Source organism: Jaculus jaculus, chromosome 22, assembly GCF_020740685.1.
Source record: "Jaculus jaculus isolate mJacJac1 chromosome 22, mJacJac1.mat.Y.cur, whole genome shotgun sequence".
NCBI classification, from domain to species: domain Eukaryota; kingdom Metazoa; phylum Chordata; class Mammalia; order Rodentia; family Dipodidae; genus Jaculus; species Jaculus jaculus.
The window spans coordinates 8,829,294-8,899,337 of record NC_059123.1 but is presented as its reverse complement, the minus strand read 5'-3'; the positions used below and the strand labels follow the sequence as shown (position 1 = coordinate 8,899,337).

At 45.1% G+C, this 70,044-nt stretch overlaps 5 protein-coding genes, 1 long non-coding RNA gene and 1 other non-coding gene across 8 annotated transcripts in view; 5 read left to right on the top strand and 2 right to left on the bottom strand.

Moving 5' to 3' along the window:
- Positions 1-4,075, top strand: part of Art4 (ADP-ribosyltransferase 4 (inactive) (Dombrock blood group)) — a 14,845-nt gene extending 10,770 nt beyond the window's left edge. Inside the window, exon 3 of the mRNA XM_045139606.1 lies at positions 3,960-4,075. Coding sequence (XP_044995541.1) covers positions 3,960-4,075 — 116 coding nt within the window. The remainder of the gene's footprint in view (positions 1-3,959) is intronic.
- A 9,570-nt stretch (positions 4,076-13,645) lies between these two features.
- On the top strand, positions 13,646-28,023 carry Smco3 (single-pass membrane protein with coiled-coil domains 3). Its single transcript, XM_004664439.2, has 2 exons — positions 13,646-13,721; positions 26,801-28,023. Exon 2 carries the CDS (start codon positions 26,817-26,819, stop codon positions 27,492-27,494), a length of 678 nt encoding a protein of 225 aa, XP_004664496.2. The 5' UTR covers positions 13,646-13,721; positions 26,801-26,816; the 3' UTR covers positions 27,495-28,023.
- LOC123456423 lies at positions 26,686-30,954 on the bottom strand. The gene is made up of 2 exons (XR_006634519.1): positions 30,699-30,954; positions 26,686-27,741 (listed from the first exon to the last, which is right to left on the bottom strand). It is a non-coding gene; the product is annotated as an uncharacterized LOC123456423 (long non-coding RNA).
- Positions 30,955-31,203: 249 nt separating this feature from the next.
- Positions 31,204-48,765, top strand: Wbp11 (WW domain binding protein 11). 2 transcript variants are annotated; one of them, XM_004664438.2, is made up of 12 exons: positions 31,204-31,358; positions 34,434-34,538; positions 35,193-35,224; positions 36,147-36,240; positions 38,614-38,810; positions 40,049-40,182; positions 40,391-40,590; positions 41,572-41,760; positions 42,637-42,735; positions 43,138-43,431; positions 46,577-46,759; positions 47,849-48,765. In XM_004664438.2, the coding sequence occupies exons 2-12, from the start codon at positions 34,475-34,477 to the stop codon at positions 48,280-48,282; spliced, it is 1,920 nt and encodes a 639-aa protein (XP_004664495.2). In that variant the 5' UTR covers positions 31,204-31,358; positions 34,434-34,474; the 3' UTR covers positions 48,283-48,765. The 2 variants fall into 2 exon arrangements, with proteins under 2 accessions (XP_004664495.2, XP_044995468.1); XM_045139533.1 differs by having other exon boundaries at positions 31,208-31,350.
- Positions 41,342-41,443, top strand: LOC123456453. Its single transcript, XR_006634550.1, has one exon. It is a non-coding gene; the product is annotated as a small nucleolar RNA U13 (small nucleolar RNA).
- A 6,213-nt stretch (positions 48,766-54,978) lies between the features above and the next one.
- On the bottom strand, positions 54,979-55,451 carry LOC123456420 (histone H2A.J). The gene has a single exon (XM_045139489.1). It carries the CDS (start codon positions 55,449-55,451, stop codon positions 55,062-55,064), a length of 390 nt encoding a protein of 129 aa, XP_044995424.1. The 3' UTR covers positions 54,979-55,061.
- A 3,509-nt stretch (positions 55,452-58,960) lies between these two features.
- Positions 58,961-60,767, top strand: LOC123456421 (histone H4). Its single transcript, XM_045139491.1, has one exon. The coding sequence runs from the start codon at positions 58,970-58,972 to the stop codon at positions 59,279-59,281; it is 312 nt and encodes a 103-aa protein (XP_044995426.1). The 5' UTR covers positions 58,961-58,969; the 3' UTR covers positions 59,282-60,767.
- The last annotated feature ends 9,277 nt before the right edge of the window (positions 60,768-70,044 follow it).

The following is a 70,044-nucleotide window of genomic DNA, read 5'->3' as shown; positions in this document are numbered from 1 at the left end:
TGGCTCAGGCTGCTGGGACCTCTCCATAGCCTGGGGGCCCTAGTCATGTGTGACAGCTTACCCTCGCCTTAACCCGGGCCCTGCCTGTGCCAGCCAACTACATTTTTGAGTGTATATAATACTCTATCTGGTGCATATAAGTTTTATGTAAATGTTAATTAGAGAAGAGTTTGAAGGTAGAAACAGCAGAAGTAGAATAATAGAATCCTCAAATTCTTGAGATACACATGTTACAGGTGAGAAAATTGAGACTCAGTGAAATTACTAGAAAGGGCAAGGTCTCGTCACCTGGTCTATGTCAAAAAGGACTTCAACACCAAAGCTCACCACCCCTCAAACCTATTAATCTGTTATTCTGAGGCACTGTCAAGTAATACCAGCTTTAATGTTCATTACTAAATCTTGCCCCATAGAAAATGGAAACCGGGCATGGTGGCTCACACTGTTAGACCCAGCACTCACACAGTGAATTCCAGGTCAGCCTGGACTTGAGTTAGACCCTACCATCCAAATAATATAATAATATAAAATGGGAAAAAAGTGAATTTAGGGGCTGGAGAGATGGCTCAGAGGTTAAGGCACTAGCCTGAAAAGTCTAATGACCAGGGTTCAATTCTTCGATATCCAGGTAAGGCCAGATGTGTAAGGTGACAATGCATCTGGAGTTTATTTGTAGAGGCTAGAAGCCCTGGCACACCCATTCTCTCTCTCTCTCTCTCTGACTGGAAATAAATAAATATTTTTAAAGTGATTTTAGGGAGCTGGACAGATGGCACAGAGGTATTTGCCTGCAAAGCCTAATGGCCCTACACTTCAATTCTCCAGTACCCACATAAAACCAGATGGACAAAGTGGCACATGCATCTGGAGTTTGTTTGCATACCCATTATTTATATATCTGTCTGTCTATCTAATCTATCTATCTCTGCTTGCAAATTAAAAATTAAAAATAGAAAATAAATAGCCCATAGGTTTGTTGAAAGAATTAATCAAGTTACTATACATCAAAGACTCAAAACCAATCCTAGCACAGAATAAAATATTCACATTAGGGATGGAGAAATGGCTTAGTGGTTAAGGCATTTGCCTGCAAAGTCAAAGGACCCAGGTTCGATTCCCCAGGACCCGTGTAAGGCAGATGCACAAGATGGTGCATGCATCTAGACTTGTTTGCAGGGCTGAAAGCTCTGGTGTGCCCATTATCTCTCTCTCTCTCTCTCTCTCTCACTCTCACACACACACACACACACACACACACAATGAAATAAAATAAAATAAAAGCTAGGGATGGAGGGATAGCTTAGCAGTTAAGGCATTTTCCTGCAAAGCTAAAGGACCCAGGTTCGATTTCCCAGGACCCACATTAGCCAGATGCACAAGGGGCTCATGTGTCTGGAGTTCATTTGCAGTGGTGGAGGCCCTGGTGCGCCTATTCTCAATCTCTCTCTCTCTCTCCCTCTCTCTCTCTCTCTCTCTCTCTCACACACACACACACACACACACACACACACATAAATAAAATAAAAATTAGGCGTGGAAGGATGGCTTAGCAGTTAAGGTGTTTGTCTGCAAAGCCAAAGGACCCAGGTTTGATTCCCCATGATCCATGTTAGCCAGATGCACAAGGGGCTCATGAGGCTGGAGTTCATTTGCAGTGGCTGGAGACCCTGGCGTGCGCATTCTCAATCCCTCCCTCTCTCTCTCTCTCTCTCTCTCTCTCTCTCTCTCTCTCTCTGTTAAATAAATAAATAAAAATACAATGAGATGAAGTGAAAAAAAGAACTACATGCCTGTCTTATAGAGCTGTGGTAGACAACAGAGTTGGAGCCGTAGCACAGCTAACAGAAGAAGCGTAAAGATGGGCATTTCTGTAAGAAAATTCACCTTAGCTCGCATTCCTGTGGGGAAGCTGCTGGTCACTAAGACGGGGATGATGGCCACGGAGCTTGCGCTGCTGCTGATGGGTATGGCGGGGTCACCCTGAGCCCAGCTCAACCTCTGCACGCCTGTTTTGCCATTTGCCAGATAAACAAGTGAAAGTCTATGAGTTAGAAAAGTCCAGCACGATACTCTGTGAGGTACGTTTCTCATGGCTGTGACAAAATGCCTTTGAGGGAGGAACGGCTCGTTTGGCTTACAGTCTGAGAGGACGTGTCCATCACGGCGGGAACAGGCAGTGGCAGAAATGCGCGGCAGCAATCATATTGCTTCTGCATCTGGAAGCAATGTGCCTCAGGAAACCTCAGAGCCAACCTCCAGCCCCCCATTGCCTCCAACAAGAGCCTATCTCCTAAAGGTTCCAACAGCCTTCTTAGGCAGCACCACCAGCCAGAGACCACATGGTCACACACAAGAGCCTGTGCTTCAAGGACATTTCATGATCAATCCACAATAGAAATACTTTAAATATGTTTATTTATTTCAGAGGGAGAAAGAGGCAGAGAGAAAGAGAATGGGCACTCCAGGACCTCCAGCTACTGTAAACAAACTCCAGACCCATGCGCCACCTTGTGCAACTGGCTCATGTGCATCCTGAGAAATCAAACCTGGGTCCCTTAGCTTTGCAGGCAAATTCTTTAACCCACTATTTCAAGCACTAAGCCATCACTGCAAGCCTGAAACACTTTTTAAAAGTAGCTAATGGATGCAGAAGAAGAGCCAGGTGTGGTGGCGCACACCTTTAATTTCAGCACTAAGGAGGCAGAGGTAGGAGGATCACTGTGAGTTCGAGGCCACCCTGAGACTACATAGTGAATTCCAGGTCAGCCTGAGCTAGAGTGAGACCCTACCTCGAAAGAACACAAAACAAAACAAAGAAAGAAGAAAGAATGTAAAAGCCAAGGAGAAGTTGTCTTGATATTCAAGACCTTTCAATGGCTGAAACTACCTACACAAGACCTGCTTAATAGGAGAGGGAAATGAAGAGATCAAAATAGAGGAGAGACTAGCTAGAAAGAAGGAATCCAGAATTCAGTGAGGGGGGTATTTGAGAGGGGGAAAAGAGAAAGTAGTGGGAGGGGACTATGATAATGGTATATTGCTTATATTTATGGAGCTGTCAATAAAATAGTTTGTTTAGGGCTGGAGAGATGGCTTAGTGGTTAAGCGCTTGCCTGTGAAGCCTAAGGACCCTGGTTCGAGGCTCGATTCCCCAGGACCCACATTAGCCAGGTGCACAAGGGGGCGCACACATCTGGAGTTCGTTTGCAGTGGCTGGAAGCCCTGGCGCATCCATTCTCTCTCTCCCTCCCTCCCTACCTCTCTCTCTTTCTCTCTCTCTCTGCCTCTTTCTCTCTCTGTCTGTCGCTCTCAAATAAATAACTAAAAATAAATATTTAAAATAGTTTGTTTATGGAGCTAACAAGGGCTAGGGAGATGCCTCTGTGACGTGAGGTTGAATCCCCACCACATAAAAGCCAGACACAGGGGCACACCTATAATGCCAGCATTGAGGAGGCACAGACAAGAGAACACCTGGGCCTTTATGGCTATCCAGACTGATGAATATCGGGTATCAAGATATAGAATGGGCCGGGCGTGGTGGCGCACGTCTTTAATCCCAGCACTCGGGAGGCAGAGGTAGGAGGATCACCATGAGTTCGAGGCCACCCTGAGATTACATAGTGAATTCTAGGTCAGCCTGGGCCAGAGTGAGACCCTACATCAAAAAGCAAAAAAAAAAAAAAAAAAAAAGGGGTGACATAAAATGGTAAACAATTAAAGAAGATACCTAGTGTCAACACCTCTGGCCTCCACAAGCATATGCACCCCCCAACATACACACACCCCAACACATGCATTACACCACGCACCTGTAAAAAAAAAAAAAAAAAAGTAGTTAACTTCAAATGTTTCCGTTAGAATGTTTCTGTGCTGTTATTGGATCAAACTGGAAATCAGATGGTCTTACTTAATCTGTGCTACCTAAAACATCTCTGATACCTGCTTGCTTTTGACAGCCTCCAGCAGGAAGTGGACCCCTGTCCCCGTGGTTACTGCCTCCCTCTCCTTCCTGGCCAGCGTGGTTGTCGCCTCCAAAAGCACAGTACAGAGGAATTCGGTGGCTCCTGTGTAACAAAGTCAGCCCTTCACTGCCTCTTGTCACCAGAATCAGAAGTTCATGCTGCTTGGTGGCTCTACAAAAGAGCGTGAGACAGAGGCGGAGGAAGCAAATGCTTTTATTCAAAGCCAGCCCTTGACTAAATCAAGTCCTGCTCCCATTGTCTTGGGGGTGGATAGAGAAGTTGCATTTCTCCCTGCTATCATCAGGCAATTAACAAAGAGCAACATGGGCTGGAGAGATGGCTTAGCGGTTAAGCGCTTGCCTGTGAAGCCTAAGGACCCCGGTTCGAGGCTCGGTTCCCCAGGTCCCACGTTAGCCAGATGCACAAGGGGGCGCACGCGTCTGGAGTTCGTTTGCAGAGGCTGGAAGCCCTGGCGCGCCCATTCTCTCTCTCTCCCTCTATCTGTCTTTCTCTCTGTGTCTGTCACTCTCAAATAAATAAATTTTAAAAAAACAAAAAGAATGCAAAGAGCAACATAGAGGCGAAGGGGTTTATTTCAGCTTACAGTTTGAGGGTGCAGTCCATGGTGGAGGGAAGGCACTGGTAGCAGGAACATCGGTGGCCAGAAAGTGGACCCACAGTGGACAGGAAGTGGGGACAGGCTATCAACCCTCAAGGCCCTCCAGCAATGATTCACATTCTCAACGAGGCTCTGCCTCCTAAAGTTTCCCACAACCTTCCAAATGTCACCAGCTGCTGGGAATCAAGTGTTCAGGCACATGCGTCCATGGGGGACATGCACATTCAGCCCCAGCAGGCATTCTGCAGGAGGACACGGAGGAGGCAGGAAGTGTCTGGCTCTTGTTGCCTCTGCTCTCCTGCAGCTCATTAACCTGAACTGGAGGAAGCAATGCATGGCTTCTGCTTTTGCTAGCCTCTTTACCACTCAATCTTATCCAGTCAGGGCACCCGATTCCTCTTGGGGAATCACCCCTGGCCAGTGTAACCTGAACTGGAGGAAGCAATGCATGGCTTCTGCTTTTGCTAGCCTCTTTACCACTCAATCTTATCCAGTCAGGGCACCCGATTCCCCTTGGGGAATCACCCCTGGCCAGTGATCTTGTCACCACTTTTTTGATGCTATACAAGTTTCTTGGAGTCCAGTACGCCGACTTTCATAAGCGTCACTAAAAATCCCTGCTATGTATCATCCTGGACTAAGGGAAGACAATGAATGAGGTGGTTCAATCCACTTGCCTAGGAGGTGGAGTGATGCGGGTCTGAGCCAATCAGTCTACTGCTGTCTACCGGATACAGAGATCCTGGGGTGGAACAGAAAGAGGCCCAGTAATAGCTTCTGGGGTACAATCATGGTATGCAGCCAAAATTAGTTTTAGGAGCAGGGTGGAAACCCCTTTTTGTCAGTGGAGACTTAGACATTTGAATATGCTCAGAGTTCCTGGCAGCCTGCTGTTCTACCAGGAGAGAGGAATCGGGCTCTCTGAGACACTAACACAAGGAAGGAAGATGTGAGCAATGAAAAGAGATGGGCTGGAGGAATGGATGGCTTAGCGGTTAAGGCATGTGCCTGTGGAGCCTAAGGAACCAGGTTCAATTCCCCAGAATCCACATAAGCCAGAAACACAAGGTGGCACAGGCATCTGGAGTTCATTTGCAGTGGCTGGAGACCCTGGCACACCTATTCTCTCCCCCCACCCCTCTCTCTCTCCTCTCTCTCATAAATAAATAAAAAATGGGGGGAAAAAGAAAAGAGACAGAGGGAGGGGACCTGAGGGGAATGTATGAATAAGCTTCCACGTCCAATTGCACCTGAAGCTGAAGGCATTAACATCACTCATCACAGAAATCAATAAAACTATGCTTTTGTCTTGTGATAACTTCAGTTACATTTTCTGTATCAAGCAAGTGAAGTTTGATGAATATAGATTAAGTAATCTTAAGCTATAGCAAATCAAAGAAGAATGAGATGAAAAGCAAATAAATTCTTCATGAAATGAAAAGGCTTGGAGCTGTGGAGACCTAAATCAAGGGGTGATTTTTCTTAAGAGTTTTTTTTAAGATCGATTCAATGTATTCTCAAATGGGAAGCATGGAAATGAGAAATAAAGGGGGAAATTAATGGAAGATGTTAGTGACATCAGGCACTGCTTGAAACAGGCTATAAAGAATGTTTCTAAACTGGGCGTGGTGGCCCACACCTTTAATCCCAGCACTCGGGAGGCAGAGGTAGGAGGACTGCCATGAGTTTGAGGCCACCCTGGGACTATATAGTGAATTCCAGGTTAGCCTGAGCTAGTGTGAGTCCCTACCTCAGAAAACAAAACAAAACAACAGCAACAAAGAAAAGTATGTTTCTAGAATATTACAAAAATCTAAACACATGTTAAGTTGTAGAGGACTAGATGAAAATTTTTATTATAAGTTTTTATAGGAAAATTACACATGTTAGGAAACAGAATGTACACCAATGTAAAGGAAAGAATGAAGGAAAAAACAAACGATCAGGGCTAGGAAGGTGACTCTGGTTAAAGGCACTTAGGTGCAAAGCTGTGGCCCTGGTTTGATTCTCCAGTACCATGTAAGGCTAGATGCCAAAAAAAAAAAAAGTGGTGTGTACATCTGGCATTTGTTTGTAGTAACAAGAGGCCATTCCACACCCATCCACCCTCTCTCTTTCTGCTTACAAAGATATTTTTAAATAAATTTAAATAAGAAGACAATTAATAAAAATCGATTGCAGCTTCCAGTGCTGGTTCTGAGTGGAAATACAGAGTCAATGTACTGAAATTCATTCTTCTTTCAGAAACTCTAAGCTGTTAGAAATTGTCCAAATCTAGTTTTCCCTCCACACAGGACATTCTGAAGGCCTGATTGTCTAGAGAAAGGGCTCCTTATTTGCAGAAACAATGGTTAGTACAATGATAGCCTTGGTTTGGGGTGGTCACCACTTTTTTGATGCTATACGAATTTCTTGGAGTCCAGTACGCTGACTTTCATTAACGTCACTAAATATCCCTGCTATGTATCATCCTGGACTAAGGGAAGACAATGAATGAGTGGCTTCTCCTAGGTGTCACAGGAAATAGAAGCTTCAAGGGAAAACTAGAGATTAGACACTCACAATGCATGAGCGCCAATGGCTTTATGGAGGGAAAGGGGCTTTCCTAAGTGTCTTCCCAAGTCAAGCACATCTCAGAATCTTATATCTGCAGGTGTTAGAGTTTTTCCTTTGGGAAAAGTTAGAGTGCTTCCATTTTTCAATTCCTGGGATCTCTTTATCATAATAACTTAGTAGGTATCTGGAGAGATGCCTTAGTGGTTAAGGTGCTTGTGTGCGAAGCCTAAGGACCCATCTTCAACTCTCCAGGTCCCATGTAAGCCAGACACACAAGCTGATGCAAACATGCAAGATTGCACATGCATACAAGGCAGTGTGCGCAAGTAAACCTAAAAAAAATTTCAGGGCCGGAAAGACGGCTTAGCAGCTAAGGTACTTGCCTGCAAAGCCAAAGGACCCAGGTTCAATTCTCCAGGAGCCACCTAAGCCAGATAGACCATGTGACACATACATCTGGAGTTCATTTGCAGTGACTGAAGGCCCATTCTCTCTATCTTCCTTTTTCTCTGTCTCTCATATTAATAAATAAAATATATTGTGGCTGAAAAAAAAATAATTTCAAAATGGATAAATAGATATAAAGAAACATAAATAGACTTTATAAATAACAATTTTGGAGGACTTATATTACTAGTATTAAATATGACTAATATCAAGATATGCTACAAAACTGTAGTAATCAAGCAGTGTGGTGTTACTAATGTGTAGATCAGCATGACAGAATGGAAAGTCCAGAAATAGAACCATACGATTCATTATGCCCAGCAAGAGCGCTCTGGATACTTAGGCTTATGTTTTCACCCTTGACCGGAGAAGCTTTCCTTCACAGCTGGCAGGGACTAATGTGGAAACTCAAATTCATCAATGAAACAGCTCTACCGCACCACCAAGCAGAGCACTGGGAAGAGGCATCAACACTGTAAGAGCCCCAGGCTGGGCAGCAGGGCTTTGAAATGTTGGATTCCAGACACGAGATGGCCGTTGTATTCATGACCTCAAGGCAGCTGCTGTTGCCTGCACAAAGTTTGGCCTATTAACATGTCATGGATGACGAAGGAAGGCAAAAGGAAAGGAAAAAATAAAGAGAGAGAGAGAGAGAGAGAGAAAGGAAGGAAGGGACAGAGGGAGGGGAAAAGGGAGGGAGGAATGAAGGAAGGAAGGGAAGGGAAGAAGTGTTGTAGAAATTCTCTGGAAAGATCACTCCAAAGCCAGAATGAGTGAAAGTAGAGTTTATTACCCTGGGGCCCAAAGAGCATGAGGTAACCCTCCAAAGAAGCTGTGGCTCAAAGCACAGATTTTTTTTTATTTTATAGTTTCCATAGCCAAGGGAACAAACAAGATGTGACAATTTGTATGGCAATCACTTCTGTAGTCAGGCCACCCTAATAATGAACTTCATTTTACATTGTTTTAGTCTAAACTGTCATTTCTTTTTAATCATCCCTTTGGGGCCTTTCTGGACAATTTCTTTTTTGGGAATTTTCTATCTGCTGACAAAGGTAAGTTTCAGCTCCTCCGCAAGTCTTAGAGTAACTCAGTGAATCAAAATAACTTTTAGCTTCTTTTTTTACCATGGAAGGAAGAAAGAAAGGAGGGAAGAAAAGGAGGGAGGGAGGGAGGGAATGAGGGAAGGAAGGAAGAAAGAAAAGGAGGGAAGGAAGGGAGGGAGGGAAGAAGGAAGGAAGGAAGAAAGGATGTAAGGAAAGAAGGACAGAAGAGACAGAAGGAGGAAAGGAGGAAGGAAGGGAGGGAGGGAGGGAGGAAAAGATCAAAATAGAAGGACTATTTTGAGGGAAGAAGGGGTCAGGGAAAGGGGTACAGGGGAAGGAAGACAAAATAATTATATACGATATATAAAAATTTGTAAATAAAAAAGCAAGTAGGCTGGGGAGATGGCCCACCAGTTAAAGGGACTTACTTGCAAATCTTGCCAGCCTAGGTATAGTTCCCCACTGCCCATGTAAAGCCAGATGGGTGTACAAAGGGACCCATGCTTCTGGAGTTTATTTTCAGTGGCAAGAGGTCTAGTATATCCATAGCTTCTCTCTCTCATTCTGTCTCTTTCTTTCTCTTTCCCTCTCTCTTGCATAATAAAAAATATTAACAAAGAAAGCAATAAATCCACAAATTTGAACCGTGGATTTTTAACAAAGACACAGGGGTAATTCAGTAAAGTTCAGAGTTTTTCCAGTAAATGCAGCTGGCAAAACAGAACATGCATATGCATAAATAGGAACCTTAACCCAGACCTCATGTTGTACAGAAACTCTAACTTAAAGTGGAATACTGATATGAATAGAAAATATAAAACCCATAGAAGGAAGTTCACTGAAAAATCTTGTAACCTTCACTTAGCCAATTAGTTGTTTAATGACATCATGAACACATCCATTAAAAATGCTGAGTTATGGGTTGGAGAGACGGCTTAGCGGTTAAGCACTTGCCTGTGAAGCCTAAGGACCCCAGTTCGAGGCTCGGTTCCCCAGGACCCACATTAGCCAGATGCACAAGGGGGCGCACGCATCTGGAGTTCGTTTGCAGTGGCTGGAAGCCCTGGCGCGCCCATTCCCTTTCTATCTGTCTCTTTCTTTCCCTCTCTCTCTGTCACTCTCAAATAAAGAAATAAAAATGACAAAAAATATTTTTTAAAAAATGCTGAGTTAGCGGGCTGGGATGGTGACTCAGCAGTTACAGGCACTTGCTTGCAAAGCCTACAAACCCAAGGTTCAATTCCCAAGCCAGACCCAAAGAGTTGTAAGTGTCTGGTGCTCATTTGCAGTGGCAAGAGGTTCTGGTGGCCCACCCATACACACACGTTCAAATTAATCAACTAATTGGTTTTTAAAAAATTATGCATTACCAAATTAAAAACCTGTTGCTGTGTAAAGATGATCTGGAGACAGAATAAAAAAAAAACCAAAAAACAAAATACAGGGCTGGAGAGATGGCTTAGCAGGTAAGGCCCTTGCTTGAGAAGCCTAAGGACCCAGGTTCAATACCTCAGGGCCCACATAAGCCAGATGCACAAGATGGTGCATGTGTCTAGAGTTCATTTATAGTGGCTAAAGGTCATGTCATGCCCATTCTCTCTCTCTCTCTCTCAAATAAATTTAAAAGATTAAGAGTATATTTTTTTAAAAAAAAAAACCCAAAACTGGAAGAAAACATTTGCAAATAATATTTCTGAGGGAAAAAAATTACATCCTAGGATACTTGCAATTGGGACAGCCATTTAGCTGTGATGGTGGCAGTGTTAACTCACACAGATGACAAAACTGTGTGGAATATGATACATACACAAACGAATGCAAATTAACTAGAGAGAGGAGATTAGACTGGTGGATTACATCAAAGTTAATATTCTGGTTGTGACACCAGGAGAATCTGGAGAAAGTGAACACAGAATCTCTCTGTAATAGTTCCTTCAATTATATGTGAAAGGTTGATTTGGATGTCACATGTTTTCTCTCATATGTGGATCCCAGCTACAGATTACTGGACTTCTGTGTGAGTAGGAAGAAAACTCAGTAGCAAAGGCCAGTGAGCTAGAAAAGGTATATAAATGGAAGAGAGAGGAAGGGAGGGGGTACTTAATAGGATGGTATTGTATATATGTAAATAGAAGAATAGATTAATGGGTGTGAAAGGGCCCAAGTAAGGTCAGGGGAAGAGATTGAGTAAAGGAAAGGTGGAGGGAGGGCTAATCAAAATCTAAGAGGATATAAATAAATCGTATGGAAACCTACTTTTTTTGGACAATGGAACACTCAGGAGCCATAGATTGTTGCTAGAAAATTTTCAGTGCCATGGATGGGATACCTTCTAGTGAGTTGTTGGCCAGGGAGGTCTCTGATGCCCCCAAAACATTATAGGCCATTGATGAGGCCCTTGGTTTCCCACGAGGAATAGATGGTAAGACCCTATTGCTGAAGACTGCACATACTTGGGCTGCAAGATCACTGAGATATCCTGCTGGAACTCTTCCATGTAGACCAGCTGACAGAAAGCAGGAAAAAGCCATTCTGCATGCAATTCAATTGGAGTGAGAGAAATCACCAGTGAAGATACTCAATAGTGGACACTGAAAGTCTTATATTCAGCCAGCCAGGCCAAATGAGCCAAGAGTGCAATAGTGGCATATCTGTCATGGTGGAAACCAATTGCCCTCTAATTAGACTGGAGGCCTGCTCCATGGGAGGGAATACATCCCTGATACTGAAAACTTAAAACAGGGGTAGTCTTGAGCCCTAGGGGTATAATATCTGCTGCTGTCTGGCTAAATGTATATACTATACTTATCAAACTGCCCAGTAAGCACTTCTCTTAATGTTCATACCCTTATATTAATGCTACTCTCACTTTGGCAGAGAATCTTCTCTTTTCAGATGGCAGTGACTTTGGGACGACTCAGAAGGTATCATAGAGCTGGAAAGAAGTGACTGGAGTACTGAGTAACATCTTGATCACACCTTCCAAGGCTCAGGGTCTAATGCAGAAGAGGTGGGTGAAAGAATGTAAGAGCCAAAGGAAGGGTAGGACTCCTTACAACGTGCTCCTCCAGACACAAAAATGGCCTGGATATCCATGACCTCACATGCCTGACACTACCTACACAAGACCCTCATAAGAGGAGGTAAAAGATCATGACATCAAAATAAAAGAGAGATTGATTGAGAGGGGGAGGGGATATGATGGAGAATGGAGTTTCAAAAAGGAAAGTCGGGGAAGGAGGGCATTACCATGGGATATTGTTTATAATCATGGAAGTTGTTAATAAAAAACAAATGGAAAAGAAAAAAAAAGGTTGGTTTGGAAAAGTTGAGTATGAGCTGAGGAGATGGCTTAATTGGTAAAGTGTTTGCCATGTGAGCAAGAGAAACTGAGTTCAATCCTCAGATGACAGTTTAAAAAGCCGGGTGTTGTAGCGCTCAGGAGGATCAAGTTCAAGCCCAGCCCAGGCCACATAGTGAGCTCAAAGGCCAGCCTTGGTAAAGGAGACGGTGCCTTCAAATTAATAATAACAGCAAGGACTGGTGGCGCACGCCTTTAATCCCAGCACTTGGGAGGCAGAGGTAGGAGGATCGCTGTGAGTTCGAGGCCACCCTGAGACTACATAGTGAATTCCAGGTCAGCCTGAACCAGAGCCAAACGCTACCTTGAAAAACCAAAATTAATAATAATGATAACAACAGCTGGGCGTGATGGCTTGCGCCTTTCATCCAAGCACTGAGGAGGCAGAGGTAGGAGGATGGCTGTGAGTTTGAGACCAGCCTGGAAGTACATAGTGAATTCCAGGTCAGTTTGAGGAAGAGTGAGACCCTACCTCGAAAAACAAACAAATGATAATAATGACAGAATAGCTACCATTTGGTAACTTTTGCCCACCTATCAGGTACTATGCTAGCTGAGTTAGATGCATTCTTATGCAATCCACAGGATAGGAATGAGACACACACCCATTAGGACAAAGGGAAAACTGGGAAAGGTGAAGTTACCTTCCTGAGATCACGTCACTAGCAAGTAGCACACAAAACCTAGATCACTTGAATACAAAGCCACTAAGCCAAGCTCAGTGACTGGCCTGTGTCTGGACCATCTTTGCAGGAGAGAAATCAATGCAGATTAGGACAGATCCAGAAGAGCAAGCACAAAAAGACTGACCTCAGCACTCAGGAAAGGAACTGTTTGCTTTTAAGGTGTGGATGTTATCAAGACAAGACGAGCTAGGGAGAAAGACCAGAACTTCTAGCCTGAATGAAAACCTATTTTTTGAGCCTGGGGTTCGATTTCCTAGTACCCATGTAAAGCCAGATGCACAAAGTGGTACATGCATCTGGAGTTGGTTTGCAGTGGCCAGTGGGTTTGGCAGGCCTATACTCAGTCTTTCTGTAATGCCTCTTTCTCTGTCTCTCTCAAAAACAAATTTTAACATATCTATTTTTTAATCACCCATATTTAACTTTATCTGGATTTATATTCCTTGGAATTCTAAACAAAACAAACAGCAACAGACCAAACTCCAAATGTAGCAAATGCTTAGGAGTGGGAAGGGAGGGAATTACCATGGGATATATTTTATAATCATGGAAAATGTTAATAAAAATAAAAAAAGAAAAATAAATAAAAATTAATTAAAATTAAAAAAAAGAAAAAAATCAAAAAAAATGTAGCAAATGCTAAAGAAAAAAAAAAAACATTGGAAGTACTGACAAGCTGTAACCAAAGTCAACTTCTCTACTGAATTGGTTAGTTTGGTTCTGTTAATACCTCGCAACAACAGAAAACCCATGTAAGGACAGAAAACTTAAGGCTAGTTTTATCATTTTATTAGTCTTTCAAATTATATTGCTTACTATACACTGGGCTTGTACGTCTATAGGAAAGTGATGAATTCTGAGGACTAAGCCATGCCGATGTGCCTACAAAATCAGACAGGCAGGGGGACCCAGCAGAGACCAGCAAAGCCCGTAAGTCATCACATTCCACCAGAAGCTTCGAGATGAAAGCAGATGAAAAGGCACTTCAGCATCGCTCCTGAACAGCTGCGGGGACAGACTCAGAGGCAAGGCGAGGGCGAGGTAAGCTCTGTGGGTGTTTCGGTCAGTGCTGAGATAACCCACTGTGGTTGTCAGTAGCTAAGGGATTTGGGAATAACACGTCAGTCTGGAATAGGGTAAAAGCTTTGGGATGAGAGGATCCCAGGGCGGGAGTTCTACTCCAGGACTTTTCACAGCAAGGAAAGAAGAAATTGAATGACCTCTGAGAGAAAGCACAGAGGACAAGGAGCAAAGGCCATTTTAGAGAGGATAAAGTGCGTCTGCGTGGGTGTGTCAGTGTGGACCCAACGTTCTCCTCCGTGATCCCCGACATCACAGGGGCACTCAGGTCCTGTCTGTCAAGGAGTGAGGTGGACTGTCCCGGGCACCACTTAACTCTCCGTGAATTGGATCGTGTTTAAAATAGGCTGTGTCTCCGCACAGCCGGCTATCTTCCTGAGGGGGAGGAACATTCTTTTCTGAGAAATGCCCCTGGGCACAATGCAGACCTTTTGATAAATCCACGAAGGGTCTTGATGAACTGCTTCCTGCTCAGGAACATCAGCGCCTCTGTTCCCAGTATCCCTCCAGAGAGCTGACATCAGAAGGAGGTTCATCATCACATCACAGTTGACTTTTCAAAAGGAAGTCAATACGATGGTTTTGAGGTGAATTAACTAGGTGGCAGCTGCTAGCATTGTATGTGAGGCTTCTGACTTGGTGGGCTGTGTCCATACTCCCAAACAAGCAAACCTGACATTTACACCATAGAAGGACCCCATTTGGGCAGAGGAACAGTGACAAAAGTGAGGAAAGCACAAGTGTTCTCTCTCTCTCTCTCTCTCTCTCTCTCTCTCCCTCTCTGTTTCTCCCTCTCTCATTCACATGTCATTTCAGGAAATGTTCAAATCCACACAGAGGTGGAGGCAACAATATAATAAACTCGCCATGTACCCCCAACCCAGCTCCCGAAGTTATCAAAACAAGCCCAATCTCCATAACCCTCAGCAACCATCCTTTCCAGATACCAACCGTATCATTTTGTCTTGCATTTTTCAATACATGGCTGAGCATGGTGGCGCACGCCTTGGATCCCAGCACTCGGGAGGCAGCGGTGGAAAGATTGCCGTGAGTTTGAGGCCAGCCTAGAACTACAGAGTGAGTTCCAGGTCAGCCTGGGCTAGAGTGAGATCTTACCTTGAAAAAAAAAATTTTTTTTTCAATGTGTAATTTTGAAAAGAGAAAAAGGCCTCTTTTTGAAATGTACTTTTATGTTCCCCAAGTCAATATGGTTTTTGTTTTATTTTATTTATTCGGGTTTTTTGTTTGTTTGTTCATTTATATTTATTTGAGAGTGACAGAGAGAGAAAGAGGCAAGAGAGAGAGAGAATAGACGCACCAGGGCCTCCAGCCACTGCAAACAAACTCCAGACACGTGCGTCTCCTTGTGCATTTGGCTAACGTGGGACCTGGGGAATCGAGCCTCCAACCAGGGTCCTTAGGCTTCACAGGCAAGCACTTAACCACTAAGCCATCTCTCCAGCTCAATACAGGTGGGGTTTTTTTGTTGTTGTTGTTTTTGGGTTTTTTTGGTTTTTTCTGGGGGGGGTTCAAGGTAGGGTCTCACTCTGGTCCAGGCTGACCTGGAATTCACTATGTAGTCTCAGGGTGGCCTTGAACTCATGACAATCCTCCTACCTCTGCCTCCCAAGTGCTGGGATTAAAGGCGTGCGCCACCACGCCCGGCTTCAATACAGTTTTAACAGGACCATTTTTTTAAAAATTTATTTATTTGAGAGACAGAGAGAAAGAGGGAGGGAGGGAGAGAGAGAAAACGGGCACATCAGGGCCTTCAGCCACTGCAAATGAACTCCAGACACATGTGCCACCTTGTGCATCTGGATTACATGGGTCATGGGGAATCGAACCTGCATCTTTTGGCTTTGCAGGCAAATGCCTTAACCGCTAAGCCATCTTTCCAGCCCATTAACAGGACCATTTTTGACTTTGGAAGAGGTTGGTACCCCAGTGTTACAATTTACTTTGGGTGTCCGTTGAAGGACTCAGGAACCAGATGGACGCCATGACAGACTTCAGAGTCCTCAGTAGGCCTAAGTTTCTGTTTCCCGGCAAGGTCTAAGTTTTTTATCTTCTGGTAAGGGTGGGTTTAACAGTTACTGGAAACAGACTACACCATACATTCCTGTAGTCATAGATAAGTTCAGTTCCCCTAGCCCCAGCCCGCCAACTTTGCCCGCCAAAATCCTAAGCCAACCAGAAGAGTACACTGTTTAAATCAACCAATCAGGTGCCCATCCCCTTCTTCTATGTTCAGATCCCTATAAAAACCCTACCCTCACACTGCTCAGGGCTCTTGTGTGGATCCACTGCGTTGGCAAAGTCAAGACACCGAGCTTAAGCCTGAAATAAAGCTCCTTGCCCTTGCGTACGTTTGGTTCTCCTTGGTGGTCACTGGGGATGCCAAGAACTGGGTATGACATCCGTGTGAAAATCTGTGGAATGCAATTTAAAAAATCATAAAAATTTTAATACCCAGGACTGGAAAGATGGCTCAGTAGTTGAGGTGCTTGCCTGCAAAACTTAACAACCTGAATTCAGTTCCCCAGTACCCATGTAAAGCCAGATGCACAAAGTAGTGCATGCATCTGGAGTTCCTATGCAGTGGCTGGAGGCCCTGATGCATCCATTCTCTCTCTGCCAGGAGGGGTGGCACAGAGCTTTAATCCTAGCCCTTGGAAGGCAGATGTGGGAGTCTAGCCTGAGACTACATAGTGAATTCCAGGTCAGCCTGGGCTAGAGTGAGGCCCTACCTTGAAGGAAACAACAAAAAATTTAATTCCCATTAACTATGTGGTTTCTCTATTTATCCTGAAGTAAAAATTCAGATAAGGGAGGCAAAAGTAACCATATTTATCAAACTTCATTAGAATATGATTTAAAATAATGATATAACAATATGAAACTTACTAAAATATGATTTACATAATTGGAATAACTTATGTAACTAATAAAATACTTATGAAACAAGAAATGCAAGAGTGTATTTAAGTGAATTAGCATGAGAGAAGAATTTTATTATTATTACAACTTGAATGTTATTTCAACTCTGTAAAGACAGATGTGCAAGTATAAAAAAAGCCAGGTGTGATGGAGCACACCTTTAATCCCAGCACTCAGGAGGCAGAGGTAAGAGGATCACTTTGAGTCTGAGGCAAACTTGGCACTACAGAGTGAGTTCCAAGTCAGTCTGGGATAGAATGGGACCCAACATTTAAAAAAAAAAAAAGCAAAAAAAAATCTTAATATAACAACAAAAAGGTGGGCTCATACCTTTAATCCCAGCACTTGAGTAGGAAGATCACTGAGAGTTTGAGTCTAGCCTGGAACTACAAAGACAGTTTTTGGTCAGCCTGGGCTAGAGTGAGACCCTGCCTCAAGGACAAAAAAACAACAAAAGGACTGGAGAGATGGCTTGCAAAACCTAATAACCCAGGTTTGATTCCCACTTAAGGCTAGATGCACAAAGTAGTGCATGCATCTAGAGTTTGCTTGCCACAGTTGGAGGCCCTGGTGCGCCCATTCTCTCTCTTTCTCTCTTCTCTTTATGTCTCTCTTCTTGCAAATAGATATTTTTATTTATTTATTTGACAGAGAGAGAGAGAGAGAGAGAAAATGGACACACCAGGGCCTCCAGCCATTGCAAACGAACTCCAGACATGTGCGTCCCCTTGTGCATCTGTCCAACGTGGGTCCTGAGGAATTGAACCTGGGTCCTTTGGCTTTGCAGGCAAATTCCTTAACCGCCAAGCCATCCCTCCAGCCTGCAAATAAATAAATACAGATATTTTTGTAAAAAACAAAAATAATAATAATAGCATTTAAAAAATCAAGATAGTGGATTTATCAGTCAACATCTCATTCTGGGACAAAATACCTGATCAGCGTCAGGGAGGAAGGGCTGGTCCAGCTCCCAGTTCCGGGCGCAGCTCATCGTGGCGCAGGGCGGCATGGGGACAGGATCTCAACAGCAGAACTGGTCACACGCCATCATCCGCAGTGGGGAAGAAAAGAGGAGTAAAGCGAAGCATGCTGCTTCTCAGCCCCCTCTCTTTTGTACAGTTCAGGACCCCAGCCCATGGAACAGTGCCCCCCAAAGTCAGGGTGGGCCTTCACCATTAACCCAATTAAGAGAATCTCACTAGGCCACCCTGAGACTACCAAGTGAATTCCAGGTGAGCCTGGGCTAGAGGGAGACATTACCTCAAAAAGCAAAAACAACCAACAACAAAAGATAATCTCTCAGGGAACCTAACTGAGGCCATCCCTCCCTAGGAGATCCTTCACAGGGGATTCCTGGTCCTGGCAAGTTTACAGTCAATATAGACAGTCACAGGATGGTTACAGGTATGTTTCTTCCTCTACTTAAAAATTCATAGAGGGCTGAAGAGATAGCTCTGTGGTTAAGGCACTTACCTGCAAAGCCTAACAAATTGGGTTTGATTCCCCAGTACCTACGTAAAGCCAGATGCACAAAATGGCATGTGCATCTGGAGTTTATTTGCATCAGCTAGAAGTCCTGGCATGCCCATTCACTTCTCTCTCTCCCTCGCCTTGCAAATAAATTTAATTCTTTTAAAATGTGACAACCAGTATATTTTTATTTTCATAATGTGGTTCTTTTCCTAATAATATCATGAAATAACCTTGATTTTTAGATGTAATCATCCCTTTTCTTAAAGAAAAATACAGTTTAAAGTAGCACAAGCTGGTTTTGAACTCCTGATCCTCTTGTCTCCACCTTCCAAGTGCTGAGATTGTATGTAGCTGAGCGCAACCACACCTAAAATCCACCCGACCCCAAATGTCTTGAGCATGGACAGTAGAATTAACTGCTGGGATAGGATTAGACTTCCAGGAGCCAAGATCTCCACCTGGTGGCCAGCTACTCCCCAGCAGGCTGCTGTAGAGATCCTAAACTCAAATAGACTCCAATAACAAGTTCAAGAGACCACGCAAGCTCTGCACAGAAGTAGGTTGTAAACCACCCACAAGGATGGATGGATGGAGGGAGGGAGGGAGGGAGGGAGGGAGGGAGGGAGGGAGGGAGGGAGGGAGGGAGGGACAGATTGACCGAATTGCAAGCAAAGACAGAGAAAGAGAATAGGCATGCCAGGGACTGCAAAGGAACTGCAGATGTATTGGGGCCCTTTGTGCATCTGGCTTTACATGGATCCTGGGGAATCAAACCTAGTTCATTAGGTTTTACAGGCAAGCACGTCTGAGCCATCTCTCCAGTCCCACCCGCACCCCCACAAATGGAATATTTTCACTGACAGCAAGCACTGGTCCTGTGATAACTCAAATTGTATACAAACCAAACTTGCCATAGGAAGGTGCAGGTAATCTGACCCTGGCTAAATGTACCACTGAGCTGCCTGCCACTCCGCAGTCTGTCCAGTCCACAGGCACGTGGCCATTGCGAGTGTGAGAAGGTGAAGCGCCTATGGCCCAGGACTCCTTTTGGGCATAGTAGTAAGTGCTCTTGGTAAGGAATCAATGGAATCTCATTACGATCATGCAGATCATTACGACTGCATTCTTTAAGATGCACGAGCGGCTACAGAGATAACTTAACGGTAAAGGCATTTGCCTGCAACGTCTAACAACCCAGGTTCGATGCCCCGATACCCACATAAAGCACAAGGCAGCCCATGCATCTGGAACTCATTTGCAGAAGGGTAGAGACCCTGGTGTGCCCATTCATTCTCTCTCCTGACCTCTCTCTTTCTACTGGCAAATAAATAAATAAATAAAATATATTTTTAATATTTTATTTTGATGTATTTATTTGAGAAAGACAGGGAGGGAGAGAAAGAGGCAAAGAGAGAGAGAGAATGGGCACACCAGGGTCTCCAGCCATTGCAAATGAACTCCAGACCCATGTACCATCTTGTGCATCTGGCTTATGTGGGTCCTGGGGAGTTAAACCTGGGCCCATTGGCTTTGCAGGCAAGGGACTTAACCACTAGGCCATATCTCCACCCCTAAAAAAATATTTAAAAAAAAAGATGCACGAATCTAGCCAGGCATGGTGGTGCACAGCTTTAATCCCAGTACCCTGGAGTCAGAGGTAGGATTGCTGTGAATTCGAGGCCAACCTGAGACTACCTAGTGCATTCCAAGTCAACCTGGGCTAGAGGGCAACTCTATCTCTGAAAAGCCTAAAGAACCAAAAAGATGCACAAATCCAGTTAATTGCATGCCTCTTGTTTGGCCAAATGTAGTAGTCAATTTGGGATTCAGAAGACCATGGTTCAGAGGCGCAGTGTAAGCACATTGCCAATCCGTGTTCTCACAGTGGTAACCTCTCCTTAACCTACTCAAAGAGGATCAGTTCAAAGAGCAAACTGTCAACTGTCCTGAGTGATCATATGCCTCTATCTTAGGACGGTGTCAGTATACATTACAACAGGTTTAGGTGCAAGTTGACCAAATATTATTTTGGATAAGTCAAACACAAATTTGTTTGACAAAGGATTTGCAACATGACAGTGGACTTACAACTCTGTTTTATTTTTTCTAACTAAATTAGAAATTTCCAGAAAGCAGGAACCACATATTTTTCTTGTATGCGATACAGAACTTAACATAATAACTTACCCATAGTAAAACATTCTCTGTTACACTGTGCCAAACACAAATGACAACAAGGTTGAAGCTGGTTACTTGGCTTCGTTTTCAGTCCTGGCATAGGACAATCCCTCATTCCATAACATTCTATGGAATAAGAGAGTTGAGCAGAGGACATTGGCTCTTTAAACAGAACAGAATGGGAGCGAGCGGAAACAAAACAAAGTGCGGGTGGTCACGCTCTCCCCTCCCTAGTAAGGCAGGGCCAGGGAGACAGGCGATGCAGACAGTGGAAAAACACCTGACTGGTTAACCTCAGGTTACTTTCAGGTTAGTTATTTTTAGACAAGAATTAAATCAGAGGGCTGGAGAAATGGTTTAGCACTTAAGGTGCTTGTCTACGAAGCCTAAGGATCCATGTCTGACTCTCCAAGTCCCGCATAAACCAGACACACAAGGTGACAGAAGCGTGTAAGGTCACACATGCATGAAAGGTGCCACACTTCAATTGCAGTGGCTGGAGGACCTGGCGCACCAGTTCTCTCTCCCTCTCTCATTAAAAATAGGTCAGTCTGTTGGGCTTGCTTCAAATATATAAAATATATATTTTATATATATTTACATATATATAAAATAAAAGTAGAGAGAGGGAACTTCATAATTACAGACTGAAAGGAAATGGGCCCATTTGGGAAATGTAGGATAGAAATCTCTTAATTTCTTAGTTTTAAATTAAATTAAGGAGCTTCACATAGGAGTAACTGTTTTGACTTCTAGTCTGTCTGTCAGAGTTGAGGATAGATCTTATTTCTTTTTTAATATTTTTATTTTGTTTATTTATTTGAGAGAGAGAAAGAAAGAGGGAGAAAGAGGGAGAGAGGGAGAGAGAGAGAGAATGGGTGTGTCAGGGCCCCCAGCCACTGCAAATGAACTCCAGATGCATGTGCCACCTCGTGCATCTGGCTCACATGAGTCCTGGGGAATTGAACCTGGGTCCTTTGGCTTTGCAGGCAAATGCCTTAATTGTTAAGGCATCTCTCCAGCCAAGGACAGGAGCTTATTTCTAACTAATTAACTTCTAAAATTTCTCACACTGCTGAATTGCTTTCTTCACCAGGCTTGTCCAGTGTCACCAGTCCAATTTATAACTCAACTGTTGTACCTTCATCCTACCCTTGTCCCAAGCCTCTCACACCTATCTCACTTTGAAAGGGAACATAAATTTGCATTATACTCAGGCAGCCCAGACACACCTGAGCAGGTCTGATAAGTCTTACAGACCTATTTGTGCAAGGAACCTTCCCCACTTTCCACCTCAAAAACTAAGAAATTACTAATTAGGCATGGTGGCCCATGCCTTTTATCCCATCCTAGCACTCAGGAGGCAGAGGAAGGAGGATCACTGGAAGTTGGAGATCAGCCTGAAACTACAGATTGAGTTATAGGTTAGCATGGGCTAGGGTGAGATCCTACCTCCAAAAAATTAATTTAAAAATAAAATATATATATATATGAAAGAAATTTTGAAAAAAGAAATTACTAATGAGGTAAACCTGACTCTGAACAACAAAAGTCCTGTTTCATTAAAAGGAAAAATAATTCGGAGCACATTATGGAGTCTCTTACGTAACCTTATTAGTGGAACAAAATCATAGGTTGGCATTGAGAACTCAGCCTGCAAGTCTAAAGACATTAATATTTTAAGCTATTTCCAGCCTTGTTAACAATAAAACCCTTTGGGGTAAATACCTAAAATAATACTATTTTTCATTTGTATTGCATTTTTCCCAGTTTGCCTCAGTTCTACTCACATTGGTCTTTGTTGGTCAATTTTTGGGGGGCGGTTTTCGAGGTAGGGTCTCACTCTAGCCCAGGCTGACCTTGAATTCACTATGTAGTCTCAGGGTGGTTTTGAGATCATGACAATCGTCTTACCTCTGCCTCCTGAGTGCTGGGATTATAGGCATGAGCCACCACACCTAGCTTATGTTGTTCAAATTTTTGCATATTTTTTTCTTTTGAGATTAGGGTTATGAAATCCTCCATGCAAACATCTGGAAATTATATTCTTGGAGTGACTGTGTCACTGGATATTGACATATGCTAATAATTGCTAGACTAGCCCATCATGTCAGAACCACTTAAGACAGAGTTATCTCAATTACTATGATTTGGGATTCAACATTATTAAATGGATGGGTCTACTTCGAGGATTGTTTTTCATGAATCTGTCTATTCTTTTGTTGTTGTTGTTGTTGCTTTTTGTTTTTCCAGGTAGGGTCTCACTCTGGCTCAGGCTGACCTGGAATTCTCTATGCAGTCTCAGGGTGGCCTCGAACTCACAACAATCCTCCTACCTCTGCCTCTCAAGTGCTGGTATTAAAGGTGTGCACCACCACACCTGGCATGCATTTTGTGCCTAGACAATATTGTTTACTATTATGCTCTTATAGTATGTTTATATAGGGGCGGGGGGCTGTCATTTCTTTTCCTGAAAAGGTACTCTCACTGGTTCAGCCTTTTCACATACATTTTGTGAAGTTATGATTTCACGATCAGTCAATTAAAAAGAATCAAACACTAGGGCTGGAGAGATGGCTTAGCAGTTAAGGTGCTTGCTTGCACAACCTAAGGACCCAAGTTGGATTCCCTAACATTCATGTAAAGCCAGATGCACAAGGTGGCACACGTGTCTGGAGTCGTTTGCAGTGCCTAGAGGCCCTGTCGTGCCCATTCTCCCTTCTCTCAATCTCCCTCTTCCCCTCCCTCTCCTTGCAAATAATAAAATAAAATCAAACACTAGAAAGCATTTGACCTCCCATCCCAGCGTAGGTTTCCTCTCTCCACTTAGCGTGAGGTACAGAGAAACCTCCCTATAATTGCCTGTGATCACTGCAAGATACATATTCCTACTTTTTCAAGATAAGAAAGACTCCACTCACCTAAATGTCTTCATGGGGACACAGGTGACTGTACTCTAACTTCAAAGACAGAAACTGGAGTTTCCATTTCATACTAAGATCTGATGAAAAATTTTAAAGAAGGGAAAATAGGAGTCAAAGGCCAAACTGATGCTCATCAAATTGCTATTTTCCAACCAGCTGGTGAGTTTGGGGACTATTTAATAGATCATGGGCAACCAATTTTTTAAAAAATGGAATAGAATTAGAAAATTTTCCAAATATGTGGATAATTGTCTATTAGGTATTATTTTGTTGTTGTATGTATATATGTTTGGACAGATATGTGTATATATGTATATTACTGATCCAAATCAAGGATAAAAGTAAATTTCTGATCATGGTTGTTCATTTTACCAGGATGTTTCAGTGTGTTTTCTTTCTTTTTTTTGTGTGTGTGTTTTGAAGTAGGGTCTCACTCTAGGTCATGATCACCCAGAATTCACTATGTAGTGTCAGGGTGGCCTTGAACTCACAGCGATCCTCCTGCCTCTGCCTTCCAAGTACTGAGGTTAAAGGCGTGTACCACCGTGCCTAGCTTCATTTTTCAATTTTTATTTTTTGCTTGTGTGTATATGTGATGTGGTATGGTGTGTATGTGGGGGGTGTGATGTGTATATGTGTGGTGTGTGTGCATGTGTAATATGCACGTATGTATGCATGCATGTTATGTGGAGTGTGTGTGGTATTGTGATATATGCACATATATTTGCCCTTGTGGTATCCCATACACTCACCAACTCATTTTAAAATATATTTTATTTATTTATGTGAGAGGGAGAAAAAGAGGTAGAGAGAGAAACAGAGAGAGAAAGAGAGAGAGAAAATGGGCACTCCAGGGCATCTAGCCACTGCAAATGAACTCCAGATGCATGCGCCCAGTGTGCATCTGGCTTATGTGGGTCCTGGGGAATCAAACTGGGGTCCTTTGGTTTTGCAGGCAAACACTTTAACTGCTAAGCCATCTCTCCAGCCCCCAACTCATTTTAGAAATATGTCTCCTTTCAATTTTCAAATTACACCTTTTAAGACTTGAGATACATATTATTTTCACATTTTATTTGGGGGGATTTTTTAAAACACATTTGCTTTCTTGAAAAAAATCTTCATTCTTCTATTCCACATTTCTGAAGTTCATATATGAGACCAAGAGCCACAATGTGAAACAGGGTTCAAATTCATCAGGATGTTGTTTACTCAGAAAGAGAGTTGTTGGATCCCACACAGATCCAGAAAACCTCTCCACTTTTATACATTTCTCTTAAGATTGTAAAAGAAGGCTAGAGAACCTTCTCTCTATATATGGCAGTGACCTTGGGATGACTTAGAAGGCACCATGGTGCTAACAAGAAGTGACAGAGGAGTGATCAGCACTGAAATATCTCCATCACACCTTCCAAGGCTCAGGGTCCATTGCGGAAGAGGTGGCGGAAAGAATGTAAGAGCCAAAGGAAGGGTAGGACTCCTTACGACGTGCTCCTCCACACACAAAGTAGCCTGGATACCCATGACCTCAGTGTCTAACACTACCTACACAAGACCATCATAATAGGAGGAAAAGATCAAGACATCAAAATAAAAGAGAGACTGATTGAGAGGGGAAGGGGATATGGTGGAGAATGGAGTTTCAAAGGGGAAAGTGGAGGGAGGTAGGGAATTCCCATGGGATATTATTTACAATTATGGAAGTTGTCAATAAAAAAATTAAAAATAAAATAAAATAAAAGGTTCAACTATAAAAAAAAAGTGCAAAGGAAAAGGAAAAGTTCCAGGCACCTGGAAACAGAGGCAGATATACAAATTAGCATAGACTTCTCCCTGGGCTCAAACTTGGATTGTTTTTCCACCAGAATAAACTCAGAAAGAATGGTTGCACACTGCGCTCTTTCTCTCTCTCTCTCCCCCACCCCCCACTCTCTTTTTCTGTCTCTCTCTGCAAATGGTGTGCTAAGTGAGAAGCCCAAACACAAGACGTGCCCACCCTGATTCATGTCGTGTGTTCTACAGTGGGCTTCCACCCCTTGATCTCTCATATGTACATAAGATGGCATCTCCTCTCTAACTTATCTTAATAACAGCTGTGCACATGGCTGGACATGGTGGCCCAGCACTAAGGAGGCTGAGGCAAGAGGACCACTGTGAGTTCAAGGTGAGCTTGGCTACAGAGTAAGACTGTCCCAAAAAATAAATGCTAAATAAAAGGTGGGGGCGGCTGGAGAGATGGCTTAGTGGTTAAGGCACTTGCTAGCAAAGAGAAAGAACCCAGGTTTGATTGCCCAGTACCCACATAAAGGCTGATGCACAAGGTGTCACATGCATGTTCAGATCATTTGCGGTGGTCAGAGGCCCTGGCACACCCATTTTCATTCTCTTTCTCCTCTCAAATAAACCAACAAACAACAAAAAAAAGGGGGGGGGTGGAAGATGGGCATGGTGGTACACACCTTTAATCCCAGCACTCAGCAGGCAGAGATAGGCAGATCACTGTGAGTTCAAGGCCAGCCTGAGACTACATAGTGAATTCCAGGTCAGCATGAGCTAGAGTGAGACCCTACCTCAAAACAAACAAACAAACAAACAAACAAATAAATAAATAAATAAAAATAGACAATAGGACCAGAGAGATAGCTTAGCAGTTAAAGTGCTTGCCTGCAAAGCCAAAGGACCCAGGTTTGATTCCCCAGTGCCCATGTAAACCAGATCACAAGAGAGCAAATACATCTACAGTTCATTTTCAGTGGCTAGAGGCCCTGGCACACCAATTCTCTCTCTTCTCTCTCGCTCTGCTTGCAAATAAATAAAATTAAAATTTTAAAGTTAATAAATAAATAATAAAGAACTAACCATTTGAGGGCTAGGGATGTAGCTAGGTGCTAGACTGCACAGCATACATGAGGCCCTGGGTTTGATTATGTGCCACCACATAAACCAGGTATGGTGGCACATGCCTATAATCCTAGCACTTACTTGGGAGGTAGAGGCACAAGGATCAGGAGTTCAAGGACAGTGCCAGCTATATAGTGAGTGGGTTCAAGGCCAGACTGCGCTATGAGAGATCATCTCCAAAAAAAAAAAAAAAAAAATCATTAAGCCAGGCATGGGAGTGGCACACACCTTTAATCCCAGCACTCACGGAGGCAGAGGTAGGAGGATCTCTGTGATATGTAATATTAAAAATTAAATCTATTTTGGGCTGGAGGGATGGCTTAGCCATTAAGGCATTTGCCTGCAAAGCCAAAGGACTCAGGTTTGATTCCCCAGGTCCCATGTTAGCCAGATGCCCAAGGAGGCACGTGCATCTGGAGTTCATTTGCAGTGGCTGTAGGCCCTTGCGTGCCCATTCTCTCTCTTTTTTTCTCTCTCTCTCCCTCTTTCTTTGTCAAATAAATAAAAAATATTTTTAAAATATTAAATTTATTTTTCTGAGAATCCTTCAGCTTATGACCCCTTATTTATGACACAGATATTTTTGCAAGATTTTCAGCAAAGATTCACTGTCATATTTTCCAGAGATCATACTGCAAATATGGCCCAGAGTGACTTCCTCTACCCGGAAAACCCAAGGAGGCGACAGGAAGTGAATCGGCTGCACAAGCAGCTCCTGGACTGCCTCGCTGACAGCTTCCATGCCACCAACGAGCTGACAGGCGTTCTAAACGTGCACCTGGGGTGCAGGCTGGCCCTGATCGAAATGAGAAGAGAGGGAACCATCAAGGAAAACTGCGACATCATCATCCAGGCCATGGTGGAGATCCAGAAGGAGCTGCAGAAGGTTGATGAGGCACTTAGAGATAAGCTGGAGCCCACCCTCTATAGGAAACTCCAGGATATTAAGGAAAGGGAAACCGAGAAAATCGCCATAGTACAGAAAGTCATTTCGGTCATCCTGGGGGAAGCCACGGCAGCTGCCAGTGCCGTGGCCGTGAAGCTGGTGGGCTCCAGTGTCACATCTGGCATCATTAGCAAGTTGGTGGGTGTGTTAGCTCAAATCGGTGCTTCTCTTTTGGGTAGCATTGGGGTCGCTGCTCTCGGCCTTGGCATAGACATGATCTTCCGTGCCATCCTGGGAGCAGTGGAAAAAACGCAGCTTCAAGCAGCCATCAAAAGTTATGAGAAGCATCTTGTGGAATTCAAGTCAGCCTCAGAAAAATACCATCAGGCCATCACTGAGGTCACCAACACAGTGAAACGCCAAATACAGTGAACAGTCGTTTTATTTGCCACTGTGATATTTCTGCGCTTCCCTCTGGCTAACGCTGTCACTGTCACATCAATATGAGGTTCCTTGTTCACATGCATCCAATAAGGACATAAGGCAGCAAGCAGTCTGGAAAGGGGAACTGGAGATGGTAGAATTATATGACCCGAGTTTTATATCAACAATGAGCTCTTAAATCGGTTGTTGCTTGACTCTTAAGAGGAAGAAGATTCTTCCAGGATGTTTTCTTACCCTGCATGACCAAATCCACAGCCCTGAAAATGCTTTTACTGTTTCCTTTTCCAATTCCCAGTCAAAATCCTCACATATGTTACTGACTGCAGACTTTCATTTCTACAACCACGAACTTCAAACAGCTAATGAAATGAAATTTAGTAATGTTTAGCTAGACACAAACCGGTGGACTTCAAATGAAATAAATACTAGCAGATCTTTAGCATTAGATTCAATACAATTTTCTGTAAACTGAAAAAGACTGTAAAATAATTTATAACAACTTGCCTCAAGGATGAAAGAAAACAATGGACCTGTGAATTTCTTGTAATTGCACAATATAATCTGAGTGGATTTGAAAAAAAAAGATAAACTATAAATAATAAAATTTCTGTTTGTATACTGCAATTAATACTGACCATCTGTGGTGACTAGGAATCACTTCAGTGGCCGAACACTCAGGAACATGTTTTAAAGCAAACAAGAGGGTTGGGGAGATGGCTTAGCCGTTAAGGCACTTGCCTGTGAAACCCTAAGGACAGAGGTCTGATTCCCCAGGACCCACATAAGCCAGATGCAAAGTGGCACATGCATCTGGAGTTCATTCGCAGTGGCTGGAGGCCCTGGAGCACCCATTTTTTCCTCTCCCTATCTATCTGCCTTTTCCCTCTCTCTCAAATACATAATATTTTAAAAAATAAGTAACAGCTTGGTGTGGTGGCGCGCACCTCTAATCACAGCATTTGGGAGGCAGAGGTAGGAGGATAGCTGCGAGCTTGAGTCAGTTGACATTTGCGAGGTGCTTCCTCCCTGTCTGGTCTTTCATCAGCATGGTGCACACTCGGGAAGCAGGGGTAGGAGGATCACCATGATTTTAAGGACACCCTGAGATTACATACGAATTCCAAGTCAGCCTGGGCTAGAGTGAGACCATACCTCAAAAAACAAAACAAAACAAAATAAATAAATAAAGCAAACAAAAAAATCACATCCAGCTATATATGCATAATAAGCACTCAGGATGAAGAAGGAAACTCACTATTCCTTAAGAATCTTACATTTGGTCTGGAGAGATGGCTTAGCAGTCAAGGAACTTTCCTATAAAGCCAAAGAACTCAGGTTTGATTCCCCAGGACCCACATAAGCCAGATACAAGGTGGTGCATACATCTGAAGTTCGTTTGCAGTGGCTAGAGGCCCTGGTGTGCCCATATTCTCTCTCTCTCTCTCTCTCTCTCTCTCTCTCTCTCTCTCTCTCTCTCTCTCCCTCCCTCCCTCCCTCTCTCTCTCTCTCTCTCTCTCTCTCTCTCTCTCTCAAATAAATAAATAAATGTCGAGCATGGTGGTGCAGGCCTTTAATCCCAGCACTCAGGAGGCAGAGGTAAGAGGATCACCATGAGTTTGAGGCCACCCTGAGACTACATAGTGAATTCCAAGTCAGCCTGAGCTAGAGTGAAACCCTACTTCAGAAAACCAAAAATAAATAAATAAATAAATTTTTTTAAAAATTGAATCCAACATTTAGAGACTAGCGACTGGGAGGATGGCTCAGTGGTTAAAGGTGCTTGCTTGCAAAGTCCGCCAGTCCAGGCCCAAATCCCCAGTACACCTGCAAAAGCCAGATGTAAAAAAACAGGCATGTACATCTGGAGTTTGTTTGCAGTGGCAAGAGGCCCTGGCACTACACATACACACACACACACACACACACACACACACACTCACCGTGCATTCAAATAAGTAAATAAATTTTTTAAGCACCTGACATTTAAAAGAAAGTCATAATTAATTATGATTTTTTTTTCTGGAAAACAAGAATATAAATTCATTTTACATACTAGCAGAAGAGAAGCTGATGTCTCTGCTATGTAAAGTATTAGAAGGCCCAAAGGCTATGCTGGCCTGCTGGGTTCATGTAATTCCTTTACATGTCCCGTTTGTTTCCTAAATCCTTCCCAAGATAATATTCCCACTGACTCTTTAAAAATTTTATTATACTGTTGATTTTTATATCCAAGCATAAGAAACAATCCTTGGAATAAAAATGCTCAATATAGGGCTGGAGAGATGGCTTAGCCGTTAAGGCACTTGTCTGCAAAGCCAAAGGACCCAGGTTCAATTCCCCAGGACGCACATAAGCCAGATGCACAAGGGGGTGCACGCATCTGGAGTCCATTTGCAGTGGCTGGAGGCCCTGGTGTGCCCGTTTTCTCTCTCCCTCTCTCCCCCTGCCTATTTCTGTATCTCTCTCTCAAATAAATAAATAAATAAATAAATAAATAAATAAATAAATAAATAAAATATTTTTTTTAAATGCTCAACATACCTCCAATTTTTTTTTTTAAAGGACTAGGGTCTCATTCTAGCCCAGGCTGGCCTGTAATTCGTGTGTAATCTCAGGGTGTCCTTAAAATCATGGTGATCCTCCTACCCCTACCTCCTGAGTGTGCATCATGCTGATGAAACACCAGACAGGAAGGAAGCACCTCGCAAATTTCAACTAACTACAAGTGTTCTGTGCACGCCCTCTTCAAAACAAAACAAAACCTAATTGGTTTAGCATATAAGGCACTTGCTTGCAAGGCCTAACAACCAGGGCTCAACTCCCCAGTACCCATGCAAAGGCAGATGCACAAAGTGGCACGTGCGGCTGGAGGGCCTGGTATGCCCATTCATTCTCATTCATATTCTCTCTCTCTCTCTCTGCTTGCAAATAGATATATACAACAAAATATTGGGGGGAAAAAAACGAATGTTGTAATACTTGTGACCCTCACGCGGGGACTGATTTATTATTAATTCGGGTCTACAAAAGCTGTGAACCACCGCTGGATTTCCACCTGTGCAGGTGCCCAACGGGGAGATGAAGACGCTTGCGACGTATTAAACGCCTTTCCACGGCTGGAGAGAGGGCTTGGCGGTTAAGGCGCTTTCCTGCAAAGCCAAAGGAACCCGGGTTCGATTCCCCAGGACCCACCTAAAGCTAGATGCACAAGGTGGCGCATGTGCCTGGAGTTCCTTTGCAGTGACTTGGAATGCCCATTCTCTACCTGCATCCCTCTCTCTCGAATAATTAAAAAAAAAAAACTCGTTTTCAAACGAGCTGCTGCTAAAGAATCGCATCCGTTCACTACCCGACGACCAACGCGACCCCAAGAACCTGGAACAACACACAATCCGGTTTTCTGAGAGCTAAAGCGGATCACACAGCTTAACAGCGGGAGCTTCCAGCGTTCACCTCAGCACGCCCGGTCAGGCAAGACAATCAGCCAATCACATGTCAGCCTTAGCTCTCCTTATTTCTATTGGGCTACGTGGGTGCCAATCCACGGTATGAGGGCGGCCCCTTAGAGGACATCCAACCAATTGGGAGTTGCATTAGAGCGGAAGCGACTCTGGCCCTGTCGATCCAGCGGTGGGGGGAAACTCTATGGTTCCAAGACTCGGCACCGCCGGGCTGGTCGTGCTGCGGGCTTAAGGAAGTGACGTAAGCGCGGCGGAGGGGCGCGAGGTTTCAAGATGGCGGTGCCTGGATGGTTGACCGAGAGGCAGAGGTGAAGGCGTCCCTACCCCCACCGCGGAGGAAAGAGGCCGGTAGCCTCGCGCTCGCCGTCCCCGGGAGCCCAGCGGTCCGTGAGTGCGTACGACTTCCCTGGGCGTGCCAGGCCGCTTTGCCCCGCTCTTCTTCCTCTCCGCGCTTGAGCTCTCCCGGGTAGCGGACTAGCGGGGGTGGGTTCCTAGACCGGGCCGGGCCTGGCCACCGACGGGCGGGTCCGCTGCGCACTCGACGCCGCGGCTTCGTGCGGCCTACTACTGCGGTGGACGTCCTGGACGTCGAGTCCGTGTCAACCGTCGCTATGGTTTCGGCAGTTACTGCGGCTGCGCGGCCTGGGGAGGGAGAGGGGCTGACCTGGATGGACCCCATCCCCATGAAATCCCATGGGATATTTTGAATCCTCCTACGACTTCATTTATTCATTCATTCATTCACTTATTTGTTTTATTGGTTGATTGGCCTGATCGTTCCCGGAGGTCGCCGCCTTTCGGTTGAGAACAGGAGAGAGAACAGTTGTTTGTAATCTTAAAAGACACCATTAAAAAAAAAAAAAATTCTGTGACTTGTAGCTCTTCTATTTCCCATGTGAGAGATCGAAACACAAGCCTGGCTGGGGATATTTGGGAAAGAAACACACACTAAAGATAACGATCAGAAATATAAAAGCTTGGACTGGAGAGATTATGGCTCAGTGGTTAAGGCTGCTTGCTGTGCCTAACGGCCTGGGTTCGATTCCCCAGTACCCACCCAAAATCCGATGCACAAAGTGGTGCATGTGATCTGGAGTTGGTTTGTAGTGGCAAGAGGCCCTGGCACGCCCATATTCGCTGGTATATTCATATTCTCATTCATTCATTCTCTCTATCTATCTATGTGTGTGTGTGTGTGTATCCTTGCAAGCAAACACATAATAAAAAATACACTTGTTTTGTGCTCTTTTGTTCGTTCTCTCCACTTAATATTTTCTACTGTTTACCTCTCAGTCCCCACCGTTTTTTTTTTTTTTTGAGAATGAATGACTTTGGGTAGTAAAACAATCACCACTGGAATGGCTCTGAAAAATCTAGCAGGTCGCAAGATAGTTACACACAGTGAAAGAGGCACAGCTATAAAACAAGGCCTGTTAAAACCTTCACAGATCTCCCGCTCAGCCTTTCATTCAGAAAACAGGTACTAGGTACATTGTAAGGGACAGTGGGCTGGCCTGTACCAAGAGTACCACCAGCAACCAAGTGCCTACTTTGAAAATTGTTCTTGGAAAGACTAGGCTTCAAAAAACGTTAGCATTCATTCATTTGGAGTGAAGCAGGAAGAAATGATACTGGTAAAAGTTGGACCCTGAAGATATCTTTCCACAAATGGGCAAACACTGTTAACATGCTATTTTTGTTGGCCTTAAAATATAAATCAGGCCAGATGTGGCGGTGCATGCTTTCAGTCCCAACACTGGGGTAGCAGAGATAGCAGGGTCACTGTGAGTTTGAGGCCATCCTGGAACTTCAGAGTGAGCTACATTTCATCCTGGCCTAGAGCTAGACCCTACCTCAAAAGAACTTGCATCTGTATCAAGAGTCAAGCAAGTACTAGTGAGAAAAATACACTTTTTTTTGTTTTGTTTTGTTTTTTCGAGGTAGGGTCTCACTCTAGTCCAGGCTGACCTGGAATTAACTCTGTAGTCTCGGGGTGGCCTTGAACTCACGGTGATCCTCCTACCCCTGCCTCCCGAGTGCTGGGATTAAAGGCGTGCACCACCACGCCCGGCATAAAAATACACATCTTAATACTGAAGTTTAAGGAGTTCTATTAGTACACTTACTTTGAATGTTTCATTTTTATGTTTTAAGCTCATGAATTTTTAAAATATTTATTTATTTTGCAAGAAGGCAGATAGAGGACGCACTAGGCCTCTTGCCCCTGCAAAGGAATTCCAGGTGTCAGCACCACTGTGTGTATCTGGCTTTATGTGGATACTGGGGAGTTGAACCCAGGCCATTGGGCTTTCAAGTGAGTGCCTTTAAAAAAAAAATTATTTTTATTTATTTAAGAGCAACAGAGAGAGAGAAAATGGGTGCTCCAGGGCCTCCAGCCACTGTAAACGAACTGCAGACACATGTGTCCCCTTGTGCATTTGGCTTACGTGTGTCCTGGGGAATCGAGCCGGGAACCGGGGTCCTTAGGCTTCACAGGCAAGTGCTTAACCGCTAAGCCATCTTGCCAGCCCCTCAAGCAAACACCTTTAACTACTGAACCATTTCTCCAGCCTAAGCTTATGAAATTCGTCTGATTTAGATTTAAATCTTAAATCTATTTAATTACTTTTTACTGCTCATACAGTGCCGGGCTTGTGCAGCATTCATGGCAGAGGAGATGTATTTGCCCTTGAGCCTTGATTGGTCGTCTCAAATCCCTTTAAAAAAATAATAAAAGACTATTTATTTGAGAGAGAGAGGAGGCAGAGGGAGGGAAAGAGGATGGGCATGTCTGGGCCTCCAGCTACTGCAAATGAACCCCAGACACATGTGCCCTTTTGTGCATCTGACTTACATAGGACCTGCGGATTCAAACTGAGGTCCTTTGGCTTTGCAGGCACGCCTTAACCACTAAAACATAACTCCAGCCCCTTAAATCCCTTTTTATTCTTTCATCCTTGGTGTCAGTAAAAGGAGGATTTAGAAAAAGGACTAATGGCTGCTCATACTCAGGTTTGTGTCTCACTATTTGGACATTTTTCTAGTTGCTTCTTATGTTTTGATTTACGGGGAGTATATAGGCCAGGCTGCCCTCAAATCAGTATATAGGTAAGACTGGCCTTGTACCCTTGATCCTCCTGCCTCCACCTCCCAAGTGGTCACAAACATGCATTACAACCATACGTGGCTCCTGGTTCATTCATTTGATGGTCTAAAATTCATAAGGAAAGTGTTAAATTGATGAATTAATGATAAAATGATCTATACACTTTTTAAAATCCAATAGAGATCTTATTTTTTGTGGTCAAGTTGTGTTTCTTGAGTTCTAAAGGTCAACACTAAGGAAAGAACGAGGCTTCATAAAGGTAATAATAAAAGGGAGATTTCTTTCCATAATTCAGTAGGAGCTCTGAAAAGGAGAAATATGGTATACGCAAGACAAACAAGCTGTTTCTTTTTATTTCAGATTTTTTTTTAAAGAATAAGTAAACCACACAGACTGTCACCATGGGACGAAGATCAACATCATCCACCAAGAGTGGAAAATTCATGAACCCCACAGACCAAGCTCGTGAGTGTCCCTTAGTGTGTAGTGATTAAAAGTCGCACATAACCTATTTAATTGTAGCTTAATTACACAGCCAGCAGTGGTAGGAGTAATGTGTATAGTTACGTAGTGAGTGTTCTTATGGGTACATGATGAGAATGCTAAGAATGTCAATAAATTACTACCCATATTTCATCTCTCAAATTTGATTGGCTTACACTTTTATTTTGTGTTGAAATTTTAAGCAAAGGTTTTTAAGCACTTTGTTTAGTGTTTGGGAGTATTTTTCCTTGAGATTCAGTTAGTTCTTTTTGTTTTGGGTTTTGTTTTTTGTGTTAGGGTCTCACTCCAGCTCAGGCTGATATAGAATTCACTATGTAGTCTCAGAGTGGCCTTGATCTCATGGCGATCCTTCTACCCCTGCCTCCCAAGTGCTGGGATTAAAGACATGTGCCACCACGCCTGGCTGATACTAAGTTAGTTCTATGAAAACAAAAATGTCTTGACATTTTAGATTGTGATGATTAGATGCTATTGTCATTTGTGGGTAAAAGTCAAGGTTGCTGCTAGACATCATGTGGTACGAAGGATAACGTCACAATAAAATGGTGTGTGTACTAACCTAGAGGAAATATTAAGAGTTGAAAGTGGTATCATGTCCTCTTCTATCCATTATAGGGAAGGAAGCTCGGAAGAGAGAATTGAAGAAGGTATGAATTCAGAAGCATTCTGTGTGTTGTTTGAGATTTGTGAATTTCATAATAACATTTCCAGTTATTTGCCAGAAAAAGATGCTTCATGCTTCTTTTACAATTTATGAAGCCCAAATTTTCTGTATTTAAAAAGTGAAGTAACTTTGCAGATTTAGTGTATGATAGGTTATGAATGACATTATTTGCTCTCCTTTTAAGTTAAAAAAAATATATTGTTTTCCTACTTAACAAAATGTAACTGCTTTGTTAGAAGCTACTGAAGGCGGTAAACGCAGTACCGAGACCACCCTGGGCCGTGGTTAGTTAGCTGTCGCATTTATGGCCAAGGGCTCAGAGGGTCAGACTTTTGGTTTGGCATTTGAAACACATTGGGAGGACTCTTATTTTAAACAATTTTTTTCTTGTTTGTTTGGCTTTGAGTCTTGCAAATCTTTGGCACTCCTTGGCATAATAATTGTTAAATTTACAGCCTTTTGGGACTGTGTTGTTGTTTTGGGTGTTGGTTTTTGTTTTTCTTTCTTTCTTTTTTTTTTCTTTTTTTTGAGAGGCAGGGTCTCACACTAGTGTGGGTCAGCCTGAGCCTCACTGTATAGCCCAGATTGGCCACAAACTCAGTGATCCTCTGACCTCAGCCTCCCAAGTGCTAAGACTATAGGTGTGAGCTGCCACACTGAGCCTGGGTTTTTCTGTTAAAGTAGTTGATAAAGATCTCAGTGGATTGAAAAAAGTACTTTTTCAGAAAGCACATCTTTTTTTTCTCCCAAGTCAAACACAGCAAAAAATTACCTAGCTGTTTCTTGGGGTTTTAACGAGTAATTAGAAACCCAGGGGTCAATATTCTATTTAAATCAATTCTTGAAGGTAATTGAAAAATAAAAGTTCATGACAGCCAGCTTAACATTCCCTTTTGTTTTCTAAGAACAAAAAACAACGCATGATGGTACGAGCTGCAGTTTTGAAGATGAAGGATCCCAAGCAGATTATCCGGGACATGGAGAAGCTGGACGAGATGGGTAAGAATCTCATAGCAGCTCTGATAGTCTCATCCGCACAGAAACAAGCAGCATGGTGTAAGGAAAACAGCAGCCTGATGGTCAGGTTTGACTTCGGTGCTCTGTGAACAAAGAGAGAGACAAGGGTCCACTGCAAATGGAGATACCTGTCCCAGAAGAGGGAGGCCAATACCTGGTTTGAGATAGTTCTGGCCCAGGCTGACTTGGAATTCACTGTGCAGTCTCAGGCTGGCCTCAAACTCACACCCTTCCTCCTGCCTCTGCCTCTCCAGTGCTGGGATTAAAGGTGTATGCCACCATGCCTGGATAATAAGTAAAATATTTTTTTAAAAAAGAAAAATAAAATATATGCATGTATACATATATGTAATTTTTACTTGAGAGAGAGAAAAAGAGACAGGCAGAGACAGTATGGGCGTGGCAGGGCCTCCTGCCACTGCAAATGAACCCCAAATGCATGTGCACTTTGTGCATTTGGGTTTACATGCATACTAGGGAATGGAACCCAGGCCACAGGTTTTGCAAGCAAGCACCTTTAACCACTAAACCTCTCTAGCCCCATTCTACGGTTATTAATCACTAGGAGTAATAAGATAACACACTTGGACTTGAATAAATTCAACAGGTTAGTAAGATTTAGGAAAGAAAATTCAACTTACTACTCTTCCAAGACTACAAAGATGAGCTGGGTGTGGTGGCGTGTCTTTAACCCCAGCACTTTAGAGGCAGAGGTAGGATTACTGTGAGTTGGAGGCCATCCTGCGACTACAGAGTGAGATTCAGGTCAGCGTAGACTAGAGTGAGACCCTACCTTGAAAAAAACTAAAGAGAAAGAAAGAAAAAGGAAAAGGAGATGAAAATCCTGTTCATCAAGGCCTTACTTAGAATTATAAAAATACATTGCATTGGCAGAGTATGGTGGTACATGCCTTTAATCCTGGGAGGCTGGAGTAAGACTGTCACCATGAGTCCAAGGCCCACCTGGACTGGAGTGAATTCCATGTCAGCCTGGACTAGAGTGAGGGCCTGCCTCAAAATAATAATACTTGTTGGCTCCCATAATGATTCTGTAGGAAGCTGCTCACGTGAGCAAATCCAGGTGTCATCACTAGGACTGTCTGCTCTGATCTCTGTTGGCTTCATTTGGCATAAAGCTGAAGGACTCCCTGGGATGGGGTGTGGACTCCAGGCGTAACTGGCGGTTGGGAGACAAGGCCGTGGACGACAGCAGATGCTTGCCATCGCCAGAAGAAAAGTGGGAAAGCTGCTGTCTTCAAATAAATGTCTAGTCTCCCCGGAAGACCTTATCCCAGTGGGTCATGTGCCAGCTATTTTCTTGAGTCCATTCTAAAATGCACTGGCGAGGCTATGATTGACAAGGCAGGTTGAGGGTCTTGTGTTATCTCCTCTTGGAGCAGAGGGCTTAAAATTGATTTTTATGAGAAAGAAATTAAAGTTAATGAGGTGACATTCTGCAAAATGAAAGTAAAATCAACAGACATCTAGAACATGGTGAAATTTTAGGCTAAGGATATAGTTCAATGGTAGAACGTGGGTTAAGCATGTCCAAGACCCTGGGTTCAGTTCCCAGTACCAAACAATACATTTAAAGGAATATGTTTTTTGAGAGAAGGGAAGAGAGAGAATGGGTGTGCCAGGGCTTCCAGCCACTGCAAAAGAACGCCACCTTGTGTATCTGGCTTACATGGGTACTGGGAATTGAACCGAGGTCCTTTGACTTTGCAGGCAAACACCTTAACTGCTAAGCCATCTCTCCAGCCCAGGAATAGCTTTTAATAAATTCTCTATTGAGGGGCTGGAGAGATGGCTTAGCGGTTAAGCGCTTGCCTGTGAAGCCTAAGGACCCCGGTTCGAGGCTCAATTCCCCAGGACCCACATTAGCCAGATGCACAAGGGGGCGCATGCATCTGGAGTTTGTTTGCAGTGGCTGGAAGCCCTGGTGTGCCCATTCTCTGTCTCCCTCTCTCCCTCCCTCTTTTCCTCCCTCTTTGTCTTTGTTGCTTTCAAAAGAAATAAATAAAAATAAACAAAAAAAAATTTAAAAAATAAACTCTATTGAGCCAGGCATGGTGGTTTATGCCTTTAATCCCAGTACTTGGAGGCAAAGGTAGGAGGATTGCCATGAGTTCAAGGGTCACCCTGAGACTACATAGTTAAATTCTAGGTCAGCCTGGGCTAGAGTGAGGCCCTACCTCGAGAAACCAAAACAAACAAACAAAATTCTCTTCTGAATAAAATTTGAAAGATTACGGCTTATGGGTCTAATGTTTATGACTTGAGTTGTGCGTAATCTGTTGTTAGTGCCAGCGTGGTAGTGTTGGTTTATGCTGCTTCAATCTGCTTTCTCTCCAGAGTTTAACCCTGTGCAGCAGCCACAACTAAACGAGAAAGTACTGAAAGACAAGCGTAAAAAGTTGCGTGAAACCTTCGAGCGCATTCTGCGGCTTTATGAAAAAGAAAACCCAGATGTTTACAAAGAGCTGCGGAAGCTGGAAGTGGAGTATGAGCAGAAGAGGGCGCAGCTCAGCCAGTACTTCGATGCTGTCAAGGTGACCGCAGAGTGACCGCGGGTCTCCTGGGCAGGGGTGTAGAAGGCTCTGCCGAGCCCTTCAGAGCTCACAGGGAGAGCCAGGAGCAGGGGCTCGCAGCTGTAATCCCAGCATTCAGAAAGCCAACCTGGACTACATAATTCCAGGTCACTTTGGGCTGAATTGAGACCCTGCCTCCAAAAGACAAAAAAGTTAACTGGGAGAATTATTTGCTATAAATCTCCTCTGGCAGTTTCTTATAAAAGTGAAACATGGGCTGGAGAGATGGCTTAGCGGTTAAGCGCTTGCCTGTGAAGCCTAAGGACCCCACGTAAGCCAGATGCACAAGGTGGCACATCTATCTGGAGTTTGTTTGCAGTGGCTGGAGACCCTGGTGTACCCATTTTCTCTCTCTCTCTGCCTCTTTCTCTGTTGCTCTCAAAGAAAAGAAAAGAAACATAACTTTTTGTTTCTGAAATGCTAATATTCTGTATTCACATAAGAAAAATAAATCTTAAAATTAGTCTACCAATGTAACAATGGCCAAAACTGGAAATAGCCCAAGTGTCTACTAATAGATTCAGGGACAGTCAGACTAACATGTTCTTAACAAAGAATACTTACCCACTCTGCCAAAATTCAAAAATGCCAGAAAGGCCAAAGAATTTTCAAGCCTAAGCGCTACCACTGGGAATGTACTGTTTGTTGAAGTATTGATGTAGGGTAGTCTGGTTTCTCGACTAAGCAGTGAATTTCTCTGAGCAGAAGCCATGTCCATAAAGAATCAGATAAATATAAGAGGAATTTGTTTTAAATTGAATTTTGGTGCCTTTGGAGGAAGTAATTAAGACTTCTTTCTTCTTTCTTGACTTGCGGCTTCCAGTTCATACTTTTTCTTATTGAGTGTTAGTTGGAAAGCAAATTTGGGTATGAAAAACTGATGTGAGGGCTGGAGAGATGGCTTAGTGGTTAAGCGCTTGCCTGTAAAGCCTAAGGACCCCAGTTCAAGGCTCGGTTCCCCAGGTCCCACATTAGCCAGATGCACAAGGGGGCGCACGCGTCTGGAGTTCGTTTGCGGAGGCTGAAAGCCCTGGCGTGCCCATTCTCTCTCTCTCCCTCTATCTGTCTTTCTCTCTGTGTCTGTCGCTCTCAAATAAATTAATTAATTAATTAAAAAAAAAAACTGATGTGAGATGTTTAGGGTTGAGTTTGGATGGCTTTGTCAGCACACTGTGGAAGCTTCTTTCTGTCTGTTCCAGAATGCTCAGCATGTGGAAGTGGAGAGTATTCCTTTGCCAGATATGCCGCATGCTCCTTCCAACATCTTGATCCAGGACATTCCACTTCCTGGCGCCCAGCCACCCTCCATCTTAAAGAAGACCTCCGCATATGGGTAAGGAAGTAGTATCCTAATCAGAGCTTTTTGCCTGTGAGGTGCTATTATTAATATAGTGCAGTGAGAACTGTAAGGTGATGGTGTTAGCAGTGAGTCATTTGATTAAATGTAAAGTAGGAAGTCCCTTGAAAATTGTGTATAGACAGTAGTAAACCTTCTCACTGCCATTGTATGACAATATAACAAGGTCACACTCCCTTTGCAGACCTCCATCTCGAGCAGTTTCTATCCTTCCTCTTCTCGGACATGGTGTTCCACGTTTGCCCCCTGGCAGAAAGCCCCCTGGCCCTCCACCTGGGCCCCCGCCGCCCCAGGTCCTGCAGATGTATGGCCGCAAAGTGGGCTTTGCCCTAGACCTTCCCCCTCGCCGGCGCGATGAAGACGCGTTGTATAGTCCTGAGCTTGGTAAGTAAGAGCGATGCTGCCTGTGCTTTCCTGACCTTGCCATCATTGCTTTTCTATGTAAAATACTTATTTGCAAGCAGAGAGATAGAGCACAGACAGAGACAATGGGTGCTCCATGGCCTCCATCTGCTGCAAACGAACTCCAGATGCATGATCCACTGTGCATCTAGCTTACGTGGGTACTGGGGAATAGAACCCTGGTCTCTAGGCTTTGTGGACAAGTGCCTTAGCTGCTGAGCCGGCTCTCCAGCCCCCACTCTTGTTTTTTTATTGGTCAAATTTAACATGTAGCTTATCCCCATCACAACTTAGTACAAAAGTGAGGATACCTTGTACCTACTGCCCAGGACACAGAAGAGAATTCATGGGATCTCTTGGGGCTCACCAGGCCATCATGAGGACACGAAAGTAGCGTAGGCACTGGTGGGGAAGAGGAAGGCATCAGTGGGAAAGGGAAGTTCACAGAGAGGGTATGAATTGTTAAACATGAATAAAAGTTTCATAAACCCACTGTGCATGATTAATACATGCTGGTAGAAACATTTTTTAGAAGTGCATCTTACATGAGGATGTGTGGAAATGTGTGTCTGAGAATCCTTTTAAGACCTGGGTTCCTGCTGCTTTTCAGCTTTATTGCCATTACACTAGACTCAACATTGTATAATGTCACTGCTTGTGGATATGTAAACAGAATTGTTTCTAAATTAAAGAAATCATTACCTAAAGGAAGCATTCCAAACCTGCCACCCAGCTCCTTTGATGGGTTCATAAGCCTGATGACTGGGTCTCCATGACCTCGCATGCAGTTTGCTTCCCAGCAGCCTTGTGACATCAGCACGCTGTTCGTCTGAAGTGGAAGGTCCTGTGCTGGTGCATAAGTAGCTGACGTGATGTGCGGAGCTTTGTTGACGCAGGTCCTGTGTTAACTGGCGTCGTTGTCCGTGTGTCTGGTCTCTGCTGCTCCTTGCTCTCCCTCTGCAGCTCAGCGGGGCCATGATGACGATGTCTCCAGCACCAGTGACGATGACGGCTACCCTGAGGACATGGATCACGATAAGCGTGACGACAGCACGGACGACAGCGACACGGACAGGTCCGAAGGAGAAAGTGACGGGGACGACTTCGCGCACCGCGACGACAGTGAGCGAGACAACCCTGAGGAGAAGAAGGGTACGTGCGGGCCGCGCCCGGGCAGAGGAGCGCGAGCCCGGGAGGTCTGCAGTGAGGGGCATCGCCTGTCACCTTTTCTCCTCTCAGTGTCTGGAAAGCTCGTAACATAAACTGTTCAGCTAATAGTCATTGCTTATGCCATATGTCGGCTGTTTTTGTGGGTGGCAAGATGACATAGCCCGGTGTGGTGCACGCCTTTAATCCTGGCACCTGGGAGGCAGAAATAGGCGGATTAGTGTGAGTTCCAGGTCACCCTGTGTAGAGTGAGACCTTACCCTGGGGGCGGGGCAGGCTACCAGATAAAGTTGACTGAGGCTCCTGACGTGGTGCTGGCGGTAACTGTCAGCGGAGGAGGCCACGCGTCTGCCCAGATGGGTGTTTAGTTTTAGTTTTCTCAAAAATTATTTATGGCCTTTAAGGGAGCAGATCTTTCTTTACTTTTTGTTTTTTTTTTTTTTAAGATAGGGTCTCATGTATCCCACGTCATCCTCGAACTTGCTATGTAGCCAAGTGTGACCCTACATTTCTGATCCTCCTGCCTCTGCCTCCCTGGGCCTAGAGGTTACAGTCATGCACTAGCATGTGTGGTTTTACAGTGCTTGGGGTCGCCCCGGGGCTTTATGTGTGCTGGACAAGCACTCTGCTGAGCTCCATCCCGGCCCCGTGCGATTTCACTTTTACAGTTTTTGAAAAGCCTATTGTATATCTGTGTGTTCAAGTTTATTGGCACAAAGATTGCCAGTAGTATCTTAAAATTGTAAAGTATACACGTTAAGTTTGAAGCGTGAGTATTAAGTGTCTTACGTATGTGGCCGTCGTGACGTCTCACTGAGCTCGTTGCTCTCTCCTCCCCACTCGCCCTCCCTGCACCCTTAGGTCTGAGCGTGCGCTTTGCCGACGTGCCTGCGAAGTGCAGGAAGAAGAAGAACATGAAGGAGCTGACTCCTCTGCAAGCCGTGATGCTTCGAATGGCAGGTGCGGCGGGGCCGAAGGAAGGGTGTCCCCCTCCCCCGCTGTCCTTGTGCCGCTTCCTCCGTGCCTGTTCCCCCTGGGTAGCCAGCGGCAGGAGCAGCAGTGAACTTGTGTTTGACAAAAGTGGTGGTGTGGGCCATCGAGAGGGCTTCCTGGAGTTGAGGCAGAAACCTCCTGCGCTGACTCTCGAATCCAGGTCCGTCTCGTCCTAAAGCCTGCACCGTTGCGGTGCTGGATGAGTGCAGACAGACAGAGTCCCATGCTTGTCCTGCATCCCAGTACTTCATATTCACCATCACAATGGGGACTCGTTGAGTGTGGACTTTGTAAGCATGTTCCTCAGTCATTGCTGTTTTCCAAGCTGTAAAACATGAATCAACTGTGCCTATTTCTCATTTTCTTCAGGTCAGGAAATCCCGGAGGAGGGCCGGGAAGTAGAGGAATTCTCGGAGGATGATGACGACGATGACTCTGATGACTCTGAGGCGGAAAAGCAGTCAGAGAAGCCGCACAAAGACGACGCCCACGCGGAGGGCACCGCCTCCGCCGCGGCCCAGCAGCAGGCTCCTCCGCAGTCGGCTCCTCCTCCTCAGATCCAAGCACCTCCCATGCCAGGACCACCTCCTCTCGGGCCGCCCCCTGCTCCTCCTCTGCGGCCTCCTGGACCACCTACGGGCCTTCCTCCTGGGCCGCCTCCAGGTAAGCTTTGCCAGGATGGGAATACTTCCTTACTTTATTTATTTATTTATTTTTTTAAATTTTTATTAACATTTTTCATGATTACAAAATATATCCCATGGTAATTCCTTCCCTCCCCACCCCCACACTTTCCCGTTTGAAATTCCATTCTCCATCATATTACCTCCCCATTACAATCATTGTAATTACATATATACAATATCAACCCATTAAGTATCCTCCTCCCTTCCTTTCTCCACCCTATATGTCTCCTTTTCAACTTACTGGCCTCTGCTACTAAGTATTTTCATTCTCACGCAGAAGCCCAGTCATCTGTAGCTAGGATCCCCATATGAGAGAGAACATGTGGCGCTTGGCTTTCTGGGCCTGGGTTACCTGACTTAGTATAATACTTTCCAGGTCCATCCATTTTTCTGCAAATTTCATAACTTCATTTTTCTTTACCGCTGAGTAGAACTCCATTGTATAAATGTACCACATCTTCATTATCCACTCATCTGTTGAGGGACATCTAGGCTGGTTCCATTTCCCAGCTATTATAAATTGAGCAGCAGTAAACATGGTTGAGCATGTACTTCTAAGGAAATGAGATGAGTCCTTTGGATATATGCCTAGGAGCGCTATAGCTGGGTCATATGGTAGATCAATCTCTAGCTGTTTTAGGAACCTCCACACTGTTTTCCACAATGGCTGGACCAGATTGCATTCCCACCAGCAGTGCAGAAGGGTTCCTTTTTTTCCACATCCCCACCAACATTTATGATCATTTGTTTTCATGATGGTGGCCAATCTGACAGGAGTGAGATGGAATCTCAATGTAGTTTTAATCTGCATTTCCCTGATGACTAGTGACGTAGAACATTTTTTTAGATGCTTATATGCCATTCGTATTTCTTCCTTTGAGAACTCTGTATTTAGCTCCATAGCCCATTTTTTGATTGGCTTGTTTGATTCCTTATTATTTAACTTTTTGAGTTCTTTGTATATCCTAGATATTAATCCTCTATCAGATATATAGCTGGCGAAGATTTTTTCCCATTCTGTAGGTTGCCTCTTTGCTTTTTTCACTGTGTCCTTTGCGGTGCAAAATCTTTGTAATTTCATTAGGTCCCAGTGGTTAATCTGTGGTTTTGTTGCCTGAGCAATTGGGGTTGTATTCAGAAAGTCTTTGCCAAGACCAATATGTTGAAGGGTTTCTCCTACTTTTTCCTCTAGCAGTTTCAAAGTTTCCGGTCTGATGTTAAGGTCTTTAATCCATTTGGACTTAATTCTTGTGCATGGCGAGAGAGAAGAATCTATTTTCATCCTTCTGCAGATATTTATCCAGTTTTCAAAACACCATTTGCTGAAGAGGCTGTCTCTTCTCCAATGAGTATTTTTGGCATTTTTATCGAATATCAGGTGGCTATAGCTATTTGGGCTTACATCTGGGTCCTCTATTCTGTTCCACTGATCTACATGTCTGTTTTTGTGCCAGTACCATGCTGTTTTTGTTACTGTGGCTCTGTAGTATAGGTTAAAATCAGGTATGGTGATACCACCAGCCTCTTTTTTGTTGCTCAGTATTAGTTTAGATATTCGAGGTTTTTTGTGATTCCAAATGAATTTTTGGATTGTTTTTTTCTATTTCCATGAAGAAAGCCTTTGGAATTTTGATAGGGATTGCATTAAATGTGTAGATTGCTTTAGGTAAGATTGCCATTTTCACGATATTGATTCTTCCAATCCAGGAACAAGGGATGTTTCTCCACTTTCTAGTGTCTTCTGCAATTTCTCGCTTGAGTGTTTTAAAGTTCTCATTGTATAGATTCTTTACTTCCTTGGTTAGGTTTATTCCAAGGTATTTTATTTTTTTTGATGCAATTGTGAATTACTTCCTTACTTTAAATGAGGCCTGAGTGGAATGGCTCCCAAAGTCATGCATCATTCATACTGGTGTTTTCTTGTTTCCATCTAAAGGATTCTCTGTCATCAGGATTCTCAAAAGGTGAATGAGACCCCTTCCATGCCAAAAGTATTGTTTGTAACTCATAGTTCTGACAGATACCTGCTTTTGTTGCAGTCTTTTTCACGATCTTTATTTCTGATTATATCAGATAGAAGAAACAAGAACATCATTGTTTTCTGTATGTGTGCATTACGCACGCACAAGGTTGTATGTGCACATGCAGATGAGAGTGCCTTGAGTGTCATCCTTGGGAACACCATTCACCTCTTTTGAGACCGGGTCCCTTGTTGGTCTGGGTCTAACTAACTGGACTAGATCGGCCAGTGAGTCCCAAGCGTCCTTCCATCTCCACCTTCCCAGTGCTGAAATTCAAGGCTTGTGACACCATGTCTGCAGTCACCCCGCTGGCCCTCCTTAGTATTTGTAATATAAGTACAGCTGGGACTGAGGCAGGAATTGTTGCATGTCAGAGTGAGCATTACGAGAGACAAGCCAGTCTGGCCAATGCCAGCTTAAAGCTTAGGTGCAAAACTTCTGGGCCACCTAGACTGTGTCCCTTGTTCTGTGGTCTTTTCCTTTCACTAGAGCTTGGGTTCAGAGCTAAGGTACACTTTGTGATCTGCTTAGTGGTCTTTGTTGGACTCTTAATTGAGCATTGGGCAGCCTGTTTCTATTCCTTTTTGACATGTCCCTGGGGCTCTAGTGGTTAGGAATCGATGCTCTCCTTCCATCTTGAGCTTAGTGCTGGAACTGTGTAAGCCACCTGGGCCAGGTGTGCTGGCGCATGCCTTTAATCCCAGCACTGTGAGGCAGAGGTAGGAGCCCTGTGAGTAAAAGGCAGCCTGGGACTACAGAGTGAGATCCAGGTCAAAGAACCTGGACTACAGTGAGACCCTACCTTGGAAAGCAAAAAACAGAAAGAGAGAAAGGCGGGCGGGGGGGGCGGGGGAGGATGGGGGGTGCTGGGAATTGGATAGCTTATTTCCAACCCTAAAGAGCCCTGACTGTGTGTGCTTTTTGTTAGGGCTGAGACACACACAATGATCCATAACAGCTGTAATATCCTTTACCTGGTGCTCAAGTGTTTGTCAAATAAATTCTATTTCTACACATTTCATTTAGCTTTTGTAATTTCTGTATAAAGTGATGTGTGTAATTTACTTATTTCACATTAAGTTACTGTTTTTCTCTTTGCAGGGGCTCCTCCTTTCCTGAGACCACCTGGAATGCCAGGAATCCGAGGGCCCTTGCCAAGACTTTTACCTCCAGGACCCCCACCAGGCCGACCTCCTGGCCCTCCCCCAGGTCCTCCCCCAGGCCTGCCTCCCGGCCCTCCTCCTCGAGGACCCCCACCAAGGCTGCCTCCCCCTGCACCTCCCGGTAAGTCAGCTTCCAGAACAAAAATTACCGTGGTCTTTCCCATGCTCTGTGAGACACATTTCTCATGTCACATTTTTAGTCCAAGAACCTGTTAGAGTTGGTGGAGGCTATAGTGGGTGTTTGCATTTGTGTCTGCTTATCCCTGGAGGCACTTTCCCAGCCGGAGAGCACTTAGAGGCTGGGAATTTCTGCCTTTTACATATAATTGTAATTCTGCCATTTGTTCCATGGATCTGCTGGGGTACTGATGAGTTAAAGCACAGGAGGCTCTTCTCCCCACTCCCCTGCCAGTGAGAGGTCAGGGGGAGGGCTTATAGCTGTGTCTGTAGCAGCAGAGATTTGATGCAGTGTGGCTCTCTATTTTATTTTTATTTGTTTATTTTTTTAATTTTTTGGGTTTTTCGAGGTAGGATCTCACACTAGTCCAGGCTGACCTGGAATTCACACTGTTGTCTCAGGGTGGCCTTGAACTTACAGTGACCCTCCTACCTCTGCCTCCCAAATGCTGGGACTTAAGGCGTGCGCCACCATGCCCGGCTTCAGTGTGGCACTTTATAGTCGATCTTAAAACATAGCTTTTTGGAGAAAATTAAAGTTGTAATTTTTGATAAATGAAGTTTAGGTGTCAGCCATCAGAATGCATTAGTGTGCATTCTAATGACGGTGGATTTTAGTTACAGTCTTCATTCTCTGTCCACTTAGTGGCAGAGTTTAGACTGTACTCCTTGTTGGATCCCTCCAAAGCGGGGAGGAATGAGCACCGGGCGCACAGGGTCAGCCCCTGTCCCGTAGCGCTGTGCTGCTCAGGCCGTCAGCCACGAAGTCCTTGGAACCAGTTCTACCTCTGGTTTGTCAGTTTCACTTTTGGAGGAAAAAAAATAGACTAAAAGTGGATGTAGTTTTTTATACTACAGTGTCTGATAGTATGCCTTACTATCAGACGATGCTCTTGACTCGAGTACCAGTTTAATTTGTATAAAATTGTTAACTTGCTAGAAGACAGTTGTCAACCTGTGTTCAAACATCCATAATAGCCATGAAATGTTACTAGTGCTTGGGTTCATGCTGGCTGTCTGCTGCTTCACCTAGGTATCCCTCCACCGCGCCCTGGCATGATGCGCCCGCCCTTGGTACCTCCACTCGGACCTGCCCCGCCTGGGCTTTTCCCACCAGCTCCCTTGCCAAACCCAGGGGTGTTGAGTGCCCCCCCCAACTTGATTCAGCGACCCAAGGCGGATGACACGAGCGCAGCCACCATTGAGAAGAAAGCCACAGCCACCATCAGTGCCAAGCCGCAGATCACTAATCCCAAGGCAGAGATTACCCGGTTTGTGCCCACTGCACTGAGGGTACGTCGGGAGAATAAAGGGGCCACTGCTGTTCCCCAAAGAAAGTCAGAGGAAGATTCTGCTGTGCCTCTGGCTAAAGCAGCCCCCAAATCTGGGCCCTCTGTTCCTGTCTCAGTACCAACCAAGGACGATGTCTATGAAGCGTTCATGAAAGAGATGGAGGGGCTGCTGTGAGGGACTGTCACTCACCTGAGCGAGCTGCTCCCTGTCCGGTGTTGTGTAACTTCAGTGTGAGGAATCTCCTACAGGTTTGCCCTGGCTTGGAACTTGCTGCACACAGCAGGGTGCCATCCAGGGTAGGTTGGTTATTGAAGCTCTTTGTGAGCACCTGTTCCCTTTGACACCATTTCATCCAGTTGCTTCCCCTTCACTTCCTTGGAAGTTTGTGATCAGGGGAATCTTAGTTACTTATTTGTTTTGACTCATGTGCTGTCGGCACTGGAGTAGAGATTTCTGGAAAGAAGTTTATTTCATCTGACTGCGTTTGGGTTATTTTTAATATTTTCCTGTAAATATTTTGTAATATTTTACTTGTAGTGAAATGGATTGCAATGTCATTTCCTAATACAAAGCAGGATGTGTGGGAAAAAAAATTATTTCCCACTGACCTAAACTTTGTGCTTCATGGGATAAAATAATAAATGTTCTCTCCCAAGACTTCCTGTATCAGCGGTCATGTGTGAACAGGGCGTGTTATAGGCCAGATGTGAAGGAAGCACCTGTTTAAACCTTGGGCTGGGGCTGGATAGATAGCTCACTTGTCTGCAAAGCCTAACGGCCTGGGTTTGGTTTCCCAGTACACATGTAAAGCCAAATGGACAAAGGGCATATGCATTTGGAGTTCACTTGCAAGGCCATGGCAGCAGCAACTTTTTTTCTCCTTGCAAATAAATATATTTTTAAGGAAGAAAAAAAAACTTGGGTTTTAAGAAACTATCATTTCTATCATGAAAACCAGTCTTTATGGAAACATGGTAAAAATCAAGGTTTTTTTTTTGCTGTTTGTTTGTTTTGTTTTTTGAGGTAGGGTTTCACTCTAGCCCAGGCTGACCTGGAATTCACTATGGAGTCTCAGGGTGGCCTCAAAGTCATGGTAGTTCTACCTCTGCCTCCCAAGTGCTGGGATTAAAGGCATGTGCCACCATGCCCAGCTTAAACCAAGTTTCAAAATATAAGAGGTGGCTTAGTAGTTAAAGTGCATGCCTGTGAAGCCTAAGGACCCATGTTTGACTCTGCAGATCCCATATTAACACAGAGATGAGGCAAGTGCAAGGTCGCACATGCCCACTAGGTAGCACAGGCATCTGGAGTTTGGATTGCAGTGACTGAGGCCCTGGCACACCAATTCTCTCTTACCACACACACATGATAAAGGGCTGGGGAGATGGTCCAGTGGTTAAAGGCACTCGCTTGTAAAGCCTTCCAACATGGGATCAGTTCCCCAGTACACAAAGTTCCACGTTTGGTGGCGCACGCCTTTAATCCCAGCACTCAGGAGGCAGTGGTAGAGGGATCACTGAGAGTTCAAGGCTAGCCTGAGACTAGTGAATTCCAGGTCAGCCTGAGCTAGAGTGAGACCCTTACCTTGAAAAAAAAAAACACAAAGTGATGCATGTTTCTGGAGCATGAGAACATGACTCCCATACTCTGTCTCTCAACTGTGTTCACATGTGCATGCAAATACATAAAATGTAAGGGGTCAAGCAGGAAGAATTCTTTTTCTTCAAGAGTCTAATGGCTTTACAGAAATGTGAAGGTTATACAGTCTGAGCTTTCTTTGAGAAAGGGTAATCATTTCCCCAAAGACTATTTCCTCAAGAGTTGTGAGAACTAACGCTAATTATGACAAAGGCTTTCACAGGAGTTTCTACCAGCTTATACTTGAAATTTAAAAGGATAGCTGGGCGTGGTGGCGCACGCCTTTAATCCTAGCACTTGGGAGGCAGAGGTAGGAGGATTGCCATGAATTCGAGGCCACCCTGAGACTCCATAGTGAATTCCAGGTCAGCCTGGGCTAGAGTGAGACCCTCCCTCGGAAAAACAAGAAAAGACAGGAGAAGGACGCATGTCCTTGTCCCGTGGCGTAATGGCACAGTGTGTGCATGCCGACATAGGCCGTGATTGTACACAGCTAAGCACACCTTACTGCTGCTACTGTGGTATCTTTTCATGCAAAACCCAGCGCTTTGACGAGCACTGATGTCCTAAAAGGCAGTGCAGTGATGCCAGGGTCATACTTTCTCAGGGTTGTGTTCTCATGGGTTTTGGAGTTTTTTTCTTAAATCTTTTGTTTTGCTTGGAAGTTTTTCTGACAGATTAAAACAAATCCTGACAAAACACTAAATAGGCTGGAGTTTTTAGTGTAATTAAAAGAGGTTGGCAGATAAATCTGATCATCTAGATTCAAGGATTAAGTAATTATCAAGGTTGCAGTTTTCCCTCCATAAACAGAATTATTCTAGAATTTGGTCTGTAACTAACTTTGTTACTTAATGCTTGTTGCAGTCGGGTTCGTATTGCTGGTAGAAATCACCCAACCAAGAGCAGCGTGCTGGGAAAAGAGGTTTATTTTGGCTTAGAGACTTGAGGGGAAGCTCCATGATGGCTGGGGAAAATGACAGGAGCCAAGGGTGGTCATCAGCCCCTGGCCAACATCAGGGGGACAACAGCAACAGGAGGGGTTGCCAAACACTGGCAAGGGGACACTGGCTTTAACACCCATAAGCCCACCCCCAACAATACATCGCCTCCAGGGGGCGTCAATTCCCAAATCTCCATCAATTGGGAATCTAGCATTCAGAACACCCAAGTTTTTTTGGGGGGGGCACTTGAATCAAACCACCACATTGTTCTTGGTTGGATTTTAATACTCTTTTTGGGAGAGATGTCTGTTACAGATTAGGGGGACCCACTAGAATCCCCTGCACAGCTTGCTGACAGCTCTATTGGTTCACAACCTCAAGGTGGGGGGCTCCTGATTCATGAGAGCCCCCTTCCTCTATCTCTTCAGTCCTCAGGAAACAGCCACAAAACATGCCCATTTAACAGATGAAACTGAGGGTGAAGCAGTGCTCCAAAATCAGGTGACTATAGAGGAAGAGAGGAGACCCGAACCTAAGTCACACTGCAGAGAGCCTGAATTCCCGAACACCATGAGGCCTGACAGCTCCCACTGCTGGGCAGTGGCTTTTGAAGTATTTGAATTTAGTGCATCAGTCACCGACAATTATGGCACAAACTAAGCCTTTTTAATTCCATGCAGGCAAAACCAAGCAGACCAGTTCTCTGGAACAGAAAGTCAAATCAGGTTCTGCACCAGCGACAAGGTTCAAACAAATCCGGACCAAGGTACAACCCTGCCCCGGTGAGTGGCTTAGTCCTGCAGGAACACGTCAGTGTGCAAATAAAACAGCTTTGTAAAAACCAGGCATGCTGATGCAGATTTGTAATCCCAGCACTGGGGAGGTAGAGGCAGGAGTGGCAGGTCACCCTTGTTTACAAAGAGTTCAAGGTCAACCTGGAATTCCTGAGACCCTGTCTCAAAAACAAGCATGTGGTGTAAATTTATCAAAGATCTGAATTCAAGCTGGCGTGGTGGCGCACACCTTTAATCCCAGCACTCAAGAGGCAGAGGTTGGAGGATCACCATGAGTTCGTGGTCACCATGAGACTACATAGTGAATTCCACGTCAACCTGGGCTAGAGCGAGACCCTACCAAAAACAGGAAAAAAAAAAGATCTGAATTCAACCCATACCAGTGTGTGCCCTAAGTCTTTTATTAGGTATTTCACACTTGAAGAAACACTGGTTACTACATTAACCTCAAGAATGACAGCTTTCCTTCAGGGGGTGGGGAGGGATAGCTCAACAGTCAAAGGTGCTTGCTTGCAAAGCCTGTTGGTTTAGGTTCAAGTCCCCATCACCCATGTAAACTGGTTTGTATTGGCAAGAGACTACAGACTACAGTGTGCCCACCCTCCCCCTCCATACACGTGTGTGTGTGTGTGTGTGTGTATATATATATATATATATATTTTTTTTTTTTTTTAACAAAAGAGCTACTGTTTGTTCAAGGATCATAGGCTCAATTGATTTTGTAGGAGGTAGACCTTTCTACCCACCAGTGAATTGTCCCAACAGAATGGTGAAGAATGGTTGGGGAAATAGCTCTCCGCTTGCAAAGCCTACCATTTCAGGTTGATTTCCCAGTACCCATGGAAAGCCAGACACACACACACACAAAATGGCACATATGTCTGGAGACTGTTTGCACCAGCAAGCGACCCCAGGGCCCGTGTTCAGTACCTGAAGGGGATCTTAGAAGACTAGGGGACAGTGGCAGCGCATGTTGGACAGATGGGGACAGTTGTGCCCTTGCACCTTTTGTTGTTGTTTGGTTGGTTTTTCAAGGTAGGGTCTGGCTCTAGGCCAGGCTGACCTGAATTCACTACGGAGCCTCAGCCTCGAACTCACAGTGATCCTCCTCTCTCTGCCTCCTGAGTGCTGGCATTCAAGAAAGGTGTATGCCACATGCCTGGCTGCCTTGCATCTTCTCTACCTTGTTCTTCAGGGCCGGTAATGAGAGACTCGCAGCAGAGCTTTTGTTGCGATGACCCTTCTCCTTCTCTTCCCGTTTGTGCAATAACTTCTCCCATGCATGTATCTGTTCTAAATTTCTCAAATATCCAAACCAGCACTTGGTAACTTGGTATATACATGAGTGTATAAATCTATAAATGTAGAATGCATGGATACAGAAGTTGTGTATAAAAATATACACACTTTTTTCTTCACTGCCTTCAAGTGGCATCACTAAGAACTCAATCTAACAATGAGGTTCTATTTTGTTTTAATTTTTTATTTATTTGAGAGCGACACAGAGAGAAAGACAGATAGAGGGAGAGAGAATGGGCACACCAGGGCTTCCAGCCTCTGCAAACGAACTCCAGACGCGTGTGCCCCCTTGTGCATCTGGCTAACGTGGGTCCTGGGGAAACGAACCTCAAACCGGGGTCCTTAGGCTTCACAGGCAAGCGCTCAACCGCTAAGCCATCTCTCCAGCCCCTATTTTTTTTTTTTATTTACTTATATAGTTGAGAGAGAATGGCCACATTGGGGCCACCTGCCACTGCAAACTCCAGACACATGCATCACTTGGTACGTCTGGCTTTAAGAGGGTACCGGGAATGAAACCCAGGCTACCAGGCTTTGAAAGCAAGTGCCTTTAACCCCTGAGCCATCACTCTAGCCTCTGTTGTTTTGAGAGAAGGCCTAGTCTTGCCTGGAGCCTATGTAGTCCAGGCTGGCCTCAAAATAGGGACCCTGCCTCAGCCTCACAAGGGCTGGAATTAAAGGTGTATGCCACCCACTCCACTGTTATTTCGCAACGTTTTGATTACTGTGCTTACCTTATAACTGAGTAAACCCGTATCTTCATAGGAACTGTTTTTTTCCAGTGTGTTGTTGAGTGCCCACCATGGGGTACACAGTAATAGAGCAATCTTAGGCCCCCAAACAGGCATGGTGACTAGTTTATATGAGGAAATTTTCTGAAGGTTAGGTAGGGAGAGGGGTCCACAGCTCGACATTCTGGAAGTGTCCCTGGTCTACTGGGGGATCTATTATGCTCAACTATCAGGAAGCCATAATCTACCTACTAAAAGGTGTGTGTAGCCTTGACCTTTGTACAGTTCAAAGAGGACACAAAGAAACAATCCCAACATTCATTCAAGGAACAGCAGAGCAAATGTTAACAGAGACTTATTTATTTCCTTTTTTCCTGTCTTCAGGAACCAAGGGGGGCGGGGGAGGGGGGGAGAAAGAAAAGAAAAACAAAAAACCTTGAGTTTGAAGAGAATGGGAATCTAACTGGCTTCATGCACCGCTGTATCCTTACCACTTGGTACTGGAGCATGGCAAAGATATCCAGTCAACACTGAGGATCAAACAGTCCTTGTGGGAAAAGAGGCTAGCCACTGCCTGGGTCTTTGTTTTAGGTGTGTGTGGGGGTGGGGGGTTTCCTATGGGTGTTTTCTCCTACACTTAAACCTGCTGGGTGTAGTGGGAAAGGCCTTTGATGCAGGAGAAACTCGGATTTCCAGGTCAGCCCGGGACGCCTCTAAACAGTCCCTATATGCATTACTGGCTGGGGTCAGTGCTGTAACCTCTCAAAATAAGTCTTTCATTTTAATCAAGCCAGTTCCCAGAGTATATGGTGGGAAATACCAAGCTAAAACTTGCAGAAAATCTTTAGGCTGCCTGGAACTCCCTATGTATCTGAAAACGAACTTGAACGCCTGACCCGCCTACCTTCACTCTCTAGCAAGTGTGGGCGCGAGGGGGGGGGGGGGATCACTTTTAAAAGCTCCTGAACACATTTAAGTGGGGAATAAGGCTCCGCGGTTAGGCAACCTTAGGGTGTCAGGGGACCAATTTCCACCCTCATGAGTCATAAGCCCTCCCTCTATTACACCAAGTTTCTGGAAGCACCCTTCGTTTTCAAGAAATGGAGGGTGCTAGGTGAAACTCCCGGGCATTTGCAAACGGCTGATCAGTTTAAATGGGATTCCCTGAAACTAACAGCAGCACCAGAGGGGACAACTAACTGACCCTGGCATCAACAGCTGGGCACAACAGTACCCTTGCTGGGACTTGATCGCCCGCAGCCTGATCAGAAGGAGCATGGAGGCCCGGAGTGGAAGGTACCTAGCACGCAGCACTGGGGTCCCCTTTGTCCTCCCATCGGGGTTCAAGGCGGGGGGAGGAGGGGGAGGTTGGGGGAATGACCTGCGTGCGGAGGAGAGCCGTCCAGCCGGGGCCCTCCCCTCCTCCAACATCCCGCAGACAAGGAAGCGGCGACTACACAGCCCTCTGGGATCACACGGTTTTCTCAGCGCCTTTTATTGGCTCTCCCCCGTGGAGGGACAGACGGCCGGCCGGACGGCAGGGGAGGTCACTTGCTCTTGACCTTCTGGCTCTCGGTCTTCTTGGGCAGCAGCACGGCCTGGATGTTGGGCAGCACGCCGCCCTGCGCGATCGTCACCTTGCCCAGCAGCTTGTTGAGCTCCTCGTCGTTGCGGATGGCCAGCTGCAGGTGGCGCGGGATGATGCGCGTCTTCTTGTTGTCGCGCGCCGCGTTGCCCGCCAGCTCCAGGATCTCGGCCGTCAGGTACTCGAGCACGGCCGCCAGGTAGACGGGCGCGCCGGCGCCCACGCGCTCCGCGTAGTTGCCCTTGCGCAGCAGCCGGTGCACGCGGCCCACCGGGAACTGCAGCCCCGCGCGGGACGAGCGCGACTTGGCCTTGGCGCGCGCCTTGCCGCCCTGCTTGCCGCGTCCCGACATGCTCGTCGCTCCTACGCCCAGTCAGCGCGTTCTCGGGTCCGCTCCGCAGCGCGCCTTCTCATTGGGCCTTCCAGCCGGCGGCCCCGACCAATGAATGAGCGCGCTCTCAGAGAGGCCGCCTTGCGCACGCTCGCGCCCTCCAATCAAAAGCGCACCTTCGCCAGCCCTCATTTGCATAGGTGGCCAAATGTGTATATATACACCTACGGTTTAAGCGTCCACTAAGGAAGACAGCCAGGCGTGGGTTTAGATCAGTGATTTCGGCATTTAAGAAGCCGAGACTGGACAGGGTGGTGGAAAATGTGGTCCTCCCTGTTGTGTAATAAAACCCTGCGGCCGGGGCGGTGGTTCAGTGGTTAAGGCGCTTGCATGCAAAACCACATGACCCAGGTTCCATTCTCATAAGCTAGATGCGCAAGGTGGGGCACGTATCTGGAGTTGGTTTGCAGTGGCTGGAGGCCCTGGTGTACCCATTTTCTGTCTTTCTCTGATCTCCCTCTCTGTCAAAAATAAAAATAGACTTGCTTTTGCCTACAAAGCCAAAGGATCCAGGTTCGATTCTCCAGAACCCACATAAGCCAGAGCACAAGGGGGCAAATGCATCTGGAGTTGGTTTGCAGTGGCTGGAGGCCCTGGCAAGCCCATTCTCTCTCTCTCTCTCAAATAAATAAATAAACAAACAAACAAACATATATATATATTTCACATATTATATTTTTATAAATATATATATTTATTACTTAAAATATGCATATTATATATATATTTTAAAGTTCAGTGACAGGAGGAAAAAAGAGCTAAGGCAGGAGAATTGTCTGGAGTTGGATTAGATACACAGATAAAATTAGATTAGATGATAGATAGATAGATAGATAGCCTGGGCTAAATAATGAGTTCCAGACCAGACTGAACATGAGTGAAACTTTGTGTGAAACATTAATTAAAAAAAATAAGGAAGGTAGTGGCTCACACCAGTAATCCTAAAATCAAGTGGCTGCGACAAACAAATCACGATTTCAGGGACAGCCTAGGCTATAGAATAACAGTTTCTAAGATGAGAACAAAGTAGGGCATGGTGGTGCACGACTGTCTGTCTCAGGCTGAGCGGAAGCCAGAAAGTCCCGAGTTGGAAGCTAGCCTGGGCTACATAGACTAATAACGTAGGTTTGATTGCCCAGTGCCCACATAAAACCAGATGCACAACGTGGGGCATGCATCTGGAGCTAGAGGCCCCAGTGTGCCCGTTCTCTTTTTGTTTCGCCTCCTGCAAATATATAAATAACTTTAATAATTTTTTAATATTGTTTTTCTTCAGCCATGCAGTGTGCCTAGGGGGTCTTTCAATTCATTCCTAACAGAAAGAAAAATACACACACACACTGCCCGAGTTATGGAGATAGGCAAGAATTGCGAGAGAAAAGTGGAAAATTAAAGGCATTTAGAAACTAAAAACTCAAATCACGGATTTTCTGTTGGGAAGAGTTAACCTTGATCACACACAAAGAAAGAAATGAGCCAGGCTTGGTGGTGCACGCCTTTAATCCCAGCACTTGGATGGCAGAGGCAGGAGGATCACCATGAGTTCGAGGCCACCCTGATCACACAGTGAATTCCAGGTCAACCTGAGCTTCAGTGAGACCCTACTTTAAATGAAAAACCAAAAAAAAAAAAAAAAAAGGAAGAATGGTCATTCCTCGAAGCTAAGGAAGTACTTGGGTAAGACTCCTATTACCATTTAAAATGCACTGAACCTTGAGGAGAGTCCTGTCTCCTAAACAGCACCGCTGATAAATGTGTTGTTTTTTTTTTTTTTCCCCCAAGGATTTTCCTGAAAGGGGGACTAAAGCCTCTGGTTTGGGGATTTGTGATCAAAGGTACTGTTTGGAAAACTTTATTTTATTTTATCTTATTTTATTTTTTTTGGTTTTTCGTGGCAGGGTCTCACTCTGATCCAGGCTGACCTGGAATTAACTCTGTAGTCTCAGGGTGGCCTTGAACTCATGGCTATCCTCCTACCTCTGCCTCCTAAGTGCTGGGATTAAAGGCTGCGCCACCAGGCCCGGCTCGGAAAACTTTATTTTTTAAGAACTTTGAATTGGGGGGGGGGGGGGTGGAGGCGTGACTTAAGATGCTCTCTCTAGCCTGGAGTTCACACTGCAGCTCTGGCTGGTCTTGAACTCGCGGGGATTCTCCTGCAAGTACGAGCCACCAAGTCCAGTTAAAACTTACTCTTTATTTTTACAGTTTTACTTTTTAAGTATATATTTATTCATTTTTGGTTTTTTAGAGGTAGGGTCTCACTCTACCCCAGGCTAACCTGGAACTCACTCTAGTCCCAGGCTGGCCTCAAACTGACAGCAATCCTCCTACCTCACCCTCTAGTGCTGGGATTAAAGGCGTGCACCACCACACCCGGCTTAGTTTCTAGAATGTGGAAACAAACAAAAACTGGAAATTGAGCCGGGTGTGGTGGTGCACGCCTTTAATCCCGGCACTCCGTTGGCCTAGATAGGAAGATCTCTCAGAGTTCATGGCCAGCCTAAGACTATACAGTGAATTCCAGGTCAGCTTGGGCTAAAAGCGAGAACCAACCTAAGGAAGAGGGAAGCCAAAACAAATTGTCAGGCGTGGCGGTGCATGCCTGTAACCCCAGTACTCGAGAGTGAGGTAGGAGGATTGCAGAGGTAGGAGGTTCACCATGAGTTCGAGGCTACCCTGAGACTACATAGTGAATTCCAGCTCAGCCTGGGCTAGAGCGAGGCGCTACCTCAAAAAACCAAATGTATATTCGTGGAAATCATATTGATTTTAGAATGTTTCAGTGCATGTACGCAGTATCAGGCTCACCTCAAAACTTTGTCCTACTAAATTCTTTGACTCAGCTTCATTTTGTACAGTCTAGACTTTCTTTCAACTCACCAAGTAGCCCAGGATGACCTCCTGCCTCCCCCTCTCAATTGATGGGATTATAGGTGTGATGAGTCAGGATGCCTAGCTGTTTTAGTAATAATAATTAAAAAAAAAACAATAATAATAAATCAGGCTCCCCCTCCCCCCGTAGCGCTGCTCGGCCTGCGGGTCTCTATTTCACAGGATAAGGTTTGTTAAAGTAGGCAGAGTAAGGCCTACTTTAAGAGATGGCTAGCGAAATTTAGTGTTCGAGGAAAAACCTACCTCCAAACACCCAAAAAGTTAGCGTGCATAGAGCAGGCATAAGATCCGGTTTTGCATTTAGAAGACTAAGACAGTTTATTACCTTATATTGCTGAAACTTTCAAATATACCAGGAATCTTTACATTTGCAGCAAGAATGAGGGGGAAATATCAAAGAACGAACATCTTTCTCATCCACGCTCCGTTCTGGAGATGGGGGGGGATGGGGAAGCGCCTGCAGAGACGGAGCCATCTAGAGCCCCGCCCACCTGCCCCGGTGTTTTCAAACAGGTCCGCAGGCAGGCAATATAAACTCCGGTTTGTGCCGGGTGGCGATCCGTGGTCAGTTTCCGGCTCCAGCGAGCATGTCGGGTCGCGGCAAGGGCGGCAAAGGACTGGGCAAAGGCGGCGCCAAGCGCCACCGCAAGGTCCTGCGCGACAACATCCAGGGCATCACCAAGCCCGCCATCCGGCGCCTGGCCCGCCGCGGCGGCGTCAAGCGCATCTCGGGCCTCATCTACGAGGAGACCCGCGGCGTGCTGAAGGTCTTCCTGGAGAACGTGATCCGCGACGCCGTCACGTACACGGAGCACGCCAAGCGCAAGACGGTCACGGCCATGGACGTGGTGTACGCGCTCAAGCGCCAGGGCCGCACGCTCTACGGCTTCGGCGGCTGAGGACCCCCGTCGCCGGTCCCCCCAACTCCCAACAACCACAAAGGCCCTTTTCAGGGCCGCCCCAAGGATTCGGGGAAAGAGGTGTGCACTCCATGAAGCTCTGCGGGTCGCCGGGTGGGCAGCGGGTTTTATACTTCGGCGTATGCAAATGAAGCTGCTGTTTGCGCCTTTCTCATTGGGCCGCTGGTGCAGTGCCGCGTAGCTGATAGGTCACTTTTGTTCCCTTGTATCAGAATGCTGCTCCCGGCTATAAATGGCTGGGGAGGGCGACGGGTATCGGGCCTCGGCGGGCTCTGGTCCTTCCCGCGCCTCGCTGCCAGGCTGGCTGCTCCAGGCAGGCGCACGCGCGGGAGACTGCTCGGAGGCGCAGCCCATCTCCACCGCGGCGGGGAGGCGAGCGCGTGCGAACCTCGTGTGCGATTCCGGGGTGATCGCGGCCCGATCCTGTCCGGCAGGGCCACGGAGGCACGAAGACGACTTTCGGCTTTGGCGCCCTTTCCCCGCCACGATGCCTGGAAATCGCAGCCAATCTCCTGCTTCAGCCGCTTCCTGGGTGCTGGGACTGCTGCCCTAAGCCACCATTGAATCGTGCTGAGCTCAGAGAGAGAGAGATTGGGAAGATAAAGGGCGCACCAGGGCTCCAGCATTTGCAAACGAAGTCCGGACGCATTCGCCCCCTAGTACATCTGGTTTCCGTGGGTCCGCGGTTATTGAACCTGGGTCCTTTGTTTTTGCAGGCAAGCGGCATAACCGCTAAGCCAATCGTAATAACCTCCCACTTATGGCTACCACGTATTAAGTATTTAATGTGCAACCTGGGACACGTTGCATTCCGATTTCCCGGGAAATTTTTTTTTACTGTTCATGAACATTTTTATTAGGAAGACTCAAGAATTGGCCTGGGTTTGAACACAGTCCCATTGGATTGTACAGCGGTTGATTTCATTCCCCATGGGCCACTGTAAATGCCTGACAGGTTTCTTTGTCGCTGTGTGGTGACATTTCATTTCGGAGTGTTTTCTCTTGCTTCATAAAGAAGAGAGGGTTTACATGACGTTACCAGTTTCAGTAACAATCAAACATCCCCAGAATCTTATTTAAAGGAAAAATTGAGTTACTTGAAAGTCTAGGATAGTGAAACAGATGTTTTCCATATTTGTCCTGAGAAATTTAACAATGATAGTTTAACCTGTTTCTGTACTAGAGGAGCTATTTGCTGTACTTCTAAGTTAAACAGCTTTGGTTTTTGTCTAGTTGGACTTACTATTTTCGCTTGAGTTAAGTTTAGCAATTTATATGTTCGTGTAAAGCTATATATTTAATTAAGATATTAGACAAACACATTTTCTAATGTTAAGAGTCTTTCAGGGCTGGCGAGATGGTTTAGCGGTTAAAGCACTTGCCTGCAAAGCCTTTTATTCCCCAGAACCCATGTGAGCCACAAGCACATGATGGCTCATGTGTCTGGAGTTCGTTTCTAGTGGCTAAATGTCCTAACGCTCCTTCCTTCCCTCCCTTCTCTCAACTAAACAAAACCAAATTTTAAAAAAACTTTAAGCTAGGCATGATGGTGCACACCTTTAATCCCAACACTTTGGAGACAAGAGGTAGGAGGGTCGCCATGAGTTCGAGGCCACCCTGACACTACAGAGTGAATTCCAGGTCAGGCTGGGCTGTAGCGAGAGCCTACCTCAAGAAGGGAGGACGGAAGGAGGAAAGAAGGAAGGAAGTTGAAAAAAGTTATAATGGGTGGGGGCAGGGATGGAAGAGGGGTGAGGGAAAGGAAAACAAAATTTTATTTGAGGAGTGAGGCTGGCGTGAATATGGACTGCAAATGAACTCCAGTGTATGTGTCGTGTCCAGCATCTGCCTTTATGCGGATAGACCATCAGGCTTTGCAAGTGCCTTTATCCCCTGAGCCATCTCTCCAGCCCAATTTAAAAAAAAAAAAAATACTGTTATTTGAAACAAAGAGAGAGGAAGGGAGGGAGGGAGAGAAAGGCCCCCACATTAAAAAGTTCCACTTGTTTAAAAACCTTAATTTAGGATTTACATGTTTTGCTATAACCTGCCCACCTGATGGCCAGCCTATTTGAAAAGTGCCTTGATTTATGACTCTTGTTAACCATAAAACCTTCATGAAATGTTAAAATGTTGAAATGTGCAATTTGGGGTCACCTAAATCTGTGTTCCGGGCCGTGGTCACTCGTATTTGGCTCCAGAATAAACCATCTCTCTTTTTTTCTTTTTTAATTTTTTTTGTTGTTTATTTCAGAGCGACAGAGAGAGAGAGAGAGAGAGAGAATGGGGGAACGGGTGTGCCAGGGCCTTCAGCCACTGCAAATGAACTCCAAACGCCTGTGCCCCCTTGTGCATCTGGCTAACGTGGGTCCTAGGGAATTGAGCCACGAACTGGGTTCCTTAGGCTTCGCAGGCAAGCGCTTAACCACTGAGCCATCTCTCCAGCCCAGAATAAACCATCTCTAATTCCAGCTCCCCTCAAATACATTCCTTATCCTCTAATTTTGATAATTGTTTTTTGAACTACTATTTTGATCTGGTTCATTTCATTTTCGTATATATATTGTTTGTTTTTCGAGGTAGGGTCTCACCGTAGCCCAGGCTGACCTGGAATTTACTCTGTAGACTCAGGGTGGCCATGAACTCACGACAATCCTCCTACCTCCACCCCCCGAGTGTGGGGATTAAAGGCATGAGCCACCACGGCTGGCTGTAAAATATTTTTATTTGTGAGCAGAGAAGAAGTGAGTATGGGCAGGCCAGGACCTCTGGCTACTAGAAAGGAACTCCAGGTGCATGTGTCATTTTGTGCATCTGGTCTACATGGGTACTGGGTAATCAAACCCATACAACCAGGCTTTGCTAGCAAGCCCTGTAACCCCTGAACCATCTCCCTAGGCCCCATTAGTCCATTTTCAATTATTTTTAAAATAACAAAATTATGAGCCAGGCGTGGTGGCGCACACCTTTAATCTCAGCACACTCGGGAGGCAGAGGTAGGAGGATTGCTGTGAGTTCAAGGCCACCCTGAAACCACATAGTAAATTCCAGGTCAGCCAGGACTAGAGTGAGACCCTACAACAAAAAACCAAAAACAGGGCTGGAGAGATGGTTTAGCGGTTAAGCTCTTGCCTGTGAAGCCTGAGGACCCCGGTTCGAGGCTCGGTTCCCCAGGTCCCACGTTAGCCAGATGCACAAGGGGGTGCACACATCTGGAGTTCGTTTGCAGAGGCTGGAAGCCCTGGCGCGCCCATTCTCTCTCTCCCTCTATCTGTCTTTCTCTCTGTGTCTGTCACTCTCAAATAAATAAATAAATAAAATTAAAAAAACAAACAAACAAAACCCCCAAAAAACAGAAAAACAAAAACAAAATTTTGTTACTGTTTGGCCACATCTAAGCTTGAAAATGCAATATATTTGCTAAGTAATTGGGATTTTATTTTTATTTTCGATTGATTGAATTTTAAAGAGATTAAAGTTTTGTGACCAATATTTATTACTATTATTACTATTTTGAAAAAAGCCCAACAGACTGGCCTTTAAAACTTTTTAATTTATTTGAGAGAGCAAAAGAAAAGAAGGCAGAGAGAGAGAGAGAGAGAGAGAGAGAGAGAATGGGCATGCCAGGGCCTCCAGCCACTGCAAACGAACTCCAGACACGTGCGCCCCCTTGTGCATCTGGCTAACGTGGGTCCTGGGGAATTGAACCTGGATCCTTTGGTTTTGCAGGCAAGCACCTTAACCGCTAGGCCTTCTCTTCAGCCTTCTGCCCTATTGTTGTTTTTGAGGTAGGTTCTCACTCTAGCCCAGGCCTCCAGGGTCTCCAGCCAGTGTAATCAAATTCCAGAGGCATGTGCCGCCTTGTGTGCATGTGGCTTACGTGGGATCTGAGGAGTTGAACATGGGTCCTTAGGTTTAGCATCAGGCACCTTCACCACTAAGCCATCTCTCCAGCCCTTGTGACAAATATTTGGAAACGTGGATTCTGGACATAGATCCTGCCTCAAAATATGACATTCAGAGGCTGGAGAGATGGCTCAGCGGTTAAGGCACTTGCCTGCAAAGTCTAAAGACCAAGGTTCAAATCCCCAATACCCATGTAAAGCCAGATGCACTAGGTGGCACATGCGTGTGGACTTTATTTGCAGTGACTAGAGATGGGTGTGCCCATTCTATCTACCTCTTTCTATCTCTCACACACACAAATAAAAAAATCCTTTATTAGAGAAAAAGAGAGAGAGGGAGGGAGGGAGAGACGATAGAATGGGCATACTAAGGCACCTAACCACTGCAAATGAACTCCAGATGCATGCACAGCATGTGCATCTGGCTTATGTGTGGACTGGGAATTGAACCTGGGTCCTTAGGCTTCGTAGGCAAGCGCCTTAACCATTAAGCCATTTCTTCAGCACAATTAAAATATTTTTAAAAGTAACAAGGGTCAGATGTGGTGGCATATGCCGTTAAATCCCTGTGCTGGCTTGAGGCCCTTGCATGCCTACTCCTCTCTCTTTTTGCCTCTCTCTCCCTCTCTCTAATGAATAAATAAATAAAATTATTGTTTTTAAAAAGTCAATTTCAGGGCTGGAGAGATGGCTTAGCGGTTAAGCGCTTGCCTGTGAAGCCTAAGGACCCCGGTTCGAGGCTCGGTTCCCCAGGTCCCACGTTAGCCAGATGCACAAGGGGGCGCACGCGTCTGGAGTTCGTTTGCAGAGGCTGGAAGCCCTGGCGCGCCCATTCTCTCTCTCTCCCTCTATCTGTCTTCCTCTCTGTGTCTGTCCCTCTCAAATAAATAAATTTAAAAATTTTAAAAAAAAAAAGTCAATTTCAAAACTTACAAATCTGGTTGACATAATAGCCTAGATGTGACAAAACAGCAATGACAGAAAACAGATGAGTGGTGTCCAGGGATTAGGGACAGTGGGGAGGGGAAGGACAGGAATGGACACAGAGAGGTCACAAGGGAGATCTTGGTAATGATGCGCGGCTTTGTGTCTTGATTGTGTGAGTGACTTCCCACGTCCGCGCATGTGGTGACATGCTAAACAACTCTTCACACATATTCTGGAAGGGTTCAGTTCCTGGTTTCTATTTTTATTTACTTTTTATTTTTTTGGTTTTTCGAGGTAGGGTCTCACTCTAGCCCAGGCTTACCTGGAATTCACTATGGAGTCTCAGGGTGGCCTCGAACTCATGGCAGTCCTCCTACCTCTACCTCCCAAGTGCTGGGATTAAAGGCGTGCGCCACCACGCCCGGCCAGTTCCTGGTAGGAGGATTTGCTACCTCAGGTTTCCTAGCACTCGGACTAATGACGTGCGCCACCACACCTGGCCCTATTCCGGAATGTTAAAACTTACCCTATCTTAAAACAATTTTGGAGTCATAGGAAATTTAAAAATAGTACACAGAATTCTATATACTCCTTTCTCAATATTCTCCCAAGGGCTACATCTTAAATAACTATAGTATCATTTAAAAACCAGGAACTGGCCGGGCCTTGCTATTTTGTCACATCTAGGCTATTATGTAAACCAGATTTGTAAGTTTTGAAATTGACTTTTTAAAAACAATAATTTTATTTATTTATTCATTAGAGAGAGAGGGAGAGAGAGGCAAAAAGAGAGAGGAGTGGGCATGTAAGAGCCTCTAGCCACTGCAAATAAACTCTGGATGCTTGTGCCAAGTTGTTCATCTGGCTTTATGTGAGTACTGGGGGTCAAACCTGAGGCTTTGGGCCTTGTATGCAGACATCTTAACTGCTGCGCCCTCTCTCCAGATCAGTATTGGCTTGTAAATAATATTTTATTTATGAGACAGAGAGAAATAGAGGCAAATAAGAGATACAATGGACATGCCAGAGCTTCCAGCCACTGCAGATGAATACCAGATGCATGTGCCTCCTTGTACATCTGGCTTAATTGGGTCCTGGGCAATCAAACCAGCATCCTTGGGCTTTGCAGGCAAGCACCTTAATTGCTAAACCGTCTCTCCAGCCCTGAGATTGGCTGTTTTCACTTAGCATCAGGCCAATTGTGATCTTCATGAGAAATATGTGTTTTGCAGTTGCATAGAATTGTATCACTTGGGTGTCGCCGTGGGAGGAGCCCGCGCGGTGGCTCTGGAAAGCACTGTCGGGGAGGTAAGCTGATGAGTGAAGAGGCGTCCTGCGGTTTAATTCTGGCCTCTCCCGCTTTCCGTACAGTTGACCTTGGAAAAATGACTTGAGTCCTCAGTGGCTCAATTTCCTTGTGTGTCAAATGGGGACAATGAAATGGGGCATTGAAGTGCCACATTGGGTGGTCGCTATAATCCTAACCTCTAGAAAGGCATTGAGCATCTAGGCTGTTCAATAAATAAAAGCACTTTATCTCTCTATGTACTAAAGTTTAATTAATACACATCTATTTATCTTGTTTTCAATTTTGTACTATTATAATTAATACCCTGTGAACACATTTCCAGCCTAAGTCTTTGTGTTTTCTTTTCTCACAATTAAAAAATATTTTGGGGACTGGAGAGATGGGCTGTCAGTTAAGGCAGTTGCCTGTGATGCTCAGGGCCCAATTTTGCTTCCCCAGAATCCAAGTAAGCCAGATGCACATGGTGGAGCATGTGTCTGGAGTGTTTACAGTGGTTGGAGGCCCTGGCACACCCATTCTCTCTCTGTCTATCTGCCCATTTTTCTCTCTCTTAAATAAAATTAAAAATTAAAAAAATCATTTATTTATATGCAAGGAGCAAGAGAGAAAGAGAAAGAGAGTGGGCACACCAGGGCCTGTTACACAGCATATGAGCTCTAGGCACATGTGAGCATCTGGCTTTATGTGGCTACTGGGGAATTGCACCTGGGCCGTCAGGCTTCACAAGCAAGTGACTTTAACCACTGAGCCATATCTCCAGCCATTTTTCTGTTTGGTGTGCATGTGTGTATGTGTTGTGTGGGCTTGTGGTGTACACATGCATATGCACTTGTGTGTGTGTGTGTGTACACATGCATACACATACAGAGATCCCAGACCCCAGTGATCGTCCATTTCCGCCCCCCACAGCAGCCGCGCCTGACATTTTATGTGAGTGCTAGGATCAAAGTCAGGCTCTCATGCCTGCCCAGCATGTGCTCCTGCCCCTGCGTCATCTCCTAACGTCTTCTCACATGCTTTAAAAACATTTTTATTTATAATTATTTATCTGAGAGACAGAAAAACGGGGAGAGAAAGAGAATGGACACATTAGGGCCTCTAGCTGCTACAAACGGATCTGGCTTATGTGGGCCCTTGGAAATTGAACCTGGGTCCTTTGGATTTGCAGGCAAATGCCTTAACTGCTAAGCCAGCTCTCCAGCCCACATTTTTTTTCTTCAAATATTTTATTTATTTGCAAGCAGATAGACAGACAGACAGACAGACAGACAGACAATAGGCATGCCAGGGCCTCTAGCCACTGCCAGTGGACTCCAGATGCATGCACTACTTTGTGCATTTGGCTTGACATGAGTACTGGGGAAATGAACTCAGGTTGTTAGGCTTTGCAGGCAAATGCCTTAACCACTGAGCCATCTCTCCAGCCCTCATACAATTTTTTATGAGAGAGAGAAAATTGGCATGCCAGGGGCTTCAGCCACCACAAACTAACTCCAGACACGTGTGGCTCCTTGTGCGCATATGCGACATTCTGAGCTTGTGTCACCGTACGTTTGGCTTATGTGGGACCTGGAGACTCAAACATGAGTTCTTAGGCTTCTCAGGAAGTGCCTGAACTGCTAAACCATCTCTCCTGCCCCCCCCACACACAATTTTAAAGCTATTTTATTTATTTGAGAGGGAGAGAGAGAAAGAAGTATATATATCGCTATAGCTATATCTATTACATATATGGAGAGGGGAGAGAGATAGAGAGAGAGAGAGAGAGAATGGACCCACCAAGGCCTCTAACCACTACAAACAAGCTCCAGATGCATGTGCCACCTTTTGCATCTGGCTTACATGGGTACTGGGAAATCCAACCTGGGTCCTCAGGCTTTGCAGGAAGAGCCTTAAGTGGTGAGCCATCTCTCCAGCTCTTCTCACAATTTTTAAAGGCAAATTCTATAGCGGTGACCATTGAATTATGAATGCATATTTGTGGATTCAATAGCAACCATGAGCAATGTATGAAAATGGCCTCTTAAGACTTTGTAAGTTTTTGAGCTCTTAATATCAACTATGACTTTGAGATATTGAAGCTGAGGAGAACAAGAGTTAGAATCTGAAAAATTTGGACTTTGGGTCTAGTACTGTTCATCATCCTTGCTGAGTGAACTTGAAAATGAGTAATCTACACTTAATCTTTTGTTTAAAAAATGAATTATTTTCAGTATTTTTATCTTATTAAGCTTTAAATATATTTTTCATTTATTTGCAAGTAGAGAGGGAGAGAGATAAAGGGTGTGTTGAGAATTGGCACGCTAAGGTTTCTTGTCACTGTAAATGAATCCTAGAGATATGTGACACTTTGTGTATCTGGCTTTATGTGGTCAGAGGGGAATTGAACCCACGTCATCAGGCTTTGCAAGCAAGTGCATTTAACCTCTGAGCCATCTCTCCAGAGCATTTCCTCAACCTTTTGGAGCTGTGTGAATTAAGGTCATTATGCCTCCCTTTACTTTTATACATTATAACTCCCTTTGAGGACAACCATGAGAAGGAATGCACATGTGGCTGTCGAGGCTTTGGGAAGTCGACCCACAAAAGTTCCATTTCTCTCTTGCAAAGCCTGAGGTCTCCAAAAAACCATGTCATCCTACAGTCTATAAAGGATTCCTTGATTGTGAACAGCGCTTGTGGAAAACAACCATAGGGGGCAGCGGGAGCTTTTGTAACATTTAATATGACACCTAGATACAGTGTCCTGGGTGGATAGGGAGGAAGGCAGGGAGTGGGAGAGAAGGGCAGGTAAGGGTACTGTGGACTCTCTTAGTATTGCTCCTGTGACATGATTTAATCCTGAATAAGTGTGCGCAGTCGCCGTTTGCTTAATAAGACCCAACCTGGGCTGCCTTGCCAAGGACAAGGGAGGTAGAATTCGAAGCACACTTGAATTTTGTCTCTGTCGCTTCGTAGCTTTGTGACTTGGAACGGGTTGGGTTAGTTTCCACTCTCATCTGTGTGGAGGGCTGGTTGACAATGGAATTGAGCTACTCCAAAACATACCCCGGTGGACCTCTGGGGGTGCGGTGGGTTGGGGTGGGAGTGAGCTCTGGAAGGTTTACAGAAAGGCTGAAAAACCAGCATATGAGAAACCCTGTTGGCAAGGTATAGATGCCCCCTCCCCTCCACACACACCTGCAACCTGCTGGAGCCACGGGTTCTGGCCCAGAGGTGCTCCAGAGTGTCTGAGGGTGATCCACGTAACATTATAATATGAAAACAGTATATTCCTGGATGGAGACTTAATATGCCAATGAGATACGCTATGCAGGGGCAAGAGGCCTTTGGCACCCATTATCTGTCTCTTTCTCTCTTTCTTTCTCTTTTCTTTTTGAGGTAGGGTCTCACTGTAACCCATGCTGACCTGGAATTCACTATGTAGTCTCAGGGTGGCCTTGAACTCATGGCGATCCTCCTACCTCTGCCTCCCAAGAACTGGAGTTAAAGTCGTGCCCTACCGTGCCCGGCCTACAGACGTACTTCCTAGATTAAAGTTTTCTAAAGTGACGTCAGAGCTTATGTCGAAGTAGTCAGTAGAGGGCTTGGCCTAGGGAGACAAGCTATCTTTTGCAACGTTCCTGGGACTTTTACTAGATCAGTATGGGATCTTACAGAACTCTTACAATCTGTGTCATTTGATGGTGTCGTTTTCACTGCCCAGAGTCCTTGTTACCCCTGGGGAAAGTAACCTGATGGAGACGTCACCGATTATTAGTCAAAATAGTTTTGAATTACCTGCATTTTACCTTGTCAGTCTTCATTTACGCTCAGCAGCCTTATAGAAGTAAGCAATGCGAGCTCAGTGTTTATATCGTTGTAACTGTGAGTCTGGCTGTGGTCATTTTCTTTGTGTTGCTGGGACAAACCACCAGACCAAAAGTAGCTGATGTGAGGAAAGTTCATTACTATTGTTATTATTTAGTTTGGGTTACACTCTTGAAGGGGAAGCTTCATGATGGCAGGGAAAGCTGGCATGAGCAGAGGCTGAACATGACTTCTGCCACAGTGGGTGGAAACAGCAGCAGGAGAGTGTGCCACCCTGACCCTGGCAAGCCAGGGCTAGCAAACCTCAGGGTCAACCCTCAGGCGGCACACCTCCTCTGGCAAGGCTCCACCTCCCGAGTTTCCATCAGCTAGGAGCTAAACATTCTAGACATTTGAGTTTATGTGGGGGTTGGGGGGATCTGAGTCTAACCACCACAATGATAGCAATTTATGCTACATCTGCCCCTGTAAGAGCTGGCATTCCACAATCCTTTGTTGAGGAATGAGTGATGAATATATGAATGAATGTTTTCAAATTTCAGTCACTAGATATCACCCACAAATCCAGAACTTCATTGATTCTGGAACAAAGAGCACAGAATTCCCAATGGCCCACAGGAGGTTCTGAGTCATAGGCAGGTGTGTGTCCAAGAACTATGGCTTTGTCTATAGTCCCAAGGTCCCAAGCTCTGGGGACACAATAGACAAGCAGAAACCCCAACATGATCCAAGTACAGCAGAGAAAGTAGAAATACCACGTAGGACAGTAACCCTGCGCTGAGGTCTGTTTT

Bases quoted from the DNA above. Each gene is read 5' to 3' on its own strand.
- LOC123456421 (XM_045139491.1), top strand. From the start codon at position 58,970: ATGTCGGGTCGCGGCAAGGGCGGCAAAGGACTGGGCAAAGGCGGCGCC.
- Smco3 (XM_004664439.2), top strand. From the start codon at position 26,817: ATGGCCCAGAGTGACTTCCTCTACCCGGAAAACCCAAGGAGGCGACAG.
- LOC123456420 (XM_045139489.1), bottom strand. From the start codon at position 55,451: ATGTCGGGACGCGGCAAGCAGGGCGGCAAGGCGCGCGCCAAGGCCAAG.
- Wbp11 (XM_004664438.2), top strand. From the start codon at position 34,475: ATGGGACGAAGATCAACATCATCCACCAAGAGTGGAAAATTCATGAAC. The intron at 38,811-40,048 runs GTGACCGCAGAG...TGTCTGTTCCAG, and splicing joins AGTACTTCGATGCTGTCAAG to AATGCTCAGCATGTGGAAGT. The intron at 40,183-40,390 runs GTAAGGAAGTAG...CTCCCTTTGCAG, and splicing joins AAGAAGACCTCCGCATATGG to ACCTCCATCTCGAGCAGTTT.